Consider the following 72,089-nt stretch of genomic DNA (forward strand, 5'->3'; position numbering starts at 1 on the left):
CTCCACTTTTCAATGGGTCTAATTACACCTATTGGAAAGCTCGGATGAAGATATTCATACAAGCACTCGACTATGATATGTGGAGTATCATAGTGAACGGTCCTCACACACCCACCAAGATTATAGATGGTGAGGAGTCAACCAAACCCGAGAAAGAATGGGATGAGGTTGATAAGAAATTGGCACAATTAAATGCTAAAGCTATGAATGTTCTTTATTGTGCACTTGATGCAAATGAATTTAATCGCATTTCTACTTGTGCATCTGCTAAAGAAATATGGGATAGGTTAGAAGTAACCCATGAGGGAACAAATCAAGTAAAAGAGTCTAAAATAAACATGCTTGTGCATAAATATGAATTGTTTAAAATGGAGCATGATGAGTCCATAACTGCTATGTTTACTCGTTTTACTGATATAATTAATGGTTTGAAGAGTCTTGGCAAATCTTATACTAACAGTGAGCTTGTAAGGAAGATTCTCAGGTCATTGCCAAGAACTTGGGAAGCCAAGGTGACTGCCATCCAAGAAGCAAAGGACTTGAACACTCTACCTCTAGAAGAGCTTCTTGGATCCTTGATGACTCATGAACTTAGCATGAAGCAACATCAAGAGGATGAAGTCAAAAAGAAAAGAACCATTGCCCTCAAATCTACAGCTTCGTCTGATGATGAAACGGATGACACTGAAGATGAAGAACAGGATGAAGAGATGGCACTCATCACCCGGAGATTTAAGAAGTTTCTAAGAAAAAAGAAACAGGGGATGAGAAAGAAGTCATTCACAAAAGGGGAACAAAGCAAAGAGAAAGAGAAAGATCAACCCCTTATATGCTATGAGTGCAAGAAGCTGGGACATTTCAAATTCGAATGTCCACAACTGAAGAAAGGTCCCAAAAAGTTCAAAAAGAAAGCAATGATGGCGACTTGGAGTACGAGTGATGACTCAAGCTCCGATGAGGAAACCTCAACAGAACAAGCCAACCTGTGCCTTATGGCACACGAAAATGAGGTAACTTCTGAATCCCCTAGTGAATTTACTTTTGAAGAATTGCATGAAGCATTCTATGATTTAATTGATGAATTAAAGAAACTAGGGATGAAAAACAAAGAACTGAAATTGGAAAATCAGTCCTTAGTGAAACAAGCTGAAAACCTTTCAATTGAAAAATCCACCTTGATTCAAGAAAATCAAAGCTTAAAGAATGAAATTAACAAGCTGAAACCTATAGTAGATAAGTTCACCTTAAGTTCAAACAAACTAAATATGATTCTTGATAATCAAAAAGCTGTATATGATAAGGCTGGACTTGGCTATAACCCCTTGAAGAAACAAAAATTTCTGAAGAATATTTATATAAATTATTCAAGTAACAAGTCTACAAATATTACTTATTTCAAATGTGGTAGAATAGGACATAAATCATACACATGCCTTATTAACAAATCTACAAACACAACTATAAAGAAAATATGGGTTCCAAAAGGAATCATTTTGACTAACCTAAAAGGACCCAAGAAAGCTTGGGTACTTAAGACAGAAACTTGACTTTTGCTTGCAGGTGTGTCTAGCATCCCAAGGAGGAAACAGGAAATGGTATCTTGACAGTGGATGCTCGAGACACATGACTGGTGATGAATCACAATTCATCACGCTAGATGCTAAGGATGGAGGGATGGTCACCTTTGGAGATAATGGCAAAGGAAAGATCACCGGGATAGGTAACATTGGTATCACTCCCTCCAAATACATTGAAAATATTTTGTTAGTTAAAGGTTTAAAGCATAACTTACTTAGCATTTGTCAATTTTGTGATAAAGGGTATAAAGTTATTTTTGAATCATCTGTTTGCATTATGACTAGTCCTATTAACGATGGCATTAAATTTATAGGACATAGGCATGGCAATGTTTATATGGTAGATTTGAATGATTTAGCCAAATTAGACATGCAATGCCTAGTATCCTTGAATGCTAAAGTTAATGAGACTAGTTGGCTGTGGCATCGTAGACTTGCACATACTAACATGCATTCTCTTTCAAAATTAATTAAGAAAGAATTAGTTCTTGGTTTGCCAAAACTGAATTTTGAAAAGGATAGAATTTGTGATGCATGTTAATTAGGTAAACAAACTAGAGTTTCATTTAAATCCAAAAATATTGTTTCAACTTCTAGACCTTTAGAGCTCTTGCATATGGACTTATTTGGACCATCTAGAATCACTAGTCTAGGAGGAAAACGATATGGTTTTGTAATTATAGATGATTACTCTCGTTTTACTTGAATTTTCTTTTTGGCACACAAAGATGAAACTTTTCATATTTTCACTAAATTTCACCGAAAAGTCACTAATGAAAAAGGATTTTCAATTCAAAATATTAGAAGTGATCATGGAACTGAATTTGAAAATCAAGACTTTGAAAATTTTTGTGATGAAAATGGAATTGGCCATAACTTCTCTGCTCCTAGGACACCCCAACAGAATGGGGTAGTTGAAAGGAAAAACAGAACCTTAGAAGAAATGGCCCGTACCATGCTTTGTGAAAGCAACCTTCCAAGATATTTTTGGGCGGAAGCAATTAACACAGCATGTTATATTTTAAATCGTGCTTTAATTAGACAATTTTTAAAGAAAACCCCCTATGAACTTTGGAAAGGAAGAAAACCAAATATTGCATATTTTCATGTTTTTGGTTGTCGATGTTTTGTATTAAATAATGGCAAAGAAAGACTTGGTAAATTTGATGCAAAATCAGATGAAGCAATCTTTCTAGGTTACTCCTCCACTAGTAAAGCATTTAGAGTTTTCAACAAAAGAACTTTAGTAGTTGAGAAGTCCATACATGTTGTTTTTGATGAATCTAACGATCTTCCTTCAAGGAAGAATGAGGGTGTTGATGATGCAGATCCACTAATAGAAGGTATGAAGGAGATCACTCTGAAAGATTCAGCAACTCCAGAAGACAAGGATCAAGAAGACAAACAAGATGAGAGAGGTGAAGAAATTCAAGAACAACCTCAAGGTACAAATGACCTACCCAAGGAATGGAGGTATGTTCACAACCACCCTAAGGAGTTAATTATTGGTGATCCTATGCATGGGATAAAAATCCATTCTTCACTTAGAGATGTAGTTAATCATTGTGCTTTTGTATCTCATCTTGAACCTAAAACTTTTGAAGAAGCTGAAAATGATCATAATTGGATTAATGCAATGCAAGAGGAACTTAATCAATTTGAAAGAAATAATGTTTGGATCTTAGTATCAAGACCTAAAAATTATTCAATAATTGGCACAAAATGGGTCTTTAGAAACAAATTAGATGAGCATGGTAATGTAATTAGAAATAAAGCAAGACTGGTTGCTAAGGGATATAATCAAGAAGAAAGAATTGATTTTGATGAAACCTTTGCACCTGTTGCTAGATTAGAAGCTATTAGACTTCTACTTGCATATGCTTGCTTTATGAAATTCAAATTATTTCAAATGGATGTTAAAAGTATATTTTTAAATGGATATATTGCTGAAGAAGTATATGTAGAACAACCCCCTGGATTTGAAAATCATGCTTTTCCTAATCATGTCTTTAGATTAAATAAAGCTTTATATGGATTAAAACAAGCACCTAGAGCATGGTATGATAGGCTAAGCAAATTTCTACTAAATAATGGTTTTTCAAGAGGTAATGTAGATACAACCCTCTTTATTAAAAGAAATCAAAATGATATGCTAGTTATACAAATTTATGTTGATGACATAATTTTTGGGTCTACTAATGAATCCCTTTGTCAAGACTTTGCTAAGCTTATGCAGGGGGAGTTCGAGATGAGCATGATGGGAGAACTCACCTTCTTCCTCGAACTCCAAATCAAACAATCAAAAGAGGGAATCTCCATCACCCAAAGCAAGTACACCAAGGAACTACTCAAAAGATTTGGAATGGAGAACTGCAAACTAATTGGCACACCAATGAGTCCCTCATGTAAGCTTGACAAGGATGATGAAGGTAAATGTGTAGACTTAAAATACTATAGAGGTATGATTGGCTCATTATTATATTTAACTGCAAGTAGGCCTGATATCATGTTTAGTGTTTGTTTATGTGCTAGATATCAATCTAATCCTAAAGAATCTCATTTGAATGCTGTTAAAAGAATCCTTAGATACTTAAATGGTACTCAAACTCTAGGGTTATGGTACTCTAAGGACTCACAAATTGATTTATTAGGATATTCAGATGCTGATTTTGCTGGATGTAAATTAGATAGAAAAAGCACAAGTGGAACTTGCCAATTTCTTGGAGTTAACCTAATCTCATGGTTTAGCAAGAAACAAAATTCGGTGGCACTGTCTACGGCTGAGGCCGAATACATTACAGCCGAAAGTTGTTGTGCTCAAATCTTGTGGATTAAGCAATAACTCGAAGACTTTGGAATCAAACTTAATGAAACACCAATAAGATGTGATAACACAAGTGCCATAAATCTATCTAAAAATCTAATTCAATACTCAAGATCCAAACATATTGAAATAAGATATCATTTTATAAGAGAACATGTTCAAAATAAAAATATAATTTTTGAATATGTTTGCACTGAAAATCAATTAGCTGATATCTTTACAAAGGCCCTTAGTGAGGATAGATTCTGTGAAATTAGGAGAAATCTAGGAATTCTAGATCCATATGCCTAAATTTTTCTCAATTTCCAAGAATTGATGTCAAAAATTCTTAGAGCTCAATTTCCAACATCTATCCTGGTCCCAAAAGCTCAAGTTCATCATTCTAAAAACTTATCTTTGAGCAAAACTCCTTCTCCCAAAATTTCAAATTTTTTTGGAATTTATTCATATTTTTTCTGAATTTCTGAACTTCATGAGTCGACCTCCATGAGTCGACTCAATGGCAAACTTGTTATTTCCTCAAACTTCCCACGGGCTCATTGTTTTTATATGGGATCCTGTTCGTGAGCCGACTCATCCTTTCATCTTCCTCCTTCCAAAAGCCGACTTCCCCATTTCTTTTTGCTTCAAATCCAAGGATCTAGCTCGAGGCACTTCTCCCTCCTCTCCACCAAAAATCGCCACCTTGGAAAGAGATTTTTATGCTTTCTCCCATTGTTTGGCACGATTGGAGCGTGCCCTAGCACTCCACCGTTCTTCCCAAATCCACCTCTTTTCTCCACCAAAATCCCTTTTCACTCTCTTGTGATCCCTCCTCCACTCATTCACTTGTTCCTCCAAGTCTCCTTGTCTGCTACTATAGTGAATATGGCTCCGAAGATGAAGCTTCCCCAAAGAAGAAAGTCAGTCTGTGAGTTTGAAGAAAATGTCCGAAAGAAAAGGCAAGCTGCTCAGTCTTCCACTGCTCCCACTCCAGCTTCAGTATCTGCTCAAGGTCCCCCTCAATCCTCCCTAAGCCCCAGTAAGAATCCTCTATCTGATAGAAAAGTTGAAACCGGGAAGAATATAGATTTTCGGTTCTTTGAAAAAGAGGGTTTTACATTTGCAACCAAGATTAAAAATCAAGGATGGGGTTTCTACTGCTCCCTTAAGGAAGTCACCTATGTTGACCTAGTTAGAGAATTCTACCAGAATCTACATTATGGAAATGGGTTAGTGACTTCAACAGTCAAGGGTATTGATATTTGCTTGGATTCTAGTATATTGGGAGAAATACTTCATTTGCCTAGTGAGGGTTACTCTTATATGGAACTCCCAGTAAAAGAAGAGGGGATCAGTGTTATTCTAGGGGGAACTTATTCAGGGAGTTTAAATAAATTGGAAGCAAAGATTTTATCTATTGAGATGAGGATCCTACATCAGATGGTAACGAAGCTCTTCTTTCCTAGGAGTGGTAGGCATGATTTACTTTCCAGCAGAGATGTATGTATCATGTTTCATGTCATCACTCAGACCCCCCTGAACCTCTCTGCACTTATGATAGAGGCCATGAGAGAGACTTTGAACAGATCCAAGGCACACTTGCCTTTTGGTATGGCCCTTACTCGAGTATTTAGGAGGTTTGGAGTCAGCTGTGAGGGGGAGGCATCTACTAAGCTCTCTCATGTGGACACTTTCAACCAACACACCCTGCACCGAATGGGATTTACAAAGACTGATGGTGGTTGGATCAAGGGATCTGAGGAGAGAGCTGAGGAGAGAGCTGGGGAGAGAATTGAAGACAGAGCTGAAGAAGAAGGTCCATCATCTCCTATCCATGACTTCAGGGCAGCATCACCAAATATCCAGTTCATTCCTGATACAGAGGCTGGCCCTTCAGAGTTTATTAGGATGCCCACACCAGTGTATCAGTCAGAGAGCAGAGCACCTCAATCAGAGTTCAGACTGGCTGATGATCAGATCGAGCAGATATCATAGCGTGTGGCCTCTTTGCTATCTAGTCAGTGGAGCAGTACTACTTTTGCACCAGGAGCCACTTCTTCTGATCAGACCATGACTCCCCACATATCCACTGTGTTTCAGATGATATCAGATCAGTCCATCCGGATTCAGCAGCTTGAGGACACCATCTGGAGACTGACTGGCAGAGTTCTTGACTTGCAGGGGCAAGTCCTTGCCTTAGCCCATCCTCAGCCACAGGAGTCCACTATTGAGGTCACAGACCTCACTGCAGAGGCTGGCAGGCTCAGAGGAGCACTGGAGGGTGGATATGAGTTACTGAGGAGAGAGATCCGAGGATCGAGTGAGCATGCATCCACTCAGTTCACTGCTCTACTTCAGTCTGTTTCCAGAGCACTGAACGTACTTGATTCCATCAGACTCACCCTTTCTGTTCAGTCCTTAGCCTCTCAGCGTTCTCAGCCACCCAGTTCATCTCGCTCTCCTGCTCATGCCAGAGACAGACGGGGTAGAGGATGCACTTCTGATCGAGATCCATCAGCTTCTCATCCCATATCTGATGACTCCGATCCATGACTTGTCTTGATCATTACTAGATCCTAGGTGTTAGTGTCTTGTTCTAGGATCTGTATTTTGGGGCCATGTATTGACAATTAGCTGGTTGACTTTTATATTATGAACTATGTATTGAAACAATTATGGTTTTATGGTATCATCTTTTACTTATATTTCTACCTTTTGTAATGATGTCGATCATATTTTGGTTATATATATTCTCCTTGTTGAAATATTATCTTCTCTTTGTTGTTGTTTGCTGTTAATAATTGCTGTATTAAGGGGGAGCAAATATCTGTGATAAACTCTAAAGGGGAAGAAATTAAAGAATATTTCAGAAAAAGGAGGAGTTAACCATATTTGATGATGTCAAAAAGGGGGAGAAATTAAACAAAAAAAATTCATCAAAAGTAAAACCATAAATTATGAGCAATTAAAGAAAAAGCAACCCATCAAAAGCAAAACTACAAATTATGAGAAATTAATGAATGAATTGGAGAATTTAAAGAACAATATCAAAAGTACAATGCTAAGTACAATGCAAATAAGTAACTTTTAAATTACTTCTTTACATATGCTCTGATTTGCTTTAAAAATTTAAATATACTCTGATATACTTCAAAATTCTAACTTGCTCTGATACATCTTTTGAAATTTTATTTACCTTGATACATCTTAAGAAATTCAACTTGCCTTGATACATCTTAAGAAATTTAACTTACTCTGATACATCTTAAAATTTTTAACTTGCTCTGATACATTGTAAAATTTTTTTTGATAACATTGTAAAATTATTTTTCTTGCTCCGATACATTGCAAAATTTATTTTTCTCTTGCTCTGATACATCTTAAACTCAAAATGATCTAATACACTTTCCAAATCAACTCTTAAACATGCTTTGGCACACATAATTATTTTTTGCTCTGATGCTAAAACTAAAATCAAATGAGAATGAGCAAATTTTCAAAATACAGCTTGATCTGATAACAAAAACAAGTTTTCTGCTCTAACACCAAAATCACATAATCCAATGAGCATATCTTCAAATCTTTAAGCAAATGGACAAACTATTCTTACATATGACCATTTATATCACATGCCAAAAGAATCATACTCTTTTCAAGCATATAAATCTATAATGCATTCACATAAATGCTTTTGTTCAAGTGTTTTGTCATCATCAAAAAGGGAGAGATTGTTGCTCCTAGATTGATTTTGATGATTACAAAGCAGATTGAAGGGATACAAATATTTTTATTTGAAAAAGTCTTTATGCTCTTCAGGGGCAAAATCATAATTTTACTAAAATCCTGATTTGATAGTATCATTTGGTAGAACAAATGATTTGTAATCTATTGGTGAAAATTTTATTATTTTTGGACTTATATTTTTGAAGTTATGAATGTTTGAAGTGCATGAGTCGACTCATGAGTCAACTCATGGCACAATGAGCTGCTTGGCACGCTAAAATTTCCCTTGGCACGCTGGTTTTTTGGCTTGGCACGACCTGTGAGTCGACTCATGAGTCGACCCACAAGGCATGAGTCGACTCATGAGTCGACTTCTGCTGTTTTAGGCCAAAATATCTAGAAACACAAATCTCTGGTTTTTGCAACAGAGGTCGACTCATGAGTCGACCCCTGAAGCATGAGTCGACTCATGAGTCGACCCCTGCGACGGGAATTGTCCGCAACGGCTAGTTTTTTGTCCGTTTTAGTTGCCTTTAATGCTCACTTTAAATTCTCTAACGGCTCTTTTTCTATCTAAAATGTTTTTCCTTGTTTCTTAAAGCTATAAAAGGTTTCAAAAGGTGAAAAACAAAAAGGGGGATCTACAATATACACGAGAGATACAAGAGATCTACAATATACACAAGAGACATACAAGAGATTTTGAAAGGGAAAAGCAAGAGCGTTCAAAAGGGCATTCAAGACAATTCAAAGAGAGGGTTTTTCAAGCCAACTTTTCAACCTTGATCAAGAGCTCTTTCAAAGCCTTCAAGAAGCCTTCAATCAAAGCTCACCTATTCCTCAAGCGTTCATTCAACTCTTCATCCACCTTGAGGAAATCCAAAAGGGGCTTCTTCATTTGAGTAAAGTGTATTTAATGTTATATTCGCTCATTTAAGGAGCTATTCTTGTACTTATTTGTGCTCTAAACTGTCTTACTCTTTGTGAGTAATTGTTCTTGTTTTTAGAGGGTTTTCAAAACAAGGGAAGGTTGATCCGAACCTGAAATCGGAGTATATTGGGTTGGCTTGTACCTGGAAAACAAGTGGACTAGCTTGGCATAGCTAGTGTCGGAGTTTCCGACGTTTGTATTCGGGTTGAATACAAGTATAGTGGATTGGAATTCTCAAGTAGGAGCTTGGGGAGTGGATGTAGGTGCAAGGTTGGCACCGAACCACTATAAATCCTTGTGTTTGTGGTGTGCTTTATTGTTTCTCTTTATTTCTTTATTATATCCTTGCATTCTTGCTTTAGGTAATTAATCTTGAACTAAAGTCTTTCTTCTCATTCATCAAACTTTTAACAAATACTTTTCATAAGTAATTAGTTAAGCTTAAATTTTTTTAAAAAAAAATCCAATTCACCCTCCCCTCTTGGGTTGCATAGCTGGGCAACAGAGAAGAAGGCTCTTTTCGATTTCCTCAAGGTGGTTGGAGATTTGAATGAGCACTTGAGGAGTTTGTGAGCTTGAATTAAAAGCTTCTTGAATACTTTGAGTGTGCTCTTGCTTAGGGCTGAAAAGTATGCTTGAAATCCTCTTTTCAAAAATCTCTCTTCTTGATGATTCCCACATTTTTGTCCCTTTTATAGCTTTAAGGAATGGTGGAGAGCAATCTGGGCTGAAATAAAGCCATTAGTCCACATTAAATGAACATTAAATATACTTAAAACGGGTTAAAAACTAGCCGTTGCGGAACTTTTCCGTCACAGGGGTCGACTCATGGGGTCGACCTCTGTGGAAAACAGCAGAAAATAATGGTTCTGTAATTTTGGCCTAAAAACAGTAGAGGTCAACTCATGGGTCGACTCATGCTTGGGGGTCGACCCTTGGGGTCGACTCACAGACTGTGCCAGCCAGAAAATTCTGCGTGCCAATCAGCCCTTTGTGCCATGAGTCGACTCATGGGGTCGACTCAAATTTTCAAACATGAATATCTTTCAAAATACATATCCAAAAATTATAAAATTTTTACCTATGGATCACAAATCTTTTGTTCTAGCACTTGATGCTTTCATATCAGGATTTGGTAAAATTATGATTTTACCCCTGAAATGCAATAAGTCTTTTTCAAGCAAAAATCATTAGTAACCCCTTCAAATACTTTGTAATCATCAAAATTAATTCCAAGGAGCAACAAAAATTTTTTAAAATTTATATTTCACTACATGACCGAAACCCAACATGTACAGCTTTTATAACAGGCCAAACATCCTTTTAGATTTATCTCTATAGACATTTATCCCAAGGATATAGGATATTTTTCCTAAATCTTTCATAAAGAATTTCTTAGACAATTAAGCTTTTACCGAAGTCGGCATCAGAATATCATTCTCAATAAGGAGGATGTCATCGATGTACAGTATAAGGAAGACAAGTGCGCTCCCATTGATCTTTTTATAAACACAAAGTTTTTCTTCATTTTTTATGAAACCAAATAATTTGATTGCATCATCGAAATGAAGATTCCAGCTCCAAGAAGCCTTCTTTAGTCCATAGATGGACCTTTGCAGCTTACAGACTCGGTGATCACTATCATCGGACGTGAAATCCAAAGGTTGCTCCATATAAATTTTTCTCAAGATATCCATTCAGAAAAGTAGTTTTCACATCCATCTGCCAAATTTTATAATCATAGTAAGCTACAACAACAAGCAATGTCTGGATGGATTTCAGCATGGCTATAAGTGAAAAAGTATCATGATAGTCAATGCCTTCATGTTGACTATAACCTTTTACCACCAGCCTTGCCTTATAGATTTCTACCTTATCATTGGCATCTATTTTTCTTTTGTAGATCCATTTACACCCAATGGGAACAATTTTCTCCAATAGATTCACTAAGGTCCATATCTGGTTCGAGTGCATTGAGTCAATTTCTAACTTCATTGTATCTAACCATTTCTCGAAATTGATGTTATACATCACCTTGTCAAAAGTACTAAGATCATCACCATGACCCCCATCTCCCATAAGGAATATTTTTTTCGATATCCTCTTTCAGTATACCCATGTATCTTTAAAAAGGATGGAAAATTCTACCTGATCTATGAGGTGGAGGTGGAACATTAACTACTGACTCATCATAGATGGATTTTTGAGGATCTATAACTCATCGCTCTTCAAAGACATTCTCGTCGGGCTCTATTAACCTCCCACTACCACCATCCTAAATAAACTATTTTTTTAGGAACGTGGCATTACGACTGACAATCACATTGTGGTCATGTGGAAAGTAAAAATAATACTCAATGGATTCTTTAGGATACCCTATAAATTAAGCTACAACTGATCTATACTCTAAGTTGTCAGCTTTTTATTTCTTAACATAGACTGAACATCCCTAAGTGTTAAGATAACTCAGACTCGATTTTTTACCATACCATATCTCATATGGTGTGGTAGAAACAAACTTAGAAAGAACCCTATATAAAATATACATCGCAGTAAGGCATGTCCTCAAAGAAATATGGATAAATCAGTGAAGCTCATCATGGATCGGACCATATCCAATAGGGTCCTATTTCTCCTTTCGGATATCCCATTGAGTAGAGGCATGCCGGGAGGAGTCCATTGAGAGACTATACTGTTCTCCTTAAGATATCCCAAAAATTCAGTACTGAGATATTTTCCTCCTCGATCAGATTATTAGACTTTAATGGGTTTATCTATTTACTTCTCTACCTTATGCTTGAATTCTCTGAATCTTGCAAAAGCTTTAGACTTGTATTTCATAACAAACATATATCCATATCGTGATAGATTATCAGTAAAAATAATGAAGTAACTATAACCATAACCATCCCTAGCCTACGTATCAAATGGGTCACACACATCAGTGTGTACTAGGACTAGTAACTCTACAGCCCTTTTTCCTTGTCCCACGAAGGATAATTTAGCCATTTTTTGGATACATATTGGATATTGAAAGTATGGGGATATAAATATAGATACAAGTCGGATAATTAAATTTTATAACCATAGAATCAATGATATCACTAAATGGATAGTAAATCAAATTAAAAGCATGTTAATATAATTATATATTTTTTAAAAAATTTAATAAGTACTATATAAAATTAAATAGGATTGCAAGTAAAATCGGATATTTAGATACAATCAAATAATTATTTATTCATATTCATATTTACCTTTCTTTGACAGCTATGGATATAAATGCAGATATTAGTTGGATGCTCAAATTTTTGATCGTGTTCATATAACTTTAAATATGAAAATAAATCCAAACAAATATTATCCAATCCATGTTCAGCCTTAGGAAAATCCTATATGATACTACTCAAGCCTTCCTTAGATTGTGTTTGGCTGAATTGTGACGGCAATAGGCCCAGTCCAAGACACTACTACAATTGAATCCTCAACTAATGCTTCAATTTGATTTTGAAGATTGCAAGAAATGCACCCAAAGATCATTCCCGCCAATTGCATCACAACGTAAATCAACAGCAAATATAGGTTTGACTAATGAAGAACAAGTAGCTTAAATGGATATTATTGGAACCTTGCATGAAAATCCACTTCCTGATGAATTCTTCAAATTCAGATTCAAAAGCATCCATCACACATCCAAATGTCAATTTCAATGCCCTGGACCAATGAACGCGAAACCATGTGGATCTTGCACTTTAAAAGCCTGCAACAACTATGATATATAATGTTCTGCGGCGATATCATGGTGTCGTTAAAGAAGATAGAAGAAGCACTCCATCGCTGATGATAAAAATTGTCTTCCTCTCAACAATGAGGAAGACACCTTCAAAAATAATTCAAGTAATCTGGTAGAAACTGAATAGACTTTTGTCAAAAATTTGACGACTTAAAATACTCGGCAGTGCAGTGAGCACAAACTTTTGAGAAAGTATTATCAGCATTGAAGAAACACTGGGTTTAATGAAGATCGTTTCATACCAGTTATTGTCTTGGATGTGAAGAAACTTTTAGGAATTCAGCAATCTAAGAAATTAAAGTTCCACATGCCTGAAGTTTTTTTCTTATTTACTAATGGAATTTATTCAAACAGATAAATGAAAGTTAGAAGACCCTAATGAAAATTTTTAATAGCATGTTATTAAAACAATTGTATAAGAAATGGGCAATCAAAAGGGCATTACCCTTCTCCCAAATAATCCTAACCGCTTGACCCTTTGATAAAGGTAAGATTTGAACCCGGTTATCTGATATGACCGTCATGAGATTTTACAAGTGTATTATTCGATTTTTTTTTTTCTTTTTGTGCTGGATGTGGTAAACCAAGAGGAGGGTTGATTTTGTGTATTCTATCTGTCCCTTCCTTTGTTATCTCACTTGATCATTGGAAGCAAAGGCTTGGAGAAATACTACTAAAGGCCATGTTTGGGGTGCTAAGATGTGAGAAGCATTCCAGTAAAAGGATATTGAAACTGTCCCTTAAATCTTGTCGCGGGTTCTTTTATAAGAAAACTTTGGAATTGCCCTGGGCAGGCTTGCGTGATGAGGTGACTCTCCTAAACTTTTATATTCATTAACAGAAAAGTAAAAAATATGTCTAGGCAAATAATTTTAGGGGGTGTTTGATTGAAGAGAGTGGGGATCAAAAATTAGAATCGGAATAGATGACTCTTATTCTAACCGTTTGATTGGGAAGAATTCCATTCCGATTTCGATTCTGTGGTAGAATGGGAATGACTCAATCTATATAGAACTCAATCCCTACTCTCTTCTATAGATTTAAATTTTTATTTCAATTCCGATTCCAATTTCGATCACGAACCAAACACTTCAGGAGATTTGATCATTCCGGTTCCGATTCTAAGCTATTCCGATTTCCATTCCCCTTCTGATTTCGGTTGCGAACCAAATACCCCCTTAGTTCTTTTTTATACTCAATTATAGGATGACCGCACTTCTTTTAGGAAAAGACAACAAAATAGAGAATTTGAAACTGTGGGTCTTAATTGCAAGCAAATTAAATAGAAAAACTACAACTTGAAGGGAGTGTTTTGGTTGAGGGGAGTGGGGGTCTGAAATCAGAATCAGAATGGATGACACCCATTCCAACCGTTTGGTTGGGAGGAGTCCCATTCCGATTCCGATTTCAGGGTGGAATGGGAATGGCTCAATCTATATAGAACTCAATCTCTATTCTTCTCTATGGATTCAAATTTTTATTTCAATTTCGATTCTGATTCCGGTTACGAACCAAACGCTTCAGAGAATTTGGCCATTCCGGTTCCGATTCCAAGCCATTCCGATTTTCATTCTCATTTCGATTTCGATTATGAACCAACCACCCCCGAAATATAATATCGGTTGTCGAAATAGGAATGAAAATTAGAATGGCTTGGAATCGTAATCGAAATTGCCAAATCCTCCGAAATATTTGGTTCGTGATCGAAATCGATATCGGAATCAGAATTGGAATGAAAATTTGAATCCATAGAGAAGAGTAGAGATTGAGTTTTATATAGATGGAACCATTCCCATTCCATCCTAGAATCAGAATCGGAATGAGACTCCTCCCAACCAAATGGTTGGAATGGAAGTCACCTATTCCAATTTCGATTCCAGACCCCACTCCCTCCAACCAAACACTCTCTAAGATTGCAAGCACCTAAATAGCCTTTTAATGCAAACAAAGAACAAGTAACGAATGGCTACAATAACGAAACTTAAAATGCATCCAGTTACACGCAGCCAAACACCTCTTAAAAAATTGCCTTTCTTTAGATGTTTTCACATTAGAGAAATTTAAGTTGTGCAATTTAATCAAATTTTAAATTAATCTAGTATGCACTTTATTACATCTTAGCAACAATTACCTTAAAAATGCATCTTAGAGAGAAAAATTTAAAGTGTCAATTCATATGCGATACACGCAAGTGAAAAAACATATGAAACAACAATTTCTTAATTAGGGGATTTACTTAGATATCAAATTGAACTAGCAAAAGGAATAGCCAGTTGAATAAGATAGGAAAATTATTAACTCAAGGCCATTTCGTGAACTCGAACACTTTGAGGACTATCTCAAATCCAGTTGGGATCTGCCATATAAATAATAGCACATTTAGTGCATTCAATGCAATATGCAGATTTCTGGCCGTCTCATTTCCTTTTTGCATAGCAGGCACAAGCGCTGCAGCTGCTGCCCACAAGACCGTGATAGCTGCATCAATCAACCAAATCAAAATATTGGAAGAATTAGCTAATGAGACAGAGCTGAAGCAAATTTACACTAGTAACAAAGTTGAAAAGTTAGTGAGATACAGAACATTGACATGGAAAATATTTGTAAGGGAGAAAAAGAACCTTGAACTTCAAATAAGAGATAGGAATAGAATGACATGTTGATCTAGATGCAAGAACCTCCTTTATAAATGTGTACCATGTTCTTGCTCACCTTTATCATTCAACATAATAGTTCAGTTTAGTAGAGTAAACATATTTAGAGGAGGACATCTGATTGTATCATGGTTCCAAATCAGCATGTCATGACTTTCTAGCAATATGGGGGAAAATCAAAAATGGGAAATGGACATGAATATCTGCAGATCAAATAATTCAAAGATTTTGAGATTCGAGAGCAATCTCACTTGAGCTTCGGGAACACAAACTCCAAATCCTTTAACATTATATTTGTTTCATGCTCTTTGAAAATGTTTTTTCTGAATAAAATAGATGAACATTGACCATACCAACAACAGCTATCCCTATAAGAGGCTCCCTTCATGCTTCAAGAGTTTTTATGGATGATATTCACCTTGCATTTCTACCATGCTCTAAGCCACCTAATTTATCTAAAAATACTGCAAGTCTATTCTCAGTAACATCACATCCACATAGCTTCCTTTTTACATTTAAGTGTACGATATTTCTCCTCAAAGGTTACTTCCATGGAGCCTTTATATAGCCTGTAAATATTGTCAGCAAGTGAGGTGGGCTCATAAAAATGGAGCCATTACAAGTAACATGGAAAAAAGAGTCTTCTTTGATCAACATATATCTCCCTTCAGACTAAATTTCATGAAAAGTGATTGATTTTTTCCACTCAGTAATCAATTTGAAGTTTGCAGAGTTGCAGAGCAAAGTCTTCTGCTGGAGAACTGCCATAGTCACTTTTCGTTTTTAGCCAATTCAAGGGTTTAAGCTGATTCTTAGCCCAAATGATTTGATATTGGTGAATTAGTATAACATTCAAAAATATGGTTATAATCCTCCATAATTATATTAAGCAAACAGAAAGTGATATTATCCATCAGACTCTCCTTCTGTGTCTAAGCTTTTTTATTTAAGACTAAAGGAAACAGTGTGTTGCATCTATAGTAACCCTATTTTTCCAACTATGAACTTTGTCATAATAAGAATTTTACGGTCCCCAGTGTCTCAAGTAAAGTGTAGCTTGGTTAACTTCCAGACTGATTACTAACTGTTGGGTATAAAATACCCTCGGCCGAAGATCTTGGCGGAATTGACCCTCGCAAGTCTCTTCCGACTTTCGACTGCTGTTGGTGAACTCCCATCGCTCCACCCGGACTCCTAAGGGAGCCGGGCCTCGTCCTCGACTCCAACGGCTGCTGACAGACTTCGTCCGGACTCCCACGGGAGCCAGACTCCGCCCGCGACTTCAACCGCAAGTAGACTTCGCCCGGACTCCTACGGGAGCCGGGCTCCATCCTCAACTTCAACTGCTGGAAGACTCCACCCGGACTCCTAAGGGAGCCAGGCCTCGTCCTCGACTCCAACGGCTGCGGACAGACTTCGTCCAGACTCCCACGAGAGCCGGACTCCGCTCGCAACTTCAACCGCAAGTAGACTTCGCCCGGACTCCTACGGGAGCTGGGGTCCGTCCTCAACTTCAACTACTGGAAGACTCCACCCGGACTCCTAAGGGAGCCGGGCCTCGTCCTCGACTCCAACGGCTGCGGACAGACTTTGTCTGGACTCCCACGGGAGCCGGACTCTGCCCGCGACTTCAACCACAAGTAGACTTCGCCCGGACTCCTACGGAAGCCGGGCTCCGTCCTCAACTTCAACTGCTGGTAAGCCTTGTCCAGACTCCTACGGGAGCCGGACTTCGCCTTTGACTTTAATTGCAAGTAGACTTCACCCGGACTCCTACTGGAGCCAGGCTCCATCTTCTACTCCGACTGCGGGAAGACCCTGCCCAAACTCCTACGGGTACCGGACCTCGCTACCGACTCCTACCGAATTTCGGCCGACAAGTCTGGACACCCTGGCAGGCCACAGTAACGGACAACACTGCTCCACTCCTTGCGGCAGACCCTATGCGGCCCCATTACCCCCTGGCAGGCTGTATTAACGGTCACGATTCTGCTCCACTCCCTGCGGTGGATCCTGTGCGATTCCACCACTTCCTGACGAGTCACGACGGCGGACGCCGCTCCACTCCCCATAACTGATTCCACGTGGCGAGCCACGGCGATAGCCACGATCCCACTCCACTACCCTCCGCAATAAATTCCTCCTGACTCTGGGCGGCCCACTACCAGACGGTTACAGGCGTCGCTATCAATTTGTTGCCCCCTCCGTCTATAAAAGGGAAACCCCAGATACGTTATTCTATAAGCTCTCATTTTTACCTAGAAACTCTGCTAAAAATTTTCGTTCGAGCACTCCATTCTTGTTGAGGCAGAGAACTGACTTGAGCATCGGAGGGTCTTGCCGGAGTAACCTCACCTCCGGTTTAGACTTCTTTTGCAGGTCCCGACGGCGACCGCGACTCCAGCTTCTCCGGCGTAAGCGGATTTTTGCACCAACAGGATTGGCGCTAAAGGAAGGGGTGAACCTTCGCGCGGTACCCTTGTTCTTAAAGGAGCGCTCAACGGAGCCGCCTCCAGCCATCTTCTCCGACACCCGCTCCTCCTTTCCCCCACTGGACCCTCGCCCGATGCCTTCTCACGAAGCATCCGCACGGCTACCCACAGCCTCCGCAGCCATATCTCGGGCCCCGATCTCACCTCTGATTTCCCGGGCCCTGCATCCTCCGGCTATGGTCGCCGGCATGGAGTGGTCGGACAATCGGCCTCCGACGGATTTCGCCAACACAATCTCGGGAGGATCCCGGCAGGAAGCAACCAACATACCGGCTGTACCCCCCAAGCGGCAAAAGATTGAAGAGCCCATAACCTTTACTGAAGAAGATGCTCAGGGAGTTCAATTCCCTCATAACGACGCGGTCGTAGTTTCCATGAATATAGCAAATTACGACGTCCGTCGCATTCTTGTCGACAATGAAAGCTCAGCCGACATCTTGTTCTACGACGCTTTTTCAAGAATGTCCATCCTCGACGGCCATTTGACACCGATTAGCTCCCCTCTGGTAGGGTTTACTGGAGATGCTGTTCCGATGGAAGGAATGATAACTTTGACTGTGGCCGCAGATCGATATCCAAGGCAATCCAGGGCTCTGGTGAATTTCTTGGTGGTGAAGGCGCCGTCAGCCTACAATGCAATCCTCGGCCGACCTGACCTCAATGCTCTCCAAGCCGTCGTATCAACCTACCATTTGAAGTTGAAATTTCCCACCAACCAGGGGATCGGAGAGGTCCGGGGAGACCAAGCCCTGGCCAGACACTGCTACAACATAGCCTTGCAAAGAAGCGACCAATCTGACCCCTGTCCCGTCGATGGATTGGATGCTCGCAATGACCTCACCGAAGAGAGGGGTGCCCCAATCGAAGATCTGGTACCAATCCCTTTGAATGACAGGAACGCGGAGCATGTAGCGATGATCGGCTCCAACCTGGGGGAGGAGGTGCGGACGCGTCTCATTGATTTTCTATGAAGGAATGCGGACGTTTTCGCTTGGGTTCCAGCAGACATGCCAGGGATTGACATGAAAGTCATGGAGCATCGCCTGGCCATCGATCCAAAGCATCGACCGATGAAAGAAAAAATCCGGGGTCATGCACCGAAGAGGCAGAAGGCGATAACCGAGGAAGTGGACAAGCTCCTTAAAGCTGGATTCATTAAGGAAGTCAATTATCCTGATTGGATTTTCAATGTTGTCCTAGTCAAAAAAGCAAACGGCAAGTGGAGGATGTGCATAGACTTCAAAAAGCTGAATAAGGCCTGTCCAAAGGATAGCTACCCCCTTCCCAGAATCGATCAACTGGTGGATACGACCTCGGGCCATGAGCTCCTCACCTTCATGGATGCGTTCTCTGGCTATAATCAAATCAGAATGGCATCGAAAGACGAAGAAAAGACAGCTTTCATCACTAATCGTGGCCTTTACTATTACAGGGTCATGCCTTTCGGCCTCAAGAATGCGAGCGCAACCTACCAACGATTGGTGAACAAAATCTTCAAGGAGCAGATCGGCCGTAACATGGAGGTCTACGTGGACGATATGCTCGTAAAAAGCAAATCTTTTAGAGATCACGTCACCGACCTCGAGGAGACCTTCGACACTCTCCGAAAATATAGAATGAAGCTGAACCCAACTAAATGCACTTTCGGAGTAACCTCGGGAAAGTTCCTGGGCTTCATGGTGTCGGGGTGCGGGATCGAAGCCAATCTAGAGAAAATTCGTGCCATCCAGGAGATGGCCACCTCAAAGTCGATAAAAGAAGTTCAGCACCTCACGGGGAGGATAGCGACCCTGAATCGCTTCATCGCGAGGTCAGCCGAATGGTGCTTACCCTTTTTTCAAACCCTCAAACAGCCGAAGAACTTCTGTTGGACCTCTGAGTGCCAACAGACGTTCGATGAACTAAGAAACTATTTCAGCTCACCCCCACTATTGGCAAAGTCGGAGCCTGGGGAGGAGCTATTTTTATACCTGGCGGTCTCTCCCATGGCTCTCGCGGCCATCCTTGTCAAAGAAGAAGCGAAAGTCCAACGACCAATCTACTATGCCAACCGCACGTTGAGGGACACCGAGACCAGGTACACCAAATTAGAAAAACTGACTTACGCCTTGTTGATTGCAGCCCGAAGGCTCCGGCCCTACTTTCAAGGGCACACCGTGACGCTGCTCACCGACCAACCGATCAAAGCGATTTTGCACCGGGCGGATGCCTCTGGGAGGATGGCAAAGTGGGCGATCGAGCTCATAGAATTCGACATCAACTATCGACCCAGGCCGGCAGTGAAGGCCCAAATACTGGCAGATTTCATAGTGGAGTGTACTATCCCAGAGGAGGCTGAACCTGAACAAAGCGAAATTGATGATCTGAAGTCCCGACCGAACTCCCCCAAAGAAGAAGCGGACCCCTCTGATCGCTTTTGAGCCCTCTATGTGGACGGATCTTCCAACATGTCAGGCGCAGGTGTAGGCCTGATCTTGGTCAGTCCGGAGGGAATCGTTGCGGAGTACGCTCTGCATTTTGAGTTTCCCGCAACAAACAATAGAGCGGAGTATGAAGCTCTGATCGCGGGGCTAAGGATCGCCAAAGAGCTGGGAATAGATCAGCTCTGGGTCCACAGCGACTCTCAACTAGTAGTGAGACAAGTCAGCGGAAGTTACGAAGCACGGGAGGACAGTATGGCCAAATACCTTGAAAGGGTAAAGGAGCTCGTCCCCGCCTTTAGCAGCTTCAACATCAGACAGATCCCAAGGTTGGAAAATACCAGGGCTGACCTTCTTTCCAAGCTGGCAATGCTGGCTCCAGCCGAACTGCCCAAAGGCATTCTCTTTGAAGTTCTAAAGTGCCCGAGTACAGAAGAGTCGCGGTCCGTGATGGAAATTGACCACGAGCCCAGCTGGATCGACCCACTGATAATCTATCTCAGAGATGAAATTCTCCCCCAGGATGCGAAAGAAGCTCGGAAGCTCCAAAACCAAGCCTCCCGATACATCCTTTATGAGGGCAAATTGTACAAGAGATCATACTCATTGCCCCTCTTAAAATATCTTCGGCCTTCGGAAGCTGACTACGCCCTGTGGGAAGTGCATGAAGGAATCTGCGGAAACCATTTGGGGGCTAGATCTTTATCCCACAAGTTGCTCCGCCAAGGATATTACTGGCCGACAATGCATCATGATTCGATTGAATATGTCAGAAAGTGTGATCGATGTCAGAGATATGCTAACGTCCAGAGACAGCCCGCCACCGAGCTCACACCTTTGAGTGTCCCATGGCCTTTTGCGCAATGGGGGATGGACATCCTTGGCCCCTTTCCCCTGACGTCTGGGCAGAGGAAGTTCCTCCTGGTAGCGATCGACTATTTCACCAAATGGGTTGAAGCTGAACCACTAGCAAAAATCACAAAAGCAAAAGTGCAAGATTTCGTCTGGAAGTCGATCGTGTGTAGGTTCGGTCTGCCTAGAACCCTAATCACTGATAATGGACGGCAATTCGTGGGAGCAAAATTCGCCGAATTCTGTGAAGATCTAAACATCTCCCACAACTTCACATCGGTAGCCCATCCTCAGGCGAACGGCGAGGCTGAGGTGACTAACAGAACCCTTTTGCAGGGGATTAAGACAAGGCTCGAAAAAGCGAAGGAAACTTGGGCGGACGAACTTTATCATGTGTTGTGGGCGTATCGAACTACCCAGAGGCTGCCCACGGGGGAGACCCCCTTTGCTTTGGCCTTCGGTACGGAGGCCATCATCCCAATTGAGCTTAAACTCCCATCAGCACGAGTCGTGGCATTCGACGAACATCAAAATTCGCAAAGTCTTAAAGCCAACCTCGACCTGCTGGAAGAAAGACGGGAGATAGCTCAGGTTCGAATGGCAGCCTACAGACAGAAAATCGCTCGGTATTACAATGCCCGAGTCAAGAACAAAGTCTTTAGAGCAAGAGATCTAGTGCTTCGACGAGCCGCTGTCTCGCAACCTCAGGATCGAGGGAAACTCGTCCCAAACTGGGAAGGTCCGTATGAGGTCAAAGAAGTAGTCCGGCCCGAAACTTATTATCTTAAGGAGCTCAGAGGGGCCGACCTCCCGCAACCATGGAGCTCGGACAACTTACGGATGTACTACCAATAACTTCATTTTAATTAAAAGTTGTATATCTGCATGTCTTTGGCAATATCCTACATCTACAGGACCATCCAAACAAATTGTATCAGAAGCGAGAGGGGAACCTCATCTCGACAAAGTCGAAGACCCGGTTCCCTTTAGACCGGATGGGGGGAGAGGCCCTGCAACGCCCAAATGCGCCCCCACAGCCCTGTTAGGGACAGGAGGAAAACTTCGCCCTAACTTGAGCAAAGTCAAAGGTCCGGTTTCCTTTAGACCGGACGGAGGGAGAGGCCCTGCAACGCCCAAATGCGCCCCCACAGCCCTATTAGGGACAGGAGGAGAACCTCGCCCTAACTTGAGCAAAGTCGAAGGCCCGATTCCCTTTAGACCGGATGGGGGGAGAGGCCCTGCAACGCCCAAATGCGCCTCCACGGCCCTGTTAGGGACAGGAGGAAAACCTCATCCTAACTTGAGCAAAGTCGAAGGTCCGGTTCCCTTTAGACTGGATGGGGGGAGAGGCCCTGCAACGCTCATATACGCCCCCACAGCCCTGTTAGGGACAGAAGGAGAACCTCGCCCTAACTCGAGCAAAGTCGAAGGCCCGGCTCTCTTTAAGCCGGGAGGTGGAAAGGGCTCAGCGACGCCCATATGTACGCCCACGACCGTGTTAGAAACAAGAAGAGGACCTCATCCTAATCAGAGCTAAAACCTGTTACGACAGGAATGGGGGAAGAACCTCATTCCGGCATCAATTAAAAGTTTGGTCGTTCAAAGACCAGAAGAGAAAAAGGGGGGAACTTTCCCCAACGGCCCCCTCGCAATAAAATTTTGACCGGACTCCTACGGGAGCCAAACTTTGTCCCTAACTTTGACTGCAGGTGGACTTCGTCCAGACTCCTACGGAAGCCGAACTCCGTTCTCAACCTCAACTGCTGAAGGGCTCTGCCCGGACTTCTACGGGAGCCGAGCCCCACCCGTGACTTCACTTACAGGCTTCGTCCGGACTCCCACGGGAGCCGAACTTCGCCCCGACTTTGCTTACAGGAGCCAAACTCCCGTAGCCTCACCAAGAGCGGAGGAAAAACTCCAAGTGAAAAAGAAAAAGGAAGCCGATGGATCACGTCAGCGATGAATGGAAAACAAACAGCGTCCAAGATGTAGAGAACCCTGTCTCGGCAAGGATTGAGGCTCTCATCAAGAACCTCAGCTTTCAAGGAAACTTTCAACACAAGCCCAAGGTAAAACAACTTCCCCAGGGTGACAGAAGTTCAGACCTCCGAGCTCGAGCCCTGATGGGGGCACCAAACTCGAATGGCCCCAGATGATTCTGCGGCCACGGACGAAAAAGATGGATCGATACGATAGCAACCGGGCACCTCCGAACGATACAAAGGCCGAAAGGAAGCTCGACAAACGACAATTTAACACATGAGTAAAAGAGGTAGTGAAAAATTACCTTCTCGTATGCATTATAGAGCCATTGAGGTTGAAGGAAAGGGATAACTAAAAGGCGAGCCGGCGTGGCAACCACCGGTAACCTAAGGACGACGTCAAAAAAAAAAAAAAAAAAAAAGAAAAGAGAAGAAAGAGAAAAGAAGAGAAAAGGGGAAAGGGAATACAACAACGACAATGGCAAAGGAAAGAAGTTCGGCAGACAACAATTCAACGCAAAGTACGGACGAGGTAATAAAATCTTCTTCTCATTTTTCAATCAACAAGATGTATGTTACAAGACCCGGAGGGCCAGAAAAGAATACACTATTACAAGGCTCGGATACACGACTTGGAAGAGATACACCGGAGGCCACTTCAGGCTGCAAACTTCTCTTTCCGGTTCCGTCCAACCGCATTTTCCAGTGTGTGTGATAAACATGCTCGGCTTTCTCCCGCTCCATCTCAGGAATCCCAACCCCAGGGGGAAAAGAATGGGATAGAGTTCAGGAGGCAGCAAAGGCAACGGCAGCGGCGACGACGACCTGTTTCAAGAAGAACCGGGGTTACCCCGGGGACAGCGATGGCGTCGGAGATACGCGCCATCACCGAATGCCCCATGACAACCGCCGTCCTAGGTGTTCCGGCAAGGTCCGCATGCGCTACTTCCACCGTCCCCTTAACAAGTTTTACTGCCCCACCGTCGGCGCCGACCGCTTCTGGTCCCTCGGCTCCGATGACATCAAGGATCCCGCCACGGCTCGTGACGACGACTCTGCCCTCTTGACCAGCATCGTCCCGATCAGCTACTCCAAAATTCTCAGGCGGAATGCCTTCACTGGTTGTCCCCGTTATTAAACCCCTGTTGTTGAAGGAATTCTCTCTTGAGCCCCCTTCAAAGCGACGGAAACCCGCAGCGACACGACCGAAGAACTTGCAGACTGCTATTCTCCTCCTTGCACCCTTCCAAGACCGTGGCATCTTCTTGAGATTGGCCTCCAGGGTGGAGGTCCTAGCGGGGGAACCCCTTAAAGAGAATCGAGGGACTGGAAATGGCGGAGAGCCGGCGGGGATGGCAAAAACCAGTGCAAAGGACGTTCGGAGTCGGAAGGGGCACCGATGGGGTGGCAGAGTGGCTAAGCTCTTTGGTGAAAGGAAGATGTCGTCCCTTAGGCGAAGTGAAGCCCCCGAGGAAGGGTGGGGGGTTTAAATAGGCAGCGGAGCCTAGTGCAATTATGGTGGCGAGTGTCCATAGGCCAACCAGTGCTCACCACGTGTCCCACGTGTCCCATTCATCGCTACTGAGGGTTGACTATTCGCAAACTTTCATGGCGCGACGCTTGGGACCACATCCCGATGGGAGTTCCGAAAAGACTCTTCGGGTTGTCCTAATCGAAAAAGGGGCTCCGGCATACGCGCATTGAATGTCAACATATCCAAGGACGGTTGCGCACGAGCATCAGGGGGAGAACTTCGGCTGCGACGACCTCTCTGTACTTCCTTCATTCGAAATTCAAACTCGGAAGTAGGGGGACTGGTGTTGGGTATAAAATACCCTCGGCCGAAGTTCTTGGCGGGATTGACCCTCGCAAGTCTCTTCCGACTTTCGACTGCTGTTGGTGAACTCCCATCGCTCCACCCGGACTCCTAAGGGAGTCGGGCCTCGTCCTCGACTCCAACGGCTGCTGACAGACTTCGTCCGGACTCCCACGGGAGTCGGACTCCGCCTGCGACTTCAACTGCAAGTAGACTTCGCCCGGACTCCTAGGGGAGCCGGGCTCCGTCCTCAACTTCAACTGCTGGAAGACTCCACCTGGACTCCTAAGGGAGCCGGGCCTCGTCCTCGACTCCAACGGCTACGGACAGACTTCGTCCGGACTCCCACGGGAGCCGGACTCCGCCCGCGACTTCAACCGCAAGTAGACTTCGCCCGGACTCCTACGGGAGCCGGGCTCCATCCTCAACTTCAACTGCTGGAAGACTCCACCCGGACTCCTAAGGGAGCCGGGCCTCGTCCTCGACTCCAACGACTGCGGACAGACTTCGTCTGGACTTCCACGGGAGCCGGACTCCACCCGCGACTTCAACCGCAAGTAGATTTCGCCCGGACTCCTACGGGAGCCGGGCTCCGTCCTCAACTTCAACTGCTGGTAAGCCTTGTCCAGACTCTTACGAGAGCCAGACTTCGCCTTTGACTTTAATTGCAAGTAGACTTCGCCCGGACTCCTACGGGAGCCGGGCTCCATCTTCTACTCCGACTATGGGAAGACCCCGCCCAAACTCCTATGGGTACCGGACCTCACTACCGACTCCTACCGAATTTCGACCGATAAGTCTGGACCCCCTGGTAGGCCACAGTAACGGACAACACTGCTCCACTCCCTGCGGCGGACCCTACACGGCCCCATTACCCCCTGGCAGGCTGTATTAACGGCCATGATTCTGCTCCACTCCCTACGGTGGATCCTGTGCGATTCCACCGCTTCCTGACGAGTCACGACGGCGGACGCCGCTCCACTCCCCGTAACTGATTCCACGTGGCGAGCCACGGCGATAGCCACGATCCCACTCCACTACCCTCCGCAATAAATTCCTCCTGACTCTGGGCGGCCCACTACCAGACGGTTACAGGCGTCGCTATCAATTTGTTGCCCCCTCTGTCTATAAAAGGAGAATCCCAGATACATTATTCTATAAGCTCTCATTTTTACCTAGAAACTCTGCTAAAAATTTTTGTTCGAGCACTCCATTCTTGTTGAGGCAGAGAACTGACTTGAGCATCGGAGGGTCTTGCCGGAGCAACCCCACCTCCGGTTTAGACTTCTTTTGCAGGTCCCGACGGCGACCGCGACTCCAGCTTCTCCGGCGTAAGCGGATTTTTGCACCAACACTAACTAAAAGGTCAGATACTATGATTATTTTAAAGAAATAGTTTAGGGAAAAATCACTAAAGGCAAATGTGAACTAGGTGGAATCAACTTTGGTGTATGGTATTGAAAAATAATTTTTGATTGGACAGGTGGGTTCTGCACAATGGAGCTTCTTTTTTAATACTAGACCATGCGTGGCTGGAAAATGAATTGTCTAGACTGTCATTTCTTCTATTGGTTCTTTGATCCTTATGTTGAGGTTCAAGTTCCCAATAGAAATGGAATTGGGATAACCAAGATGAAATTATTGTAGGGTTGCAGTATCACAGCAGAAGGGTGATGTTCAAAATCTTTTCCTTAATGAACACCATGACAACCAAACACTAGAACCCATAAATCCCTTGACAATCTCAATCAAAGCAGAATTTAAACAATTTATTCAGAAGCACATATGTGTTAGTCGATTGATTTCCATGAGGCACCCAAGTGTTTGCCCTCCAATAGTGATCCACATAGGACTTGATCAAGGACACTCCAAAGAACCTTTGTTGCTGAATTCTTCTTTCAAGAATTCCTTTAGCCTCTCTAGGATCAAATCCCCCTCAAAGACCTCCTTGATAACTATTCCTCCTTGCTTAATTCTCCCTTACCTCTCTCAATCCTCTTCCTATTCTCTTCCCTATACTTGTTTTAAAAACTCTTGACTTGTCTTAACTAGAAAAGACTTGTTTTAACTAGAGAAGACTTATCTTAATAAGAGAAGGAAGAGAATTGGTTTGGATTGAATGATTTGGACTCTCGGATGAATCCTATTTATAGTTAGAGAGAAAGCACCATTCCAATCAACGCATCCCAAGTCCTCGCACCCCAAAATCTAAATCCATAGTATTTAGATAAGTTCCTTCAAGTAAAAAGACATCTCCAAGGGTCAAGGGGCGCGACTGTTTCTTTCGAAGAAACAATTATATGTTGTTTCGTGAGATAGCTTGCAGCAAGCAGACGTTTATACATCTTTATCTTACTGATAAGCATTCCAATCCCTACCATATGGCATTTGACCAAGTCAAAAGCCCATCTAATGGGCGTGAGAAGAGAAGAAGGGGCAAAGCCATTTTACCCAAGGCAAAAGGACCGTTAGCGCTAACCGTCACACCTCTTCATATCATTTCTGCTCCACGCCCCCCAAAGGGCATGGACTTGGTCAAAACTCATCCTTAGGTGTGGAAGGGAGAGAGAGAAAGAGCAGGAGGCACCAGATGGGTCAAAGACCCAAAGTAGAAGGACTCTAATCCTTCTCCATGCCAAAATAAAAACATGCACCCAAAAACCTATTGCACCAACTTTGGATAAGATCCAGGTGCTTGGGACACTAGCTTATGTGCGTGTGGATAAACATGAGGAGGCTCCACATGGGTCTTAAACCCATGTCAAAAGGACTCTATTCCTTCTCCATGCCAAAAATAAATTGGCACTCCAAAATATGTCGCCTAATACTAGATAGAGTCCCAACCCTTTAGGACTCAACCATTTGGGAATGGATGAGGCTTGGAGGCACCAACATTTGGCTACGCCTCCATGGCATGACCTAATCCAAGTCCTACTTAATTAGGTTAACCATATAAGCAAAATTTTAAACCAAATCTAATTTGATTTAGAAGTTAGGGTTAGTCACATGTGCTTGCATGCCAATTAGCAATCCAATTTTGATCCAATGATCCATGACCTATTCCAAATAGATTCTTGATCAAATTTATTACATGTGTAACCCATTGGGTTCTACATCTAGCTAGCTATAAGTCTAGGTGCATGTTGACCTAATTTAATTAGAATCCTTCCAATCAATTTAGGTCCAATTATGTTAACCCTAGTTGATCAATTAGAACTCTTTCTAATTGATTCATGAATTAAACTTTTTAATTCATAAACACCAACAAGTCAAAATTGACATCTAGCAACGTATTATGATTACTCAGAAGATGAGAAATTTGATGAAAATACCAAATATATCCTTCAGTAGTAAATTACTGTGCAATTCAATCCTTCGATCATACCTTATCCCGAATATGCAATGATCATGGAAATATGTCAAACCTAAATATATATTCATATGTTTCTCAATCTTCTCATAAAAATTTGATTAATAAAATATTAAAAATACTTTCTAATTTTTATCCTACTTTGATCAAAACCTTCCTAAGCCATCACTAAATGAGATCACATAAGATGTTATCTCCTCTTACTAGGAGTGATTGATTTCTTATTGACATACTCTAAATCTTCATATACATTTCACCATATCTAGAACATCCCACATATATCTTAAAAAGTCATGCTAGGATATGAACCAAAATATAAATCCATATGCATAAGATACCATTGTAGTCTCAGGTGTAAAAATCATTTGCACTACTCCCACTAGAGAATCATCTTTTGACATGTAAGTAAGATTTCATAAGATGATCTTCTTGTGGATTAATTCAGTGAACTCATTTTCTAATGAATACCCACATCCTCATATTAGTATCCCCACACAAGTGATTGTGAGATCAATCACTCTCTCCATTGAGTATATATAAGATATGCCAGTCTTACCGAAATCATGATCCCCGACTCAATGATCCAATGATTGAAAATATTTTTAGATTAAGATTTTAGGATTTTAGATCTCACTAGTATAATCTCATCATAGCTCTAAAACAAATATTCTAATCTATTAGAGTTTATCATAATCTTTAAACAAATAAGATGTGGCAAATGATGAAACAAAATATCTATTTTATTCATAAATAAATAATATCAAACACAGGAGCTAGAAGATATTATAAAAAAGTCTCATCGCATCAAATATGTAATTGACTTGTAGGGCACTAATCTTTTAATCATTATATGAGGAGAATTAGAAGACTGGTTCATCGTGACACTTTAAGTGAAGGTGATAAGTGACCACAAGTTTTGGGTACTGGGATTTAATCAGGAGTTTAGGTAGGGAAACGTATGGTGTCACAACTCGCAAGTGACTGAACATAAGAATAATTATGTTGAAAATAATGTCAAAATAACACGTATAGTTTTATACTTTGGAGTATTTGTAAGCTGCCATGAGTGACCAAGATAAAGTGAATTTGCTTGGGAAATTTCTTGAAAAAAATTAAATAAGCATGCATAGAAAATCTGTATCGTTTCTTTGCATGTCCTTATCAAGGTTTTGGATTACATTTGGAGGAACTAGTTATAAGAATATTCTGGACTTGGAGATTACTGGGATTTGATAGATTAATCCAGGGCATGTGCAAAGCATGTGGATATTCAAGGGAAAATCAATTGGTGAACAGCTACTATTCCACATAAATCATGATTCTTGGTAATACATATATGCATGCAGGCTCATGTAGATACATATACTCATATATCTACACAAGCACACATGCAAACTCCCTCCTATAGTCAACATATTTTGTTGTTTTATAGTTATGTTTAGAGATGAAATATGGAGGGATATGTTTGCTAAAAGAAAAATGCACCAAAACAAGGAAATTGGAAGGTATAAAGGAATTGCATAAGGTAAATTAGACACAAAAGCATAGCAGTTGTTCATTTTTACTTTTATTTTTATTTTCTGTTGTTAGAGGCAAGTGAGTTTACTAAAATAAGGGCATTGTTGTCCCTGATTAACATAATAGGATAATGTTATTAGATCTATGACCTGGAAAGCCAATTATTGGCTAACACATTGTAATTTTTAGGATATAAGTTTGTACTTGATTTATTTAAATTAAAAATTATGGACAATTATTTTCATTCTAGAGTAATGTGTTTTAGAGTCATCCAAAGAGTTAATGGCCAATGACACATATTCTCAAGAGTTGAGAATTTAAGACATGTGTCATTATAGATTAATTCATAAACTACTCTCAGTCGATGATCATCATGAAGATGATGATTGATCTGACTAGACTGGTATATAGATCGCTTTTCATTGAGTAGATGAATCTTGAGTCTATAGTATAGGAACACTGGAGTGAAAGTGCAGGTAATTGTTAGAGAACAACGGTACTAAGCATGATCAAGAACGAGAAGTCTCATGGATGCCTACTCATTCATCAGTGACTTATCGATACTATAATTGTGTAAGTGGTTCTTTAATCTGTGGTGCCTCGACTACTCACAGTAGGATTGCTGTTGTAAGTGGTTCTTTGATCTGTGGTGCCTCGACTACTCACAGTAGGATTGCTGTAGTTTGACTATACATACAAATGATCTCTAGCTATATGGGTCCTTGTAGTGGATGTTGACTGTAATAGATTCACTGTAGGAGTAAGAGTACACTTATAGGAGATCTATCAACTTTAGTAGTTGAAGAGTAGTCCTATGCGACCTAAAAGACTGAGTCCATATATCGGTGGCCATAGCAGCATGATTATGAAAAAAAATTTCTATGGGATTCATGATTGAACTCAAGCTAATTAAGTCTAGTATATGATGGATGCTTAGATTTGATAAGGTTCCATGACCTGCATCCTGTTGGAACTCTCGATAGAAGAATTTAATCACATGATAACTATACCTAGAGATTCATTTTTCTATTCTATTGGATTGCCACTATATGCTGCTAGACGTCACTAGTGGATTGTGAGAACTCACTAGGATTATTTTTGGATCAACGATCCTTATTGGAGTGAATTGAAATCATTCCAACCCATCGAAAGAAGTTTTGATGATACTCTGAGATCATAGTATGTGTCACTACTAGATAGAATAGAATCTGAGGGGCCACACATAAAAAGAGCTCGTCTTGATCAATAACTTGGATCATGATCAAATTATCAATTAAATTGATGGTTTCGATTAATTTGTAAGAGTTACAAATTTAGAAACTGCTAATTGTTAGCATAAGAGACTTAATTGCAAGTGTTGTAATATAATTGGGTCTGATTAAATTATGGATCAAGTCCTAATTAATTTAAATCAAATTTGATTTAGTTAGGCTTGATTTAATTTATGGCTAATTAGGTTGAATTATCCAAATAAGACTTGAACTACAACCCTGATTAGATCAGGGTTGACAGCTTTTTCGAATTAGATTCGAATTGGACTCGAATTGGATTCGGGTTGAACCCAATTGAGCCAGATGCCTTAGCCCACTTTTATCTGGGCTTTTTTCTCCTTATTTGGGCACCCAAAAGGATTGGATCAAACCCAATTGGAGGTGCAAGCCTTCCTATTTTTCTCCCATGACTTGGAGTAGATTTTATGGAAGGGGCGCATGCCATCTCTGGATGAGCTCAAGAGGGGCACATGCCTTGGCATGTTCCAAGTGCGCTCACCACTAGAATCCATGTGGAGGAACAAGAGGGGCACACACCCCTCTCTAGTTTTATCATGAGGAGAAGGGATAGAGGGCACATGCCCCCTCTCTCTCTTGCTTGGATGAGGACAAGTGGCTACCAAGTATTGGCACCCACTTTACCTTCCTATTTGGGAGAGATCACATTCCTTTAGAGATTGGTCTTTCTTGGAAAGAAATTTTGATTTGAGGGAAGGTGTCATCATAAGATGATGACCAGTCATTTTATCCCGATTGGTTTGAATTTTGAATTCAAATCAAGGATTTATAAATGGGGCAGCCTTTTAGGATTTGCGAGGTGATAGAAAATCAGATTTTCTAGAGTCTTCTTCCTATGTTAACGCCACCTCTCCCTCCTTTATTCCACATCCAAATGCCCTTTCTTTCTCTAGATAGGATATGAGAGAGAGAAATCAGAGAGAGAGGAAGAGAAGAAAGAGGGGTTTTCTTCTCTTCTTGATGGTCCCATTCATATCCCATCAGATTAGTGCGATGAGATCGTGCTGCAGTCCTATTCTTCGAGATCTAGAAGGAGATCCACATCGAAGTAAAGGTATGAGACCTGTAAGATGCTAGCACTCCGGTAGCCTCAATGCTCCAATCAGATCATCTCCATGTAAATACCAGCAGAGGTCGGACAATTATGCGGCTATATCAGAAACTCTGAACATCCGCAAGATCTGATCCGAAGAAGGAGAAGGATAGCAGTTAAGGTAACCAATTTCTGTTCCTTGTTTTATTTTCAGATCAAAAATTTTATTTCATAGCATGTTAATCATTCCTTAGGTGATTTCTTGATTAGATCAAGACATAGTTTTAATATTAAAATTATTTTAATATTTATTTTCCACTGCTTCCTTTCATGTGATGAAAATTTGCATATAAATCACCTAAAAATCCTTCAAGTGGTATTAGAGCCACGTCAATTTTTAACATGCATGGAATAAGTTTAGATCTGAAATAAATGATCGTGTATGTGATATATGTGGTAGATCTAAATGATCGTGTACGTGATACATATGGTAAATCTAATTTTTTATGTATGTGATACATGTGGAAGATTTAATTTTTCATGTATATGATACATGTGGTAGATCTGAATTTTTATGTATATGATGTTAGAAAATTGGATAGACAGCATGCATAGATTTCAAAAATGTTTTGGATAGCAGTGGAAAAGAACTAGATTAAATCCTTTAACCTCCACATGCATTAGATCATATCTAATCCTATCCGAGCCCAGGACTAAAGACATGCATATAATCTGAAAATAAAAATAAAGATGAGATCAAATCTCAATACTTTTGTATGGGTTGAAATACACCGCTACCGATGATCTTAGATCTGAAGGTCCTCGAGCCGCACATGTGTCCGACCTCTACAGGTATCCACCGAGATCAACCTTGAATTCTTCTTCTCGGGATAGATCCTTCTTCTCCAAGTAGGATCTTAGCCTTTAGAACCTTGATCAACTCTTTGATCTTGACTGCGAACTTAACTCTTGAACTACAGTCTTTTTCTCTTCGTCCCTCGCTGTAACAGAAAGCCTCCTCAACTCTTAGCATGTAGAAGGATGGACACCCAACCCTTGGACATGGGAAAGAGAAGAGGGAGAGAGGATGAGACATGGAGAAGAGAGGAGTTTTGAATTCTTAAAATTTAATAATTATGAAACCCTAGGAGACCTCCTTAAAAAAGCCTTTCTTGATTCCAAATCATTATCCAATTAGGCTAAAAAGGTTGGATCTTATCTTATAAGGACTCTTACCTTTTAATCTGATTTTTTTTTAAAAAAAAATCAGACCCAATTGAAAATACCATCTCCTCTTTTGGCAAGCAAATGAGGCACCCCAGTCAGATAAGGCAGATTGAGTGGGTGCCCCTCAAAAAAGAGGGTAGGTAGTTGGGGTGCCAACCCTTGGCACCCCTTCTAGAGTTTTCTTGCATAAGAGAAGGGGCATGGCCCCTCTCTCTCTCTCCTTCCATGCCTAGCCAAAAGAGGGGGCGGGCTCCTCTCTCTGATCCTCATGCCATTAAAGAGGTTCGTGCCCCTTTGTCCTGCCAAAAAGAGAGGATTGTGCCATCCCTTCTTTCCAATAATTCCACACACACTATGAGAGGATAATGAGGAGATAATAAGGAGATAATTTAGCCAACTCATTGATTTAATCCAATCCTCTACTCACAATTAGGTGCCCAGCTAAACCCAAATAGATTTAGGTTAGGTTTAAGGCTATGAACTTGATCCAATCGAAGTCTAGAGAAGAATTGAATTTAACCATGTGCTAGCAAGGTTCTCTTAAACCCAATAGGATTTTAATAAATCCTAACCCAATTAGAACTTCACAAGTCTAGTTGGTAAATTCAAGATTAAATCCCTTAATGTGTGACCCCACAGGTTTCATTCTATCTGGTAGTGAGATGTATTGTGATCTCCATCACAATATCATCGAAACTCCTTTCGATGGGTTGAAATAATTCCAACTCTATCCTTCGAGAGTCATCGATCATCAAGATGATGCCCATGAGTCTCACAATCCATCAATGACACCTAGCAGCATGTAGTGACAACCTAGTAGAATGAAAGTGTGAAACTCTAGGTGTAATTATCATATGATTTAGTCCTTCTATTGTGAGTTTCGACTTGATGGAGATCTTGAAAAATTTATCAAATCTCATCGTCAGTCATATGCGAGATTGACTCGACTCGAGTTCATTTGTGAATCCCATAAAAACTCTTTTTTAGTATTCACACTTGCTTTGACCAAAGACTTTCTAAACTCAGTCTCACAAATTGTATAAGATTTTTTCTTTTCTACCAAAGTCAATAGATTTTATCTAGGTACATCTTACTTCAAACAGCAAACCTGAACCTACTATAGCCAACACACACAGCAAGGGCCCGAATGGTTAGAGATTAAGGGAGCATGTAGTCAAACTCAGTAGTCTCACTACGAATAGCCGATGACACCGTAGGTCAAAAGACTACTCACACCACTACAGTGTCGAGATGACCACTGACAAGTGAGTAGACATCCAAGTGATTTTTCATGATGATCATGCTCAGTATAAGTTATTCTCTAACAACCACCCATACCTTCATCCCAGTGTTCCTGCACTATAGATCTGAGACTCATCTGCCTACAAGGAAGGTGAACCATGCACCGATCTCGAATGGATTGATCACTATCCTCCATGACGATCCTTTGATCAGAAGCATTTAGAAACTAACTACTAATAATGTATGTCTCAAATTCTCAACACTTTAAGAGTATACAAAATCATCTTTGTTAATTTCTAAGACAAATCATGGACACATAAATATGACTGAAATAAAAAACTTATTATTAATAGTAAGAATATTACAAATACAAGATTAAGTCCTAAAATTATAAAATATATTAGCCAATAATTAGCTTTTAGGGTACATATCTAACAAACTCTCACTTGATCTAAAGCCAATTGGCCATATACCTAAGACCTATCTTCTCAAGGTGAGCTTTGATCTTCTGCTAGCTGAGAGGCTTGATTAGTGGGTCTATCACGTTATGTGTGGAGTCGACTCTCTGCACCTCGATGATTTTCTTGAGGTATTCATGTATAATATGAAACTGCAGCTCTATATGCTTGGACTTCTGGTGAGACCTGGGCTCCTTAGCAAGGGCGATGGCACCGTTGTTGTCGCAGTGCAATGTAATGACATTTGATGGCATCATATCCAGCTCCCAAAAGGCTTTCTTAGCAGCTTCAGAGGCGGCGATGTATTTGGCTTCCATGATCGAATCTATAATGATCGATTGCTTGAAACTCTTCCAGCTAACTGCACCATCATTACATAAGAAGATACATCCTGATGTAATTTTTCTATCATTGACATCAGTCATGAAGTCAGAATCGGTATATCCCTCAACTTTCAGCTCCAATCCTCCACCAAAGATCAATAACAAATCCTTAGTCCTTCTCAAGTACTTAAGAATATTTTTCACAGTAATCCAATGTTCTTCATCTAGATTTGCCTGATATCTGCTCATGACAATCACGGCAAGGGCTATATCAGATCGTGTACACAACATGACATACATAAGGCTCTCTATTGCTGAAGCATAAGGGATCTTGCTCATGCACTAGATCTCCTCAAGTGTGTCAAGATACATCTTCTTGAAGAGATGAATGCCATGTCTAAGGGATAAAAGACCCTTTTTGGAGTTTTTCATACTGAACCTCTTCAGCACTTCCTCTATATACATTCACTGTGAGAGTCCTATCATTCTCTTAGATCTATCCCTATAGACCTTTATAACAAGAATGTAGGAAGCCTCTCCTAGGTCTTTCATGGCAAATTCTTTTGACAACCATTCTTTGATCGATGTCAGTATGGGAATATCATTCCCAATCAGAAGGATGTCATCCACGTACAAAATGAGGAATATAACAGCGCTCCCACTGACTATTTTGTACACATACGGCTCCTTATTTTGATGAAATCAAATATTTTGATTACATCATTAAAACGAGTGTTCCAACTTTGAGATGCTTGCTTGAGTCCATATATGGACCTTTGTAGCTTGCAAACTTTGTGATCACTATCACTGGATGTGAAATCCAAAGGCTGCTCCATATAGATATCTTCCTAAAGATATCCATTTAGGAAGGTAGTTTTCATATCCATCTGTCATATTTCATAATTATAAAAAGCTGCAATTGCAAGCAGAATACGGATGGATTTTAGCATGGCCACGAATGAAAAAGTTTTATGATAATCAATGACTTCATAACTAGTCTTGTGTAACTAGCTTTGCCTTTTAGGTCTTTACCTTACTATCCGATCTAATTTTTCTTTTATAAATCTATTTACACCTAATAAATACAATACCTTCAGGTGGATCTACTAAGGACCAAACCTGATCAGAATGCATGAAGTCAATTTCTGAGTTTATCACTTTCATCCATTTCTCAGAGTCAATATCAACATTACCTCATCATAGATTTTGGGATCATTCCTAATGTCCCTAGCTCCCACAAAGAATGCTTTCTCTAGATCGTCTGTAAGAATATCTAAGTACCTTTCAAGAGGATGAGAGATCCTACTTGATCTACGAGGTGGAGGAGGTACGACATCTACTAGCTCATTACTGGGTTCAGGTTCTTAGACTCGATGCTCTTCAAAGACTTTCTTTTTGAGCTCAATCTTCTTCCTACTGCCTCCATCTTAAATAAACTTTTTTTTTAAGAAGATGGCATGATGGCTCATAATCACATTGTGATCCTCAGAAAGATAGTAGTATTTCATGATTTTCTTAGGATACCCTATAAAGCGAGTCCTAAAGGACCTAGCCTCTAACTTGTCTGCCTGCTGTCGTTAGACATGGGCCGGCCATCTTCAAATCTTGAGGTACCCAAGAGTTGGCTTCTTACCATGCCATAACTCGCATGAAGTGATAGGAATGGATTTAGAGGGAATCCGATTCAAAGATGAATCACAGAAAGTAATGTATGTCTCCAGAGAAAGAAAGATTTGTGAAGCTCATCATGGACTAGACCATATCTAATAGGGTCCTATTCCTCCTTTCAGACACCCTATTGAGTTGAGGTATCTCTAAAGGTGTCCACTATGAGATAATGCCATTATTCCTGAGATAGTCTCGAAAATCTCCACTAAAGTATTCTCTTCCTCAATCTAATCAAAGAACCTTTATGGATTGTTCAGTCTATTTTTCTACTTCACGTCTGAACTCTATGAACTTTCAAAAGCTTTAAACTTATGATGCATCAAATACACAAACTCATACCATGAATAATCATCGATAAAGGTTATGAAGTAGATAAAGCCACCTCTGGCTTGTACATCTTATGGACCACACACGTCAGTGTATACCAGGGCTAATATCTCAGTGGTATTTTTCCTTTATCCCACAAAGGGTAGCTTGATCATTTTTTCTTGAAGACAGGATACACAAACTGAATAAGACACGAAAGTCAATAGTCCAAGAAAACCATCTTTCTCCAATTTATTGAGTCTGTCCTCTCCTATATGGCCTAACTTAAGGTACCGTAGATACTTTTAGCTAATCCTATCTCAAGTCTCTTAGATCCTAAGGCATTTATAGTTTGCTTGTTAATATTGACACTCGCATCTATATGCAAAGGATAAAGACTATCAATCAAAAAAGCACATGCAATAATTTTATTTTTAAAATAAATGGAACACATATCTTAATTGAAATGAAAATTATAGTTATCCTGTGCCAGCACAGATATGAAAATTAAATTTCTATTGGCTATAGGTACATAATAACAGTCTTTCAAAATTAAACTAATTTCTAATGGTAATTGTAGAGGATAGGTCCTGACGGCCACAACAACAATCCTTGCTCTATTGCCGACTCAAAGAGTGATCTTGCCTGCCCATAGCCCTCTTACTTCTTCAAGACCCTGCATAGAAGTGCATAAATGAGCACTTGAACCAGAACCTAGAATCCAACTTGAAGAAGAGAAAATCGTTAGATTAGTTTCAATAACGAGAAAATCCTTCTTTCTGTACTTGATAGTCGCCAGGTAGGCCAGACAGTTTCTTCTCCAGTGGCTTTCGATATTGTAATGAAAACACTTTTTTTTATCATCGACCTTCTTCAGAATTTATTTCTTGAGCTTGGCCTCATTCTTATACTTCTTTACAGGCTTCTTCTTCTTCTTAAAAGAAGACTTTCTCTTAGAGGAAGTTCACTCCACAGTCAGAATGTACCTCTTGAACTTTTCAAGATGCTCTTAGCTGTTACCAACATGTTCAGTAATTCGGATAAAGTGCTATCAATTTTATTCACATAGTAGTTCATGATGAACTGCCCATACAAATCAGGAAGAGACTGAAGGATCAAATCCATCAGTAATTCTTTATCCATATTCATCCCGAGCTTCTGAAGCTCCTCGATGTCCTTGATCATTGTCAAATAATGATCATTAATGGACTGCCCATCATGTATTTTCACTCTGAATAATCTTCGAGAGACCTTAAAGTAAGCTGTGCGACTCTGCTTACCGTACAACTCTTGCAGATTTGTCAGTATCTCTTTGGCAATCCTTATATCTTCATGCTATCACTGAAGATCATTGGGCATGGATGCTAAAATATAACATTTTGCCTTGTTATCCTCATCCATCCACTTCTCAAATATGGCTCATTAATCAGCGGATAGACGAGCTAGTAATACAGGCGCATCTTGGTCAAGGACATGGGTAAGTTTCTTAGAATTGAGAAGGATTCTCAAATTTCGAAGCCAGTCTTTATAGTTTGTACTAGTCAACCTATTAGTATCGAGGATATGAGCTAATGGGTCGGTACTCGACATGATTATCTACAAAAAAAATAGTTTCTAATTAGATGTTTGTACTTATAAAATGTTCATTCTAGAAATTTTTAAAAAATAAATAAGGCTCCCACTATTTTCTCAAATCTTCCACACTTCTCGGATGGAGAAATGAAAATCTATACATAATTGGTTTCAAATGGATACTGCAGTCCCATTAATCTATACACACCTCACCTAATAGTTATTGGTGAGCACAGACCAATGAGTGGACAACACCTTATCCATTACTTTACTAAGCAAGATACAGTGGGCTTGATTCTAAGTCCATGGCCTCACCTAACAGTTATTGGTATATTTCTTAATTAAGTCAGACTCATCATTCACCAGCGGATGCAAAGCCATCATTAGGATCCTCACCTAATAATTATTGGGTCTAACCCCATCTCTACCTCGGGGCATCAAATATCAATAGAGTGATTGTACTTTCTCAATACAATTAAACCACTATAATCAACAGAGAATGATCAATGCTAGAAAAGCACCCGTATCTCTACAACGATGGAATACCTCTAGACTTAATATTTAATGAGGAAATTTAGGTCTAGATCTATTCTAAATTAGCAGATATGACATCCGATTGATCAAATTTAGGTCAGTACATCCACATGTCTGACTAGCCTAGTCCGCACGGGTGAACTCAAGTCAACAAACAATCTAGTGCGAAACTGAATCTCCCAAAATGACCAGGTAAGTTAAGATGAGTGGGGGTCCGCCATTACTTTTCTTAGACACCAATGAATTGATCAGGTCAAATAATAGAATCAATTAAATGACCACCATTTAAATACTTGCTTTTGATACCAAATTGATCGATTAGAATCGATCAGGTTAACCTATTGAAACGGGTCCTAACCATTGAGCCAAATTAGGTCTTGAGTTAATCAACTCACATCAAAATGTGAATTGATATGACCAACTACAACTAAACTCAACTTTGAGCCCCTTTGATCTAATCCTAATCATCCATTGATTAAGTTCAATCAACTGCTCAAAATCGATAATGGGTTCTAACCTGATCTAATCAATTGATCCTAATTGTAGTTTAATCACTAGACCTAATTTGTTCGATCCATATTCACATGCAAAAATATAATTTTTAGATTCTAAAAAAATATTTTTAGATTATGTTTCATTATGTTTTATTGCATGCATTAGTGGCTTATGATCTTGAAACAGTTTCAGATCTAAATCTAATATCACATATCACATATATGCAGTTTTAGATCTAAACTATAAATATATATCACATATATATTAAATTTTAGATCTAAAATAAAAATTACATATATCAAGTATATATAAAATTAGATCTAAAATAATGATTAAAATATTTTAAAAATATCTTTTCAAAAATCAGTTCGCATTAAATTAGGACAACCTTTTCGATATAGGGGGTAAACCCTATACCAGAATAACCTTATACCAATCCGATGCGAACATTTAATCATTCTAATTTTATATCTAAATATAAAATAAGATATATCATATACATCAATTTTTAGATCTCAAAGATTGATTTAATCATTTTGAAAATAGTTTTAAAAATCGATCAGTCTTGTGTTAGAACAATCTTTTTGATATAGGGGATAAATCCTATACCAAGACAGCCTTATACCAGCACAAGATCAATTTTAAATCGACAAAACTTTTAGATCTAAGACTAATAATCAGATTATGTGTTTTAAAAATCAGTGGCTCTGATACCACTGCTAGAAATTGGGTAGGTAGCATGCATAAATTTCAAAAATCTTTTGAATAGCAGCAGAAAAGAACTGGGTAAAATTCTTCAAACCCCACATGCATTAGATCATATCTAATCCTATCCGAGTTCAGGAATAAAGACATGCATATAATCTGAAAATAAAAATAAAGATGAGATCAAATTTCAATACCTTTACGCAGATTGAAATACATCGCTACTGATGATCTTAGATCCGAAGGTTCTCGAGCCACACATGTGTCCGGTCTCTACAGATATCCATCAGGATCAACCTTGAATCCTTCTTCTCATAGTAGATCCTTCTTCTCTAAGTAGGATATTAGCGTTTTAGAACTTTGATCAACTCTTTGATCTTGACTGCGAACTCAACTCTTGTACTGCAACCTTTTTCTCTTCATTCCTCACTGTAGAAGAAAGCCTCCTCAACTCTTGGCATGTAGATGGATGGATGCCCAACCCTTGGACATGGGAAAGAGAAGAGGGAGAGAGGATGAGATGTGGAGAAGAGAGAGGAGTTTTGAATTCTCAAAATTTAATAATTATGAAACCCTAGGAGACCATCTTAAATAGACCTTTCTTGATTCCAAATCATTATCCCATCAGGCTAAAAAGGTTAGATTTTATCTCATAAGATCTCTTACCTTTTAATCTGATTTTATTCTCAAAAAAATTAGACCTAATTGGAAAAGCCATCTCCTCTTTTGGCAAGCAAATGGGATACCCCAGTCAGATAAGGCAGACCGAATGGGTGCCCCTTTTAAAAGATGGCAGGTAGTTGGAGCGCCGACCCTTGATGCCCCTTTTAGGATTTTCATGCTCAAGAGAGGGGGTGTGGCCCCTCTCTCTCTCCTTCCACACCTAGCCAAAAGAGGGGGCGGGCCCCTCTCTCTAATCCTCATGCCATCCAGGAGGTTGGCACCCCTTGGTCCTGTCAAAAAGGGAGGATTGCACCATCCCTTCTTTCCAATAATTCTACACACACTATGAGGGGATAGTGAGGAGATAATTTAGCCAACTCATTGACTTAATCCAATCCTCTTGGGCTCATAATTAGATGTCTAGCTAAATCTAAATAAATTTAGGTTAGGTTTAAGGCTATGGACTTGATCCAATCGAAGTCCAGAGAAGAATTGGATTTAACCATATGCTAGTAAGATTCTCTTAAACTCAATAGAAGTTCAATAAATCTTAACCTAATTAGAACTTCACAAGTTCAATTGATAAATTTAAAATTAAATCTCTTAATGTAAGACTCTATAGGTTCTATTCTATCTGGTAGTGAGATGTATTATGATCTCCATCATAATATCATCGAAACTCCTTTCAATGGATTGAAATAATTCTAACTCTATCTTTCAAGGGTTATCGATCATCAAGATGATACTCGATGAGTCTCACAATCTACCAGTGACACCTAACAGTATGTAGTGGCAATCCAGTAGAATGAAGTGTGAACCCTTAGGTACAGTTATCATATGATTCAATCCTTCTATTATGAGTCCCGACTTGATAGAGATCATAGAAAACTCGTCAGACTCCATCGTCAGTTATATACAAGATTGGCTCAACTCGAGTTCATTTATGAATCTCGTGGAAACTCTTTTTCAGTATTCACACTTGCTTTGGTCAAAGACTTTCTGAACTCAGTCTCCTAAATTGTATAGGACTTCTCTTTTTCTATCAAGATTAATAGATTTCATCTAAGTGCATCCTACTTCAAACAATGAATCTGAATCTACTATAGCCAATAAACACAGCAAAGGTCCGAACGACTAGGGACCAAGAAAATGTGTAGTCAAAGGACCACTTACATTGCTACAGCATCGAGATAACCACTGACTAGTGAGTAGACATCCAAGTGATTTCTCATGATGGTCATACTCAGTACAAGTTGTTCTCTAACAACCACCCGCACCTTCATCCTAGTATCCCTACACTGCAGACCCGAGACTCATCTGTCCATAAGAAAGGTGAACCATGCACCGATCTCGAATTGTTTGATCACTATCTTCCATGATGATCTTTTGATAAGAAGTATTTAGAAACTAACCACTAATAATGTATGTCTCAAATTCTTAGTATTTTAAGAATATACAAAATCATCTTTGTTAATTTCTAGGATAAATTATGAACACATAAATATGATTGAAATAAAAAACTCTTTATTAATAATAAAAATATTATAAGTACAAGATTAAGTCCTGAAATTATAAAATATATCAGCCAATAATTGGCTTCTAGGGTACATATCTAATATATGATACATATTGTAGATCTAAATTTTATGTATGTGATGCATGATATAGATCTAGTTTATTTTTTTAGGAGCTTAGTACTCAGATTGGGTACATCACCATAGCTGTCCGATCATAAGAGGAAGCAGAGATTAAAGTCCCTCTCTTATCCAATCGATAGGTTCTCTTATAGCATGTAGGGGTGCTGCTGGTGATGTCTCATCAAGAAAAATTATGAAAAGTTCATCAATTTTGAAAATTATTTTCAAAACAAGTTATCCCTAAACATTAGATCTAAAATTAAAATATTGAATGGTTGATGAAAAGTATTTTCATATTATTTTAATCATCTTTTTAAGATCTAATTTGCATAAATGTGATATATGCTTAGTTTTAGATTTGAATTTTCATATATACGATATGTGATAGTTAATTCTAGATCTAAAACAAACATATATGTGATATATGACATTAGGTTTAAATCTAAACTTATTTCGAGATCATAAGCCATTAATTCATGCACTTGAACCTAATCTAAAAATTGGTTTTAGAATATGAAATTTAGGTTATGCATGAGGGTATGGGTTGAACAAATTAGGTCAAGTGATTGACTACAATTAGGTGCTTTGATGAGATCAGGTTAGAACCTTTATCGATTTGAGTAGTTGATTGAATCTGATCAATTGTTGATCTGGATTAGATCAAAGGGGCTCAAAGTCGAGTTTAGTTATAGTTGATCGCATCGGTTCATATTTTGATGTGAATTGATTAACTCAAGATTGAATTTGACTCAGTGGATCGAGCCTGATTAGCTAGGCTGACCTATTTGATTTTGATTGATCAATTGGTGTTTAAGGTAAGTTTGGCATTTGATCAGTGGATTTTATTTGGAAGCATGCTTACCTGGCCAATTCATTTGTGTCTAAGGCAAGCATCGGCATATCCTTCCATTGATCTCACTTATCTGGCCAATTTAGTCAACTAATTTTTGAATAAGGTTGCTTGGTCATTCAAGTTCACCCATGCCGACTAGGTTAGATGAGACATAAGATGTACTGACCTAAACTAAGTTGATCAGACATAAGATGTGCTAACCTAAATCAAGTTTGTCAGACATGAGATGTGTTGACCTAAACCAGACTAGTCATTTATATGAGATGTGTCTGACTATATAGAAGAGACCTAAATAAAAACCTCCTTAATAATATTAAGTCGAGGAGTCTTCCACCATTGTAGAGTGGCATGCTCTCTCTGATGTTGATTGTTCTCAATTGGATATAGTGGTTTAGTTTCATCAAGGAAGAAGAAACCACTTTATTGTTAGATGTGTACCCTAAATACCAGATTGGCTGACACATTCCTGTACAAATATAAGGGCAAATTTATAATTTTAACTATAAATGAATAAAAAAGATTATTCTACTATCACATTGTATACATTATGTCTGTGATACATCCTTTGAGTTAGTAGGAATGTTAATTCATATTTTTAAGAGTTAAAAATTTAAGGCATGAATTTACATAACTAACTCATAAACAGCTCCTGACCATAGGATCATCACGAGGATGGTGATCGATCCGGAAGGTTGGTGTACGATCGCTTCCTTAAGGTAGATGTGTCTTGAGTCTACGGTGTAGAGACACCGAAGTGAGAGTACAAGTATTTATTGAGAATGAGAATACTGAGCATGACCACCTCGAGCAGTCATAAGGAAGTCTACCTTCTTGTCGATGACTAGCTCGATGCTGCAGTTGTGTATCTAGTTCTTTGACCTGAGGTATATCGACAGTTTACCTTGAGTGTGTTATAGTTTGACTACACCATAACTCGGTCTCCTAGCCATACGGAACCCTGAGGTGTATGTTGGCTGTAGCATATTCATTGTAGGAACCAGATCGCACCAAGAAGGGATCTATCAACCTCGATAGATGAGAGGAGTAGTCCTATGATGATCGAAAGATCGACTCCTTAAGCTAATGGCCATGGCAGAGTGAAATAATGAAAAAGAGTTTTCCATTGGGATTTCACATCGGACTCAGATCAATCGATTGATTCATATGACTGATGTTGGGTTTGACGAGTTCACCTTAACTCTAATTCAATCGAGACTCATGATAGAAGAACTCAATCACACAGGTAGCTGCATCGAGAGATTCATCTTTATTTCTGATGGGTTGCCACCACATACTGCTAGGTGTCACTAATAGATTTTGGGAGCAATTAGAATGATCTTGATGATCGATCATTCTAATTGTCTAAATCAGAAGAGTTCTGGTCCATCGAAAGGAGTTTTGATGATGTCGATGATGAGATCACGACATATCTCATTATCATATGGAAATGAACCTAACTGGATCACACAAACAAGAGTTAGGATCTAGATGTCATCAATTGAGCTAGCCCAGTTCGATTGATTTGGATTAGATCCAACTAGGTTCAAGAAAATCATTCTAGCACACGATTGAGCCTAACTTTCTCCTCGTGTAATCTTTTCTATCTCAACTGAGCCAAATATGATTTGACTCATCCAGAGAACCTTAAGAAAGTTTCTCACAGTCTGACTGAAGCCAGTCCAGCTCAAAAAGGATTTATCTTAATTTATAAGATGAATTTAAGATAATACCTGCTAATTTCTGTCACCTGCCATTTTCGTTTTAGGACATTGGTTAAACGTTGACCCATGGACCTTGGACTGAAGGCCACTTGGCAAGTGGTCATTGGAGATTTTTTGTGGAGTGTTCACTTGCTAAATTGGGCCTCAAAGTAGGTGCCATATTCAGATGGGGCGTGTGCCCCAAGTGGATAAGGATAGAGTCCCATGAGATGAGGACTCTGATCCCTTGATTAACTTGGACTGTGGGGCACAAATCTCACTGTGCTTATCCAATGTTGGCACCAACAGTAGGAGGGATTGTGGGATTCTTATCTAATATGATCAGATGACATCACTCCACCAATCAAAATTTTTTCAGAATTAATTAGAATTTTTTGATTGGTCGAATGATGTGGCACTGCATGGCGCAGCAGGGTCTATTTAAACCCTATCTGTGCCTAGGGTTGAGAGACTCTCTGTGCAATAACCAGCAAAAACCTAAATCCTCTCCACTTCTCCATACCCCCTCTGCTCCTTTCCCTCTGCTCTTCATGTCCAAGAGGTTGGGCATCCATCTGGTGCTTGTCCAAGGCGTGGTGGCTTCCTAATTAGAAGGTTGCAGAGATTTATCGAGAAGCTACTGCTCCAGCTTCAGAAGATCTTTTGAAGATCTTTCAGATCAGATCCAGATCTAATTTTTGGAGCAAAGATTTGCGAGGAGAAGATGATCCAGATCCTACTCAAGTGGATACTGGTAGAGGTCAGGCGATTGCATGACTATTTTAGAACCTCGGATATTGCTGTGATCATCTACAGGGTAATCTAGTTACCCTAGAGGTATTTTTCTATTTCTCATATTTTCAGATTTAATTTTAGATTTAATATTAGATAATAGAATCCTAAAATTCTAATATTAAATATTTTTGATCATAGGAGCATTGAGTCGGAGATCAATATTTCCGACAGACTGGTACATCCTATGTATGCTCAATGAAGAGAGTGGCAGATCTCACTAGCCACTTGTGTGAGACATAATACAAGGATGTGGGTGCTCATTTGAGAAATGAGTCCACTGAATTGACTTGATCAAAGAGAACATCTAATGGAAGCCTTATTTTTATGTCAAAGATGGTTCTCTAAGTGGGAGTTGTGCAAGTGATCCTTAGACCTGAAATCACCATGGAATCTTGTGTACATGAATCGATATTTTGGTTCATAGCCAGACATGGTATTAAGATATGTACGGGGTGTTCTGGATATGGTGGAGTGTGTATGAAGGTTGTGAGTAGGTCAATATGGAATCGATCACTCCTAGTAAGAGGAGATCGTATCCTGTGTATTCTCAATCCTAGATGACTCAAAAAAATCTTTTGGCCAAAAGCAGGAAGGAGATTAGAAAGAGTTTCTAATACTTCTTCATTAGATTCATCATTGGTTAGTTGAGAATCGATATGAATATGTATTTGAGTTTGACATGATTCCATACTCATGAACATATTCAGGGTGCAAGGATGATCGAAGGATTCAATTGCACGGTAATTTATCATTGAAGGGTATATTTGGTATTTCTACCAAATTCTACATCTTCTGAATAGTCATGATACGTTGCTAGACGTCAATCTTGACTTGTAGATTTTTGACCGAATTAAAGAATTTAATTCGATCGCCAATTAGAAAGGATTCTAATTATTGAACTCGGATTAGCTGGACCTAAATCGATTAGATTGAAATTTAATCAAATTTGATCAACTTATACCCGAACCTACAGTCAGCTAGATGTGGAACCTAAAGACCTTTTTAAAAAAGGTTGATTAGAATTTTAGATTCAATCAGGGTTCCGGTAAGCATGCTAGCACGTGTGAAAATCCTTGCTCTTTTGGAGACCAATTTGATCCCATCTCTTGCTAATTAGCTAGCCCAATTTGGTGGACATTGAAAGAAAAATCATCTTTTTCCTTTGTAGGATCTTCCAAATTTCATCAAATCTAGGGCAAAATAATTTAAAAATTTTATCCTACGCTATTTCAGATCTAATGTCTATTAGATCTAATTTTATTATCTGATATTTAAAATCTAAAATTAAATCTAAAAGTATGAGAAGTATAGACATACCTCAAGGGTAATCTGATTATCCTGTAGATGATCTCAGCACAGCCCGAGGTTCTGATGTAGCCACGCAAGCATCTGGCCTCTACTGGTATCCATTCTGGTAGGATCTGGAACGTCTTCTCCTCGTGAATCTATGCTCCAAAAATCAGATCTCTATCAAATTTGGATGTGCTTCAGAACTCCTTCTGAAGTTGGAGCAGCAACTTATCAAAGATGTCCTGCAGCCTTCCTGTTCTAGGCGTCACCATGCCTTTTCCTTGCACCAGATGAATGTCCAACTCCTTGGATGTAAAGAGGGGAGATAGGAGAGCAGAGAGGATGCGGAGAAGAAGGGAGGGGGTGGTAGCTATTGGGTTTGGTGCATAAAATAACTTTTTTAAAACCCTAGGCGCAGAAGGGTTTATATAGACCCTGTATGCTGCGCAGTGCCACATCATTCAACCAATAAGAAAATTCTAATAAATTTTGGAAAAATTTTGATTGGTTACTTGATGTCATCTAATCACATCAGATAAGAATCCAAGCCTCTATCTTAAAGTTAGCACCAACACTGGATAAGTTCAAAGAGAGGTTGGTGCCAAAGAGTCCAATCTTATCAAGACTCTCCAATCTTATCCACTTGGGGCACCCACTTAATCCAATTGGGCTCGCGCCATAATCTGATTATGGTGCCAAATTTTATGTGGTTTGGCTCCACAAAAATCCTTCAATAAGCTCTTGCCAAGTGGCCTTCAATTTAAGACCCATATGTCAATATTTGACAGATGTCCTAAAATGAAAATGGCAGGTGATAGGAATTAACAGGTGCTTGTCTTAAATTCATCTCATGAATTAAGACAAGCCTTTTCTGAGCTGGACAAGCTTTATTTAGACTGAAAGAAATCTTTCCAAGGTTCTCTGGATGAGTCAAATCACATTTGGCTCAGTAGAGACAGAAAAGATTACACGAGGAGAAAGTTAGGCTCAATTGTGTGCTAGCACGATTTCTTTGAACCTAATTGGATCTTATCCAAATCAATTGGGTTAGCCCAATTCATGACATATAGACCCTAACTCTTATTTGTGTGACCCAATTAGGTTCAATTCTGTATGGTAATGAGATATGTCATGATCTCATCATCGGCATCATCGAAACTCCTTTCGATGGACTAGAACTCTTCTGATTCAGACAATTAGAATGATCGATCATCAATATCATTCTAATTGCTTCCAAAATCTACCAGTGACACCTAGCAGTATGTGGTGGCAATCCATCAGAACTGAAGATGAACCTCTCGATGCAACTACCTGTGTGATTGAGTTCCTCTATCATGAGTCCCGACTGAATTAGGATTAAGGGGAACTCATCAAACCCAACATCAGTCATATGAATTAATCGATCGATCTGAGTCCGATGTAAAACCCTAATGAAAAACTCTTTTTTCATTATTTCACTCTGCCATGGCCATGGGCTTAAGGACTCGATCTTTCGATCATCATAGGACTACTCCTCTCATCTACCGAGGTGATAGATCCCATCTTGATGCGATCTGGTTCCTACAATGAATATGCTACAGCCAACATACACCTCAGGGTTCTGAATGGCTAGGAGATCGAGTTATGGTATAGTCAAACTATAACACACTCAAGATGAACTATCGATGCACCTCAGGTCAAAGAATTAGATACACAACTGCAGCATCGAGCTAGTCATCGACGAGAAGGTAGACTTCCTTATGACTGCTCGAGGTGGTCACGCTCAGTACTCTCATTCTCAACAAATATCTATACTCTCACTTCGGTGTCTCACACCGTAGACTCAAGACACATCTATCCTAAGGAAGTGATCGTACACCAACCTTCTGGATCGATCACCATCCTCGTGATGATCCTATGGTCAGGAGCTGTTTATGAGTTAGTTATGTAAATTCATGCCTTAAATTTTCAACTCTTGAAAATATGAATTGACATTCCTACTAACTCAAAGGATGTATCACAGACACAATGTACACAATGTGATAGAGGAATAATCCATTTATTGATTTATAGTCAAAATTATAAATTTACCCTTAGATTTGTACAGAAATGTGTCAGCCAATCTGGCATTTAGGGCACACATCTAACAGACATTTGGGTCAGATCGTGATACCTGGAAGCAGCCCAAATTGGGGCACCACATCCCATATTAACACTAAATATGAAGAGTCCAAGTTATGGTAGACTCTTGGTGTAAAACAGGTTCTGCCTACAAGTGTTGGCATGGGCAGAAGAAAAATTTTATTTTTTTATGGGATTAAATTATGTGTGATAGCTCACATCACCATCTATCCTCTGGTGCATATCTTAAAGTATGAGATATATTTTTTTTGAAATTTATGGGATAAAAAAAATAGAAAAAGAAGGATGTCTCGCGCGCGTGCAAAAGCATCGCGTCTCTCCATGATTTGGAGAGTCCTTCTCCCTATCAAATGCTTTCAGATTAGAACAATTTTTGGTGATAACATTCTACATTTGATATTCTAGTTTTGATAATTTTGTTGGAATTTTTCTAGACTTATCTGGATGCCAAACGAATGCCATAAATCGGTCATGATGCCTGCGCATGTGGTGATCAGTACTCGCATGAAGAGGTGCGAGAATAGCATCCCCTCATGAGAATTTTATCACTATTTTTGATTTTTTAGAATCTAAATTGAATCCCCAATCCACATGGATTTTTGAGGATTTTTATGATTTGAGAAGAAATGTAAAAACATCCCTTCTTTGGTTGCACACGCACAGACCAGGGTGCTGATCGATGTATCATGGACAAGAATCCTTCTGTTTGAAGGAACTCTTATCTCTGATAATCAGATCAGATATTCCTTTTGGATAAGGCATATCCCTCTCTTTTGGCATTCCTCTGGTGGCTATAAATAGGCTGGGATACTGGGTATCTGAAAAAATTTAAGAGGGGTTTCCAATTTCTCTCCTGTTGCTCTCCTTTCTTTCTTACAACCTATCTTAGTTTTAGAATAAGGCTTTGGGATTTAAGACAAAGCCTTATCTGGTCCTAACAAGGGTTGTAAAGATCCTAAAGAAGGAGAATCAAAAGTTTAGAGGAGGTTCTAAGAGGGTGAGGTCAGGTTCTTGAAGAAACTTGATCGGTACGAGGCTAGTCGAGTTCTAGGGGCTAGAACTCTTGAAGCAAGGTGAAGAAGGAGCGCTGTCTTTAGTTCAATTTTCGTGTGGATCACCATTAGAGGACGGACACTTGGATGTCTTATAAAAATTAAAATTAATGATACAGATATTTTTTTTATCTTAATTTATATTTATTATGCTTTGATTATTATAGTCAAAAGTTTCTGGGCATTAGGACTTCCGGTGCATTGGATGTTTTGAATGAAAATTTTAAACACCTAACCCTTCCGCTGTGCCACCAGAACCCAATAGTGATATCAAAGCCTATCTTAATTTATGTAATCAAAGATTAAATTATTATCTTGATTGTGATCAAGCATGAGTTTTTGGTTTGGTTCAAGTCGGGTCAAGGGTTGAACCCGATTGAACATCCAAACCCTATCATGTCTTAGAGATATGTTTTAAATATAAAAGCATGATGTATGTGTAAAATTTTTTTAGTAGCTTAGTACTCTAATTGGAGTTCATCACCAAACCGTCCGGTCATAAGAGCAAGTAGGGTTCAGAGACCCTCTCTTCCTATTCAATAGGGTACTCTTATGGTGTATAGGGGTGCCACTGTGATGTTCCAAGAAGAAGAATCGTGAAAAGAATATTTTATATTCATGCATATTTTTTATATTCATGCATGTTATTAGAACTTCATGCATATATGATATGCTTGAGATGTTTAGTTATAATAGTATTATATGATTCTGCTTCCATATATTAGAGATATGATAAGATGCCATAATTAGTTGTTATGATTATTAAGATACAACTATTATAGTGCATTCTTGTGACTGATTGAATAAGGATGTATTTGAGACCATTAAAGCCCTCATAAAAATCATATTAAGTCATAGTGTTGTGAACCAGAAGCTGACCTATTTTCTTGAATCGATTAATTAATTGGTGTCTAAGGAGTGTTTCAAGTATGGTGGTTATTTAATTGGTTCTATTGCTGGTCTGGCCAATTTTATTGGTGTCTAAGAAAAGCAATGGGGGGACCCCCACCAATCTTAACATTTTCTTGGCCAATTAGATTAGTTCAAATCTTGAATGAAGGTAGCTTAGCATTTTAAACACTACTAAGGGCATTCCTTCATGCTAGGTTAATGTTACATCATAAACTATGGCTAATTTGTTATGTTATCATAAGGCTTGTCATAAGGATTGATATAACATAATTCTGGTGCATAAAAAATGCTTACAATATTTTGGATATACTACTTTGTTGTGCTAACACAAGGGCAATTATTTTCAATTTTGACTATATTAAAATGAAGGGTCTTACTTAACTAAAATATTATAGCTTGTTGTGCTAACATAAGGCTAATAATATTTTAGAGGTCAAGATAAAATATTGAGAATTACATGAGATGTAATTGGAAAGAGTTTCCTACCTATGAACTCATAAGGGTTTGTTGTGTTAACACAAGATCGTTATGAGGAATTAAGATCTCAATCCCATTAAGATAAATATAAAATATCTCGTTTACCATAGGAGAGGACTATGGTATCTCTTATAAAATAGTGAGAGACATAACTAGTTTTAAAAGTCCTCATCTAGTTATGCATGTCAAACATGAGTGGTCTATTTATACTATTATTTTATGTAGATTTAAGTCTATATTATGGCTTCTTTATTTTCACCCCATAATATCATAAATAAAACTATGTTGACCAATACAACTATGTGGATTGGTTGAGGAACTAACAAATTAGGTTTATATCGGAAAAGAACTCCGATGTTCTAGATATTTCTGACCCTAGATTGGTCAGTAATAATGAGAAGATAATGATGTCCGTATGGATATTATTTATGAAAAATTTAGACATTGGATGTATAATTGCAAGAATTATCTTGCAAGATTGAAGTACAGTGGAAGTGTAACACGAAAAGATATGTATATGATACATACCTATTTTTCATTGAATGATTCAGACTCTGATATTTGGGTATTGGATACCATCCATGGATCGCACATTTGTAATTCATTACAGTGACTATAGAATATCAAAGGTCTGAAAAGAGGTAACCTCGAACTTTATGGCGCAAGTGGAGAGTCCATTAGTGTAGAGACTGTGAAAACCTGTATGCTTGATTTACCTTCGGACAAAACTTTAGAATTAAAAGACTGTTATTCATGCCAAAGGTCATTAGAAATATTGTTTCTATACCTTTGTTATTAAAACAAGGTTATGGAATAAAGCTAATAGAAAATGGATACTCTATTTTTTTTTTTAATAAATTTTATGACAGTAGTTATATTGATAACAATCTTTTAATTCTTACACTTAATGAAAATATTTTTTATATTAAAAGAAATATGAAAAGAAAGAGAGAAAATGTAAATGTCACATATCTCTGGCATTGTCGCCTTGGTCATATTAGTAAGTCAAGAATAAATAAGTTATACAAAGAAGAATTCTTTGATCCAAATGATTATGAATCATTGGGAACTTATAAATTATGTCTCATGGGTAAGATGACCAAGACTCCATTTTCTTAATATAGAGAGAGGACAAGTGAGTTGTTAGCTCTAGTACATATAGATGTATATGGACTGATAACAACTCAGGCTAGAAGAAGATACTCCTATTTTATTACCTTTACAGATGATTTATTAAGGTTCGGATATGTATATCTTATGAAACATAAATTCGAAGCCTTTGATAAGTTCAAAAAGTACCAAGATATGGTTGAGAAACAAACTGAAAAAAATATAAAAATTCTTCGATCTAATCAAAGAGGAGAGTACTTATCTAGTGAATTTCTTGATCATCTTAAAAGTGAAGGTATTCTCTTTGAATGGACCCCTCCTTATACATCTTAGTTAAATGGTGTAGCAGAAAGGAGGAATCGCACTTTTCTGGATATGGTGCAGTCTATGATATGCTTCACCGATCTTCCAATATCTTTCTAGGGATAATGCCTTAGAGACTGCCATATATATATTAAACAGAATACCTTCAAAGTCTGTTGCAAGCACCCCATATAAGATATGGAATAAAAGAAAGCCTAATCTTAAACATCTTAAGACTTTGAACTGTCCTACTTATGTCAAAAATATTTTTGGACATAAGTTTAATGCTAGATCAGACAAGTGTAGGTTTGTAGAGTATCTTAATGAAATTAATGGATATTATTTCAACCACTCTACTGAACAAAAAGTGTTTGTTAGTAGGCACGCCACTTTCTTGAAACATGAATTTATCCAAGAAGGAGGCAGTGGGAGGAATATTGAATTTATGAAAGTTCATAATCTACAAATCGATCCAGAAATACTAATGGTTGGACCACAAGAAGATCCTCAATCAAAAGTATCCAAGGATGAGGTACATCCACTATACACACCTCCTCTCTGAAGGTCAGATAGAGTGCGTCAAGCATCTCTGAGATATAATTTTGTCATTGAGAATAACAATTCTATCAACATCATTCAGGATGTTGATCCACTGACCTATTCGGAAGCTGTCATGAGTAGGGACTCAAACAGATAGCTGGAAGCTATGAAATCTGAGATGGACTTGATGAATCCCAACCAAGTGTAGACCTTGGTTGATGCACCTGAGGGTGTGACCCCAATATAGGGTGTAAGTGGGTCTTCAAAAGGAAGATCAGAGTAGATGGCCAAGTAGAAACCTACAAAGCTAGGTTAGTGGTGAAGGGTTTCAGTCAAAGGTAAGGAATTGACTATGATGAAACCTTCTCACCAGTGGCTATGCTCAAGTCTGTTCAGATTTTACTTGTAATAGTGGCATACTATGATTATGAAATCTGGTAGATGGATGTCAAGACTGTTTTTCTTAATAGTAATCTAGAGGAAGAGGTCTATATGTGTCACGCCCCCGACCCGAGATCGAGAATCGAGGGTCGCGGCAACCGCCGCATACTCATGAAGAACTCTCTCCATAAGCATGCAAGGCATCTCATCACGATATCAATGCATCACAGTGGAATAATTTTAAATAATTATTATTCAACTGTAATTCAAGTAATTAAATCAAATGTCTTACATCCAATAAAATTTTTGCTAATAATAAAACAATAGATCTAAGTTCAATGAAGTTGACAATGCTAATCTCGCTTCTAAAAGCTCTGTCCCAATATTTCGTCCCACGCTCGAAATTAATTATCTGAATCTGAAAAATAGAAAGAAAGGTAATGAGCTAGACAGCCCAGTAAGTAACAAGTATCTCTACCAGATATTTCAGATATTATAAAATTTTCAAGAATAATGCTGCAAATAAACATAAAAATATATTTCATGCTGATTTAATACAAATCAAATATTTTCAAATATTCACATATGATATAATTATAAATCCGATTCGATTCAAAACACTCGTAACTCAACAGCCTTGACTATGACCAACGTTTAACCCCCATTGGCGGGGTCCACAGAATACCAGCGCACAACCCCACTGGCAGGGTCCACAAATACCAGCGCACAACCCCCACTGGCAGGGTCCACAAACACCAGCGCACAACCCCCACTGGCAGGGTCCACAAATACCAACGTATAATCCCCATTGGCGGGGCCCACTGAAATATAGTTAGGCTGAAAGCATAAATCCGATCTGTATCAAAACACTTTGTACCACAATATATATCATAATCTTTCACTAAATATGTGCATAAATCGATATACCATAATATTTCAAAAGCACTTTTCTTTAAAAACATAATTTCATAAATCATGCATAATTTTAGAGAATAATTATTTATTTTCAAAATAATTATAGAATATCTCGAGAAGATGATTCATTACTTACCTTTCACGGAGCACTGAACGAATAGATTGACTAACTTCTAGTAGATTCTTCCACGCCTATTATCTAAAATTATATTTTTATATTAATTTAATTCAAAATTAAATCTAACAAATCCCAAAATTAAAATCTTGCTTAAAATCAAACTCGTCTCTAAACTCGATCAGAATCATCAGATGAAGCCTTCTCCTATGCTAATCCTAGAAGGATAACTTTAGAGAGAGAAATCCATCAAGAGAGAGAGAAACAAGCTAGAGAGAGAAAATTCTAGAGAGAGAAAATAGAGAGAGAAAGTTCAATTTTAGAGAGAGAAAGTCAGGGTTTAGACTGAGAGAAGAGAGAGAAGAGAGAGAAACTCTCTCTCATCAATTTCAATTTATTTATTTATTTATTTATTTATTTATTTATTTGTTCATACATATATATATATATATATAAATATATATATATATATATTTATTATTATTATTATTTTTCTTCTTTTTCTTTTCTTCTTTTTCTTCTTTTCTTCTTTTTCTTGGTTCTTCCCGTGCCGGAACAGGGGATCTTTGGTCCATGTTTTGCCGGGCCGTTCAGGCCACGACCGCCGCGGCGGAAGCCGACGGCCGATGGGGGCCACTCCCCCCGATCACGGAGGACCGTGGCCGGCGATCAATTCCGATCGCCGGCGTCGGAAAATCCAAAGAAAAAAGCTCAAAAACAGGGTCTCTTTCCCGTTCGGAAATCGGCGACTCTCGTCGCCGGCAGCCGCGCACAGGAGCATGGGAGGAAGGAGAAGAAGGAAGGAAAGAAGAAGGAGACTCACCTCAGCCTCCGGAGACCTCGTCGGTGGCAATCACGGCGAAAAATCAAACGGTGTCCACGGCCTTCGATCGAGAAAAACGGAGAGAAAGAGAGAGGGAGGAGGAAGATGTTGGGTCTCAAGGGAGAGGGGGTCTTCTTATAGGGGATCCTAGGACTCCGAGGGGTCCTAGGAGTTCGATTTTGCCTAGGTTTAGCCGGAGAAGAAGACTCCTATCGGGAGTCTTCTTCCCGGTTTTGCATACTCTGTTTTTTTTGTTTTGGGCTATAACATTTTTCACCCCTAAAAAGAAATTTCGTCCTCGAAATTTTTCATACCTGTCACCATTGTATTGGAAGCCTGTGGATTCTGTTGAGTAAGTGCATAAACTCTTCCCTGGATTTTAGAAATCTGTTCGCCATCCTTATGTTGTCCTTCATGAGTTCTTTGGCCAACTTGATTTTCAGTATTTAGCGGGTAGCTAGCAATTTTATGATCTATCTGACCACATTTGAAACAAGCACCGGTATTCCAATAGCAATCCTTGCCTGCATGATTTCTGCCACATCTGGAGCACGGCTCACCATCAATCTGTTGAGTCTTATTGTCTACTACTCCTTTAGCTGATCTTTTGATGTTTTTATTATTATGATGCTCATACTTTAACGTCCCAATATTCCTAATGTTTACCCACCTACACTCATACTATGTCAAATTCTATGTGTCATAATTTATCCACTTATGCTCTGATACCATATTAATTGTCACGCCCCCGACCCGAGATTATGAATCGAGGGTCGCGGCAACCGCCGCATACTCATGAAGAACTCTCTCCATAAGCATGCAAGGCATCTAATCACGATATCAATGCATCGCAGCGGAATAAATTCAAATAATTATTATTCAACTGTAATTCAAGTAATTAAATCAATTGTCTTACATCCAATAAAATTTTACTAAAAATAAAACAATAGATCTAAGTTCAATTGAAGTTGACAACGCTAAATCTCGCCTCTAAAAGCTCTGTCCCAATATTTCTTCCCACGCTCGAAATTAATTATCTGAATCTGAAAAATAGAAATAAAGGTAATGAGCTAGACAGCCCAGTAAGTAACAAGTATCTCTACCAGATATTTCAGATATTATATAATTTTCAAGAATAATGCTGCAATTAAACATAAAAATATATTTCATGCTGATTTAATGCAAATCTAATATTTTCAAATATTCATATATAATAAATCCGATTCGATTCAAAACACTCGAAACTCAACAGCCTCGACTATGACCAACGTTTAACCCCCATTGGCGGGGTCCACAGAATACCAGCGCACAACCCCCACCGGTAGGGTCCACAAATACCAGCGCACAACCCCCACTGGCAGGGTCCACAAACACCAGCGCACAACCCCCACTGGCAGGATCCATAAATATCAATGTATAATCTCCATTGGCGGGGCCCACTGAAATATAGTTAGGCTGAGAGCATAAATCCGATCTGTATCAAAACACTTTATATCATAAATATTTCACTGAACATGTGCATAAATCGACATACCAAAATATTTCAAAAGCACTTTTCTTTCAAAACATAATTTCATAAATCATGCATAATTTCAGAGAATAATTATTTAAATTTATTCCACTGCGATGCATTGATATCGTGATTAGATGCCTTGCATGCTTATGGAGAGAGTTCTTCATGAGTATGCGGCGGTTGTCGCGATCCTCGATTCATAATCTCGGGTCGGAGGCGTGACAATTATCAAGAGAAGGTCAAGAAAAATGTAATTTTGCGCTCAAATTTAGATAGCGCAGTCATGAAGCTCCGTGCCTGGCTATATCCAGATTTCTTCATCCACATGCTTTGCCACAATATTCTAGTCTCTAATCCATACAAGCTTAGTTTCTAAGCCCACAAGACCAAGTGTAATTTATCTATCATGGGCTTTTTGTTGCTAAGCAAAGCTATGGCATCTCACAAAATTCACAGGAGAAAAAGAAAAAACTCAACTGCCCATTCATTGCACTTTATTTCATGACATGGGAAGCAAAACACGAGCAGAGCGACTTTTAAAATAGCATTTTTGAGTGGGCATTTTGCTGCCGAAATTAACGTAGGAAGCAAGCACGTACCACAACCGGCGAAAAGGTGGGGCCCCGGAAAGAGCTTCCCGGTGCGGAACCATGTATTGAGCCCACCACCCACCGACTCGAACACTCCGAAAGCCAACAGTATGGACCCCGAATTGTAGTGCCGATCCCGGTACGACCCTTTGATCAACATCTTCCTCTCCTGAAAAAAAACCAAGAATTCTTGTTATCATCAGAAAAATAGATGGAAAGATTTAGAATCTCAAATATATATAAAAACCAAAAATTCGGGATCTCGTTTTGTAACTGTACGGACCCAAAGCAGAAGCCCTCACTAACCTCGGTGAGCTGCTGAATCTTGGCTTCCACCGGGGAGACCGCTGCAGGCGGCGGTGGCGGCAGCGGAGCCTCCCGGGCGCCGTCGGCCCCTGCGGCAACGGCGGCAGCGGCCTGGGCGGGGGCCTTCACCTGCTTCTTGAGCTCGTTGATCTCGTCCTGGATGGTCCGCACGCGGCGCCACTGCCATCCCAAATAACCAGCCCATAGCGTGTAGAAGAAGAGGCCTCCCATCACCAACGGGTGGATCAGCGATAACGTCCGCCCTTCCAGGATCCCAAACTCCCCGCCGACCGCAAGAGCATCCTTCGATCCAGGAAATCGATGACACAATTTAGAACGAGGAAAGACGAGGAGAGGAGGAGGGAGAGCAAGGAGGAGCGCGGGGGCTGAGGAATGGAACTTGCCTGGGGGTTGAGGAAGAGGGAAAGGGACAGGGCCCCAGCCGTGGCAGGGAGGAAGGAGGCTTTGGAGAGGACACGGAGAGCGGCATGTTCGAGGTGAGGAAAGGGAGAGTGGTTCCGGGACGGAAGTGGGAGGTCCAATGATGGTTTTGGGATGAGTTTGGTGGAGCGGATAGAGCTGGGGAGGAGTTTGAGCAGACCGAGGGAGGCGGTGGTGGCCATGCTTCTGCTTTAGGAGGCTTGTCGGATGTCCACGAGGGAGCGAGAGATAAAAAGGACGAAAGAAAAGATAAGGGGGCGAGGAGCTAGGACATCTGGATGGCCTAAAAAACCTGTCAAGTCGGAAGCCATACATGATTGGTCAATCCCCCGTGCGCCTCCTCCACGGACGGGCCAGGGGGACTTGGGCCGGACTCAATCTAAGCTACATGTTTAATTGTCTCGACGCGTGGATCCAGCCCGATCCAATGTTACGCTCACTTCGCATGTCCGAGCCAAAGAATCTCCCTTGACGCAAAACAGAACTCGGGGTTTGGGATGGCTGGAACGAGAAAGAATCTGCAAATCAAATCTCTGGTTGAAATTATTTTTGATGAGGATCTTTTAATTCTCAAATTAGTTACTAGAGATCAATGAAAAGAAGAGAGAGAGAGAGTTTGGCCTGGAGATCTCCTACACACTTTATTTATAGGTGGGATAGTTAGTCAATTTTGAAAGGAAGGACAGTAATAATTGAGAGGATCACGTTGCTTCTACTTTATTTGATCGAAGTGAGCTATTATCCATTTGCTCTAAAACATATCTAAAAAGTATAGTAGATTAGGTAACTATTCGATGCGTAACTACTATCGTAAATCTCAATTTCTTATCTCGACTCAGCATGCACTAAGCCGATGAAATAGGCATGTAGCTGAGATTTAGATAATATTGAGTATAGCTAAGGTAAATTGATATTCTGTAATAAATGCTCTCTACTTTCGAGTCCGAAATATTGGTAGATCGGGCGAGAAGAGTAAAAGTATTGAGTGAAATGATAATTTTCTCGATTCGGGGTTCATATCATGCTCATTAATACTTTGACACAGGGTAGTGCTGGTTGGTTAAACTAAACCGTCGCATGCCTTGGGCATGGTGGGGGGGGGGGTCCATGGGAACTCATTCAACCAATCGCGAGCTGACATATGTCGAGCATCCACTGACTCAGTTGGAGCTGGCATCGGATCGAGCCATGCATATCATCTACAAATAGTAGCCTATCTATTGCCCCAAGAATTGATTTTAATGACTACAAAATATTTAAGGGGAGTACTAATGATTTTTGTCTTTATAGATATTGAAAATTGTATCCCAAAATCAATCATCAGTCTGTTGATGATTGAGTTCATATTTGTAAACTATATATAAATTACTAATTAATAAATATTATTTGGCTTTTTCATCATATTATGTACATTTTCTTTTTAAACTCATGTATTGTGATGAAATCCTTAAGACTATTTTAATCGATATAGGAGGATATTTCACTTAGTCCTTAAATTTGTTCATGACCAAACGATATGCTATTATTAGGAGCTATTTCAAGTGTAGGTCGTTGTGTATCATATAGATTGATTATCTTCTTAACCAAAGAATGTGGAGATATTGATATGGTATACAGATGAGATATAAGAGTATCTCTTGCTGAACGTGACCAACTGCGGAGCACTCTGCTGTCAAGAGTAGCTTACGAAGGATATGAGTATAGGTTGAAAAAATAGTGCCCGATAAGCTAATCGTATTAGTGATGCGATAGAACTTTTCTAAGTAATCTTTCAACTCATGTTATAGCATTATTCATATTTTTATAAATTGAGGCATTATGATTCATCATTATAGCTGCATCTTATTATATTCCATTAAGATTATGATGAACCTCATAGATTAGATCAATGGTTTTAAAGGACATGAATGATATTTATGCCTGTGAGATCTAAAATCCTAAAATACTAATTTAAAATATTTCTGATCATAGGAGCATTGAGTCGGGAATCAATATTCTGGATAGACTCACACATCCTATGTATGCTCGATAGAGATGGTGGCTGATCTCACAAGCCACTTGTGTGAGATCCTAAGATAAGGATGTGGACGCTCATTAGAAAATGATTGATCTGTTGAGAGAGAATATCTCATGGAGCCTTATCTGTATGTCAAAAGATGATTCTCTAACTAAAAATTATGCAAGTGATCCTTAGACCTGAGATCACCATAGCACTTTGTGCACAGAAATTCATATTTTGGTTCATACTCACTCATGACAATTAAGTCATGAACAGGATGTTTTGGATATGGACAAATGTGCATGAAGATTGTGAGTAGGTCAACAAGAAATCGATCACTCTTAATAAGAGGAGATATCATCCTATGTATTATTATCTTTAAATGACTTTGAAAATTTTTGACCAGAGTAAGATGAATATTAGAAGATTTCTAATGTTTTATCATTGAGTCATCACTGATTGATGGATAATCGAAAGGAATATGTTAGTGTGTTTGACATGTTTTCATACTCACAGACATATTCGGGATGCAGGATGATCCAAAGATTGAATTGCATGGTAACTCACCATTGAAGGGTATATTTGATATTTCTATCAAATTTTTTATTTTCTGAGTAGGTATGATACATTGCTAGACGTCAATCTTACCTTATAGGTTTTCATGAATTGAAGTAATTAATTCATGAGTCAATTAGAAAGGATTCTAATTTGACAACGTGAGTTGGCATAGTTTGGACCTTAATCGATTAAAAGTGATCTAATCAAATTAGGTTAACTAGCACCCAGACCTACTGCTGGCTAGATAGGAATCCAAAGGGTTACACACATTAAAGAATTGGTCAAAGACCCATTTGATATGGTTAATTGAAAATTTGGATCCAATTAGGGCTTCCAGTAAGCATGCTAGCACATGTGGAAACTCTAGCTCCTTGAATCGATTTTGATTTGGGCTTGAATCTTACAAATTGATCAAACCTAATTGACCAAATGGTTAATTAGGGTTTGGATCTATATTAGCCTCTAAGAGGTAGCTAAATAAGGCACCCCAAATTCCTAGCCACATGCCATAATCATGAGACCCAATCAAGTGGGATTCTAGGTGCCCAAATTCTAGGGCATGCGCGATAAGGTTTTTAGCATGAGAAGGATTGGAAATCCTTCTTTGATGGGTTTGAAACTCATGTGACATGAAGATCAGTGGTTGATCTTCATCATCACTATTTTTGAGGATTTTATTGGCTTCTAGATTTGGCATGGGACACCAAGAATTTTGACCTACATGCATAAAAAATTCCTAGACATGTGAAGGGATGTGAAGACTCCTTCTGTCGTAAGCAGAAGGAGATATCTTCTTAATCAGTTTCTTACCTGATCTAGATTATTTTTAAATAATAATTCTATGTGGTAAATCTGAATTGAATCTAATTAAGGGAAGGTCATAAGAAAGGCATCTCTTCAGCAGGTGCGCGCATGAGTTTTATTGGTCGTGCGTAGGGTCGCGACTTCTCCTTCTGTTTTATGTAGAAAAAGGCATCTTCTGATTAGAGATCTTACCTGTTCTAAATCATCTTTGAAAGGGGATTCCACTTGATAATTTTTGAAATATTTTTGATCAGCGAATGATGCCTAAACACCCTCTCTAGGTGCACGTGCAGAGAGGAGCCTGAAACGCCGTATATACCTCTTTAGAGTCCTTCCACCAAGGGTCTTATCAAATCTGATAAGAACTTTATATATATGCATTTGGAATGGGATGTGGTACTTCATTAGCACCCTTTTGACTCTATAAATAAGGCACAGCAAATAGGCTTTGGTGTAGTTTTTCTTTTTAGGAAAAAGTACTGTCCAAAGTTTTTTTATTTAGCCTAGGTGTTAGGACATAGCCTAGTCATTTTAAGACAAGGGCTAATCCTATTAAATCAAGGCTAATAGAGATCTTAGAAGAGGAAATAAAAAAGCCCAAGAAGTATTTTGATAGTTCAAAACATGTGCTAATGGTCGGGATGATTAGATGGAGGCATCGACTTCCAGATGCGAGGCTAGTCGAGTTCTAAAGGCTAGAACTCTTGAAGCAAGACTCAAGTTAGAGCACTGTCCTTGGTGTAGTTCCTATATGGATACCATTGTAGGGCAGACACTTGTGTGCCTATGAAAATTTAGCAAGATAGATAAGTCTCGATATCCTCTTGTTACATATTGTTCTTTGTTTGTATTATCAGGGTGATTACTAGGCTTCAGGATTTTAGTGCGCTGAGGTGTTTGGAATAAAAAATTTTAAACACCAGTACTTCTACTATGCCTGCCAAAACCTAATAGTGGTATTAGAGCCATCCTTGATCAATACATTCAAAAGATTGAATGTCCTCTTGGTCGGTGTTTAATGCTAGGGTTTTTCATTTTGGTTCAAATTGGACTAAGTAATGAGTCTGATAGAACGTATAAACCCTAATCAATCATAGAGATATATTTAGAAATATATGATTATGATTATGATTCATTATCAAAACAATCATATGTTATTATATTTTTTTATGCACTGTAATGTATGTGTTATGTTCATCATTTTGAAATAAGATTTTTCTGGCATAATGGTGTACGTCCGCTATGCTGCAAACATTATCTTAGAATAATGATATAACTATACACTCTTGGCACAGCATGCTCTTATTTTTTATTATCATGTTATGCTTTTCATGATATACTATAGCATATGTGATATGATTTGTTAAGTAAGATAGGATGTGCATGAGATCGGAAAGCCCTCTTAAAAATTATATTTAGCCATAGTGTTAGAAATCTAAAGCAAATTCATTCAAGAAATAATTGATTAATTGGTATCTAGGAAAGTAGTTCTGAGAAGGTAAAGAGATCATGATTCTTTAGTTAGATCCATTTCTTATCGGATTAAATCATTTGGTGTCTAAGACAAGAACAGGGGGCCTCCCACATCTCTCCCACTTACATATTCAATTCGATTGATTTAATCTCAAATTGAAAATGCTAAATGATTAGGACACTATCAATGCCTTCTTTCATGCTAAGCCAAAACTATGTCGACACTATAGTAGGTTTATTGTGTAACATAAGGCTTACTATAGGCATTGATTTGGGATTATCTTGGTGCCATTAGAGCTTTATGGTATATTTGATGGTATTGCTTTGTTGTGTAACACAAGGGCAACATAATTTGAATATAACCATATGGAAATGAAGGGTCTAACTAAACTAAGACATTATAGTTTGTTGTATAACACAAGACTATAAAGATTTTAGAGATAGGAGTTATGTTGAGAGTTACAGGAATAGCAACTGGAAAGGTAGTTTCCTATCTTTAAACTCATGAATATTTGTTGTGTAACACAAGGCATTTATGAAAAATTAGGATCTCAATCCTACTAAGAAATCGGTTTAAGATTTTCTCGTCTACCATAGGAGAGGGCTATGGTACATGATAAAATAGTGAGAGATATAACTAGACTGAAGATCTCATCTAGTTATAAATGTCTACATGAGTGGTCTCCTGCTTTTATTGTTCTCTTGTTTTGATTATGCATTATGGCATCTTCACTTTTACTGCATTATATTTTTGATGTATTTATGTTAACCGGTTCAAACTATGTGGATTGGTTGAGGAACTTACAATTGATATTCACATAAGAGTTGATCTCCTGCATTCTCAATTCTTCTGATCTTGATTAGATCAAGGAAGATGCTTTAAGAGAAAGTGAGAGCCACATAGAGGATGTGGTATATTAACTGTTCGACTCTCAAGTCTATCATATTGGTGAAGGAAAAAGAAACTTATTTCTTGTGGATAATCAGAGTTACATCTAAAAATTTTTTATAAATCTATTTGAATAAAGATCAAATCCTTACCTAGATTGCAGTGGAATTGAGGATTAAATCTTCAAAATCTAGATTCAATTTTCGCATAGGCCTGGAACTGTAGGCCATCTACTTCACGCGCATGCCAGGTAACGAGGAAAGTGGGATGAACCTCTGATCAAAGCACCTTCGCAAGGTGATCAAAGGAGGGAGGAGAGGTGCTGGTGTGATGCCTCACACTAGCAAAAGGGATGCCCAAAGAGGGCCCATGCCAAGGAGGAAGAGGGTGGCAATAAGGGGATGCCAAGGGGACACCTAAGGGTGATGCCTCACCACGCCTCACACCTCTCTCTCTCTCTCTCTTTCTCTCTTTTCTCACTTTGAATTCTATGCATCCATAGGAAGAGATCCTCTCTATTTATAGATGATTTTCATGACCCAATAAGTATAGGACTCCTAATTTAAACATACTTTGAATCAGTCTACTACTTATCAAAAGACTCCTACATGAGAAATGATTGGCACCACATATGGCACCCACTTTGCACCCACACCCACACCTATGTGGAATGGCCCACAACCAGCACCATACCAAGTGCTGGTCAGCCAAGGAGTGAGATAGTCCTAGTGAAAATAGGATTCCTAGGATCTCATCCAAGAAAGGTCCAATTCGAATCTAATTCGAAGCTGATTCGAAATAATTTTGAAAGACTGTCAATCCTAAACTATTTGGGACTTTTGAACTAAGTCTAACTTAAAATTTTAAATTTAATTAAGTCTAATTAATTTAGATCTAATTTAAAATTAATTAGTACTTAAATTCAATCTCTTATAGGCTTCTTGGATTATAGATCAAAAATTATTCATCCTCGAGATTGAATCTGAACCTCATGTATAGTACTAGTTAGACATAATTAACTTTTGAATCCTGTTTGACTCATAATTTAATTCTCAGTCAAGTTAGTTTATATATTCAATCAAGTCAAGTACTTTCAAATTGAATATATAAATATAGGCCAATATATTGGGAATAATGTCCCAAAGCCAATCGTTAGCCTGTTGACGGTTGTGCTCATTTTTGTATATGTACATAAATTATGAATTAATAAAAATTATTTTGATATTTTTCATCATAAAATATTTCATCTTCTAATGAACTCCTATGTTGTGGTGAAGTCCATAAGACTATTTAGACTCGACAAAGGAGGATTTATCATTTAGTTCTTAAATCTGTTCGCGACCAAATAATACGTTGTTACTAAGGACGACAACGTTTATCAAGCATAGGTCGTTGTGTGCCATATAGGTTGATTATCCTCTTAACCAATGAGTATGGAGACACTGGTATGGCATATAGGTGGGATGTAAGGGTACATCTGCACTGAACGTGACTGACTCCAGAGCTATTTCTGTTGTCAAGATTTGCTCCGATGGAATATGGGTATAAATGTCCCTCCGATCGGAGACCACCACAGTGACTTGCAAGTAACTCACTGCACTTAGGCACTAGACTACCTGAATTTCTAATTCAGTGACGGAAGGCTGCTGGGTGTAGTCAAGTACTTGACTTGTCGGTGCGTGTGTCAAGATGGGATTGACCACTCCAATTTAGGAGCTGTGTACAGTCATGTTTCAATTTAGCAAAATTTTGGCCAAGGTAGTCCTAGTGAGGAGTCACAGGACTATTTGAGTGGAGCACGATTCGGATGATCTGATCAGGGTTGACAGTTTAACCCTGAGTCATCCTAAACACAGGGGTCAAAAGGATGAATTATACAGTAACCATATTCACGTAGGTTCTGAGTGTTGCGATTGCGACTATTCGATCTATCCGAATATCAGGTACCATTGCTAGATGGTCACTTCGATTAGTACAGGAATTGGTTCCTGTGCTACCGGCTTAGGTTCGAACCAACGGGGTCACACACATTAGAGGTTCCTATCTGATTTGATAGCTGGTGAAGAGTCTTTCATGTCTGAAATTCTGTGATCGAGAATCAAGATTCTCTGATCATGAATTTCACACATTTTAGGTACCGGGGTCAAGAGTCCCACTGGTTTAGGACTCTTCGATCAGGGTTACATATCGATGAATTCTGATGCCCGATTACCCATCGAATTTGGACTCAATATTTATAAGAGATTTAATTAGTGATTTGATCACTAATTAACTCAATTTAATTGAGTAATTATTTTTAGATCAAATCCAATTGAATTGGATTCAGTTGGGTTTGACCCGATTAGGTTAAGAGTTGACCTAATCGTCGAGATGGTTTGGTCCCTGATATGATCAGGGGTTGGGCTTAATCAATTTCTGATTTGATTAGGATTTTATTGAGCCTAATTAAGCCTAATTAAGTTAGATTTAAATTAGTCTAATTGGGTCTAACTTATTTGGTTCAATTAGGTTGGTTTAAATAATGAAAACCACCTTGACCCATTCTCCCTGCGCCACCTCACTTCCACTGCGCCCATTTGAATTCACGAGAAGGAAGTTCTCATGAATTTTTTTTCATGCAAAGCCTTCCTCATGCCCTACTTTAATGCACCAAATGAGTGGATAAGGATGATTGGTTGGCCATTCAAATTTAAAACAAAGTTTGAATTTGAATGAGCAACCAATCTTAGCGCCTTGACCTTATCCTCTTTTAACACCCCATTTATTACATGAGAAAATATTTCTCATGAAATCACTCATGCACAAATTAAGCCACGCCCTCCTCTTCTCACGCCCTTAGTGGATGGGGATAAATTGATTTTCATTTGAATTCAAAATTTGATTTGAATTCAAATGTACAATTACTCATCTTTATCCTCTCACGTGGATAAGACGTTTGTTGTTATTTTAAAAGGAGGAGAAGAGTTGGGTGTGGGTAATTGGAAAAATTTTGGAGAGAAAATCTGGGTGTGAGGAATCCTTGTGCGTGAGGTGAAGGTCCATATCCTTCCGAGAAAAAAAAAAAAGGTGCGCAGGGTTTCAGTGAGTTCCCCAGGGTTTCAGCTTGGGGTTAGGGAAGTGAGAAGGTGAGCTACGAGTGTCATGAGCCCACCAAATTTTAGAAAAATCTTCATCATCCTCTCAAGCATGTCTGCTGACGATTCAAAGCATTCAAAGAATCGACAGACATCGATCGAAGGAGTTCGATCAATATCGACCATCGAAAGGGCTCTACAATGAGCTAGCACTCGTGAGGAGTCGATCAGATCGAAAACTTTATGTGGATGATCCACAGAGACCAGACATACTGTGTTGCTACATCACAATGATCAGACTCTTCCAACGATGATCAGATTGCGACGATCTACTACACGCACAAAGGTATTATGTTCTGAACACATTACAGTAAAGTATTTATTGTTCAAATTCGAATTTCAAATTTAAATGCATGCATGCTATATATCATATTTAGATCCTAGTGTAGGGTAAATTCATATTAATTAATTAATATTTTTTTGCTGTAAAATCATAATTTTAAAAAAGTTTTAAAATTACTATTTTACCTCTACACTGAATTTCGCTTCAAATGGTATCAAAGCAAGGTTCTAAGATATGATATATATATTTGCATGCGTAAATTAAGTTGTAATCTAAAAAAGTTTAAATTTAAAATTTGAAATTCAAAATTTAAAATTTAAATTTTGAAAGTTGTTCGAAATTCAAAATTTAAAATTTGAAATTCAAAATTTAAAATTTGAAATTCAAAATTTAAAATTTAAATTTTGAAATTTAAAATTTGAAATTCAAAATTCAAAAATTTGAAATTTGAAATTCAAAATTTGAAATTCAAAATTTGAAATTCAAAATTTGAAATTCAAAATTTTGAAATTTGAAATTTGTTTGAAATTTAAAATTCAAAATTTAAAAGTTAAAATTTGAAATTTGAAATTTAAATTTTAAAATTGGTATATTTAGATATACTTGATCCAAGTAGTAAGTAATCGAATTGGGTTGGTTGCCATGGCCGTCTGGTCATAGGAGAAAAGTAGGGTTTAATGGCCCTTTCCTCCTATTCGATGGGGTCTCCTATGGTGGTTGGGGTACCGCTGCAATTATATCCCATGCAGATGAAGCAGCAAAAGAAATTAATTGTATAGGTTTAATTATAAAATTTATCATGAATGTGTTAGATTAGATCTAAAAGAATATTCATGATTTATTTTGATTGAGTTATTTTCTGTTATGTAATTAGCAATAGGATTGCTATTTATGAAATGTGCTGATCTATTTATGAAATGAGTCAACATGTTTGGTGAACAAAAAATAAAACCTTTCAAATTTGAAAATTATTTTCGAAAAGCCAAACCTTGACCCATCAGCCCAAATACTTAATTAAAAGAATTAAGTGTTGTCAAGTTGGTCTAGAATTATGAATTAAGACCTAAGACAATTGCATAAACTTGTGGGTCAATGGGTAAGATGGGTTAGACCTAAGGTTAGCTTAAAGAAATGGACTAAATTAGAGTAATTGATCAAATCTAATCAAAAGTTGAATTAGATTAGGTCAAGGATACTCTAGACTCAACTCCAATAGTTGTAGTTGAATGGGTCCATGTCTTTAACTAGACCAAGATGGACTTAATTCATGGCTATGCGGTGGAACCCTATTTACTAAGTTGATCAAATTAAAACTAATGAACCGGTTGGTGTCTAAGGTAAGTTTGACAGTTTGACCAATGGCTTTTAAGCAGGAGCTACTCGTAGTGATTCGATCTCTGACGAGTTAATGGCTTATCTCCACCACTGATCTCACTTACCTGGCCAACCTGATGAATTAGGTTTTGATTAGATCACTTGGTGATTAGGGCTCACCCATGTCATTAGGTAAATTAGTGTGACTAATTTAGGTGCTCCTAATGCCGGCTTTAATTAAATCCTTTTTAATCTGACTTGGTGAAATCAGTGGGAGGATTGAAATTGGCTGGATGTGATATTTTCTTCTCATCTATCCTTTAATAAAATCCTCAAAATTATTAGGTCCCTAAAATGATTAAGTTATAGTGATAACTAAGTCATAGCCTCCCATTAAGTGAGTGATAATCAGTCCATTAGTTTAATAATCATTGGAGGCCCAAAGGCCTGGTGCTTATTGACTAATGGAATTATCATTCATAATATGATAATTTGGTTTGAGTCTTTCTGATGGTGGTCAGGTTGGCCGGTCAAAGTCGGGCCTGATTATTTACTGGTCTGATTCACCAAATCAAGTCATGTTAATGGTTGGATCTAACCAGATCTTTTCAGTGAAGGCCAAAGCCTACTGATTAGGTTCTGGGGCAAAATCAATTACTAGAAGTTGTTTAGAGAAACAACTGGTTATGAACCTACCCATAGATGCACATGGGTTGACCAACCAAAGTTGGGCTCGCGTGTAGTCTGTGTGGATTCTAGTACCCACTAAGGAATTAAAGTAATTTCTCAAATTGGAGGTTGAGGCTACCAGTTCGTAAAAATACTGGGAGAAACTTTAGACTAAAGTCCAAGTCTTTAGTATTAATAATTTATGTACTAATATAGGTCTGGTTTTTCTTTATGCAGCTATGGCCACTACCCTTTCGCTCCGATCATTATTAGATAAGACAAGCTCATGGGACCTAATTTTGATAGCTGGTATCGAAAATTAAAAATCATCCTTGAGCATGAGCGGATCCTTTATGTAGTAACGGATCCGGCACCTGAGGAGCCAGCCCCGAATGCTAGAGGGGTGGTCCGAGACACTTACCAAAAATGGCTCAATGACCGTACCACCGTTCGATGCATTATGCTGGCGGCAATGAATGATGAGTTCAGCCACAGGTTCGAGAACGTCCAACCACAGGAGATGCTTCAAATGTTGAACGACTCCTTTGGCACGCCTGACGACGTTGAAAGGCATAAAACTAGTTGTGCCATTTTCAATGCTCAGATGAGGGATGGAGTCTCAGTCACTGATCATGTACTGTACATGATCGAAATGATTGAGCGCCTAAGTAAACTGGGCATTCCCTTGCATGAGCAGCTCGATAAGGATGCGATCCTTAATTCTCTGCCCAAGTCTTACCTTTCCTTCCTTACTCATTTTCGAATGACAAAGCCTGCAGTGAACTACCACGGCTTGTTGGGATTACTGCAGAACTTTGAGAAGGACCACCAGCTCCATAAGGAGTCGGTAAATATTGTGGGAGGGTCTTCTTTTGATCGTCGACCCTTTAAGAAAGGAAAGAAGAACAAGAAGAAGAAGAATAAGAAGGTGCAGCCGCATGCTGGGATGTCTGCACAGGGTCAGACCAAGAAGCGTAAGCCCGACCAGAGCCAAACGGAGTGCTTCTTTTACAAGAAGCAGGGGCACTGGAAGAGGAACTGTCCTCTATACATTGCCTCACTGGACCCGAACAGGCCGAAGAAGAAGCAAAGTACTTATATGATAACACCTTGCAACTTTTTCATTTGTGATACTACTGCCTGGGTATTGGATACCGGAAGCCCTTATCATATTTGTAATTCGATGCAGGGTCTGCAGGTCAGTAGGAGATTTGATGAAGACAAGAGATTCCTGAACATTGGAGATGGAAGCAAAGTTTCAGTTCTAGCATTAGGAATCATGAACCTTGTAATCAATTCTCGAAATATAATTTTGAGTGAATGTCACTATTGTCCAAGCTTTTTATTAAATATTATTTCTATAGGCTTTTTGGCCATGAACGGTTATCAATTTTTAATAAAAAAAATATTTACAATATCATTTTGAATGGTGTTACAATATTTATTGGATAACTTAATAATAGAATTTACTTTCTATCACAACCTGTTAATGTGGTTCAAACCTTCGGTAAATATCCTAGAATAGATAATGTGTCAGAAGTCTATCTTTGGCACTGTAGGCTAGGTCATATCAATAAGAATAGGATAAACAGGTTGGTTCAAGAAGGAATTCTTGAAGTAGGTGATTGTGAATCACTTCCAAC

At 39.1% G+C, this 72,089-nt stretch overlaps 1 protein-coding gene across 5 annotated transcripts; it reads right to left on the minus strand.

Annotated features, from left to right (window-relative positions):
- Nucleotides 1-15,034: 15,034 nt before the first annotated feature.
- On the minus strand, nt 15,035-59,564 carry LOC105035942 (uncharacterized). 5 transcript variants are annotated; one of them, XM_010911658.4, is made up of 4 exons: nt 59,287-59,561; nt 58,883-59,185; nt 58,586-58,745; nt 15,035-15,308 (listed from the first exon to the last, which is right to left on the minus strand). In XM_010911658.4, exons 1-4 carry the CDS (start codon nt 59,503-59,505, stop codon nt 15,130-15,132), a joined length of 861 nt encoding a protein of 286 aa, XP_010909960.1. In that variant the 5' UTR covers nt 59,506-59,561; the 3' UTR covers nt 15,035-15,129. The 5 variants fall into 5 exon arrangements, with proteins under 5 accessions (XP_010909960.1, XP_073109461.1, XP_073109459.1 ...); XM_073253360.1 differs by having other exon boundaries at nt 15,233-15,542; nt 59,287-59,562; XM_073253358.1 differs by lacking the exon at nt 15,035-15,308 and adding an exon at nt 41,130-41,269 and having other exon boundaries at nt 59,287-59,564.
- Nucleotides 59,565-72,089: the final 12,525 nt, after the last annotated feature.

This window comes from Elaeis guineensis, chromosome 1 (genome assembly GCF_000442705.2).
Source record: "Elaeis guineensis isolate ETL-2024a chromosome 1, EG11, whole genome shotgun sequence".
Classification (NCBI taxonomy): Eukaryota; Viridiplantae; Streptophyta; class Magnoliopsida; order Arecales; family Arecaceae; genus Elaeis; species Elaeis guineensis.

Coding starts and splice junctions, on each gene's coding strand:
- LOC105035942 (XM_010911658.4), bottom strand. CDS start 59,505: ATGGCCACCACCGCCTCCCTCGGTCTGCTCAAACTCCTCCCCAGCTCT. Junction 59,186..59,286: donor CCCTCTTCCTCAACCCCCAG/GCAAGTTCCATT, acceptor CCTGGATCGAAG/GATGCTCTTGCGGTCGGCGG. Junction 58,746..58,882: donor AGATTCAGCAGCTCACCGAG/GTTAGTGAGGGC, acceptor GTTTTTTTTCAG/GAGAGGAAGATGTTGATCAA.